The 72,089-nt window shown below is 45.7% G+C and overlaps 2 protein-coding genes, 2 long non-coding RNA genes and 1 pseudogene across 7 annotated transcripts; 4 read left to right on the forward strand and 1 right to left on the reverse strand.

Annotated features, from left to right (window-relative positions):
- Window positions 1–3,115: 3,115 nt before the first annotated feature.
- On the reverse strand, window positions 3,116–34,863 carry LOC117866348 (uncharacterized). 4 transcript variants are annotated; one of them, XM_034750546.2, is made up of 6 exons: window positions 34,516–34,863; window positions 34,186–34,427; window positions 14,745–21,978; window positions 6,580–6,641; window positions 6,170–6,363; window positions 3,116–5,678 (listed from the first exon to the last, which is right to left on the reverse strand). In XM_034750546.2, the coding sequence occupies exon 6, from the start codon at window positions 5,639–5,641 to the stop codon at window positions 3,434–3,436; it is 2,208 nt and encodes a 735-aa protein (XP_034606437.2). In that variant the 5' UTR covers window positions 5,642–5,678; window positions 6,170–6,363; window positions 6,580–6,641; window positions 14,745–21,978; window positions 34,186–34,427; window positions 34,516–34,863; the 3' UTR covers window positions 3,116–3,433. The 4 variants fall into 4 exon arrangements, 2 of the variants coding, with proteins under 2 accessions (XP_034606437.2, XP_072151624.1); XM_072295523.1 differs by lacking the exons at window positions 14,745–21,978; window positions 34,186–34,427; window positions 34,516–34,863 and adding an exon at window positions 7,105–7,542; XR_004642848.2 differs by lacking the exons at window positions 3,116–5,678; window positions 6,170–6,363; window positions 6,580–6,641; window positions 14,745–21,978 and adding an exon at window positions 23,212–23,540 and having other exon boundaries at window positions 34,516–34,827.
- On the forward strand, window positions 7,619–9,805 carry LOC117833281 (putative disease resistance protein RGA4). Its single transcript, XM_072295524.1, is given in 4 exon segments — window positions 7,619–7,759; window positions 8,194–8,763; window positions 8,766–9,250; window positions 9,668–9,805. Coding segments are annotated over 3 exon segments (1,071 nt in total). The 5' UTR covers window positions 7,619–7,759; window positions 8,194–8,213; the 3' UTR covers window positions 9,704–9,805.
- Window positions 10,123–11,249, forward strand: LOC117833282 (uncharacterized; annotated as a pseudogene).
- Window positions 34,864–35,458: 595 nt separating the features above from the next.
- On the forward strand, window positions 35,459–37,085 carry LOC117833904 (uncharacterized). The gene is made up of 2 exons (XR_004635589.2): window positions 35,459–36,435; window positions 36,706–37,085. It is a non-coding gene; the product is annotated as an uncharacterized lncRNA (long non-coding RNA).
- Window positions 37,086–63,389: 26,304 nt separating this feature from the next.
- LOC117833798 (uncharacterized) lies at window positions 63,390–66,018 on the forward strand. The gene is made up of 2 exons (XR_004635556.2): window positions 63,390–65,252; window positions 65,604–66,018. It is a non-coding gene; the product is annotated as an uncharacterized lncRNA (long non-coding RNA).
- Window positions 66,019–72,089: the final 6,071 nt, after the last annotated feature.

Genomic DNA, 72,089 nt, shown 5'->3' on the forward strand with positions numbered 1-72,089 from the left:
CGCTTAAACAAGACCAGGAAGCCAATGAAAACAACCTAATCAGATCTAAGCAGTTTGATAACTGGCTTCGATGACAAACATAATATTGGACAAAGTCTAGAAAGTTCTATTTGATTCTAAGCAACTCGATAACTAGCCTTACGGTAAGATATCAGAATATTGGACCATGCCTAGAAAGTTCTGATACATGTCACGTAATGATCGGGTGACAGTACTTACAAGCTCACCTGAGATCGAAGCCGATGCAACCCTGCATGCAAGAAGAAACTCATTGGTTTCTACTCTACTCCTACTCCTAGGGTTTGGTGGCGTGGCCCCGAAAATGTTGTATTGATTGATTGATTATTTGATACAAAGCTCATGGGTTTATATTTATATCTGGAGGAGGCTAAAATCCTAGTCGTTTACGACACGAACCATTACAATGAATCTAAAAACTACTAAAAATAAATCTCCATGCTTTCCCTTATTTGGTAGAGTTGATTTCGCTTCGAATCGGATTCCTCTTGGTCTTCCATCGGCTTCTAGAATTCGGTCGTCCGTGGTTGGCCTTGGTCAACGTCGGGTGTCAATAGACTTTTCTTCTGCAAGTTCATCGGCTGTCAGAATCTTATCTTTATTGGTTGACTTTGGTCAAAATCTGGTGTCAACAGGCGCGCCAACTATATTTATTAGGGTCCGGTAGTCCACCTAGGGGTACTTGAGTGGTAGATTTGTAGGCGTGGGAGATCCCAAGATCAAGAACCTGAATGGTAAAACGAGATGCAGGGATTACACAGGTTTAGGCCACCGTGGAGGTGTAACACCCTACATTCTGTGTTCTTGTTGATTGTATTGATGTGCTCTACAAAGCTAGAGCAGCGATGGAGAGGTGTGGGATGATGTGTGTCCCTCAGGGGGTGCCCTTGGTCGCCTTATATAGACTGGCGACCTAGGGTTACAAGTCGGATTGGATGTAATCCTAGTCGGTTGTTACAAGGAAACTAATCTGAGTCGGTTTACAAGATGTATCCCGAAATATCCCGGCGAAATCCGTTCGTTCGATCTCTGACCTTGCGCTCCACATAACTTTATGCTTTGCTCCGCACACCCGGGTCAACCAGGGCCCACCTATCATGCCGGCCAGTGCACTGGTCGGTGGGTACCCATGTCTCTCACTTGGTCATATAATTTTCTTCAGTAATAAATTTATTTGTTGTAGTGCTGGTGACTGGTGTACATAAGTACGAGAGAGGAAAGAAGCGTTTGATTTATTTTCGTAAGATAAAAAATTGTATAGGCCATTATTGATGCACCAAATGGTTAAAATGGATTTGATCTTTTGTACACAATTTGATCATGGCACATGAGTCATCCATGTGTGTTATGGATTCATGTATTTTAGACTTGATAAGTTAATCTATTTGACGGGTTGTGACATATGGTTCAAATAATGTCCTTTTCTTCCAATTTGAGAGAGTAGTGTACATAAGTGTATCTATATCCCCTAGTCTTGCTCGCAAAAAAAAAAACTATATCCCCTAGTCTTAAAATGCTTTATTAATGGTGCCATGCATCAGGTAAATGGTATAGAAATAGATATAGAACACGTGGCTGCAAATATCCAACCATGGATTTTCTTCAGCTAGCCAACATAGATTTTGCTAGTTTTTTTTCAAAAAGACAACAGCTATTATTGGTATCCTTTAAAAATATTTCAATAAGAAAGGTTTTGTACTATGGAGAAATGACGTAGGTGCCCTTAGCTTATTATACTGTGGCCTTTTGTTAGATTGGCCATTCAAACTTTGTGAAGCTATTGGATGGTCAACAAATCTATTTATTTGGGACAAAATCTTTTACGATGAATATATTTTTTATAAGACGGATGGATTACAAACTATGTCTCTCGTGGAACAAACACGGGGCGCACAGGTCTCCACGCGCCCAAGTCTCCGCCCAAGTTTCATCTGCTCCTCTCCCTGCTTTCTTCTAGCGTTGGTGGCCGCCCCTCCTCCTCCTCTCCTTGCTCCTCCTCTCCTTCCTCCTCCTCTTCCTCCGGCATGGGTGGCCGCCCCCTCCCCCTGCTACGCCTCTCCTTCCCCCTCTCCTCGCCCCTCACAGGGAGTGAGGAGCGGCAGCGGGACGAGGGCACGGCTAGCGCGTGGGGGACCCAAGCGGCAGGTGGTGGTGCGGGGTGGAGAGAGGAAGAGCCGAGGCGGGCGGAGCGACACCAACGGAGCGGGCGGGCGAGGCTGAGGTGAGGCGGCGGGCGCGGCCAGCGGGCGTGGGCTGTTTTTTTTTTAAAATTTTTTAGTCCTGGTTGGTAACACCAACCAGGACTAAAGGGGGATCTGGGGCTAAAGGATCCCCTTTTGTCTTGAAAAGTTTATCCGGGTTGGTTTTTGAACAGATATGCTTCTTCCCAACCAGAACTAATAGTCCGTTTTCTACCAGTGGACAGAGAGGGTAGTAGCAGCACCGAACAGGATGTTTTATTTAGCACTAGCAACCGACATTATAATGTCCAGTGTTCACTGCACCTTGAGTGCCATGAGCTGATCTAATGTACATGTCCATTGGATGTGCACTCCAGGTGATGTCTCTCCCTGCAGTGCCCATATCAGTATATCACAATGTACGGCGCTAAGTCGTTTGTAAAATATCATGGCCGACATATGCTAACAGGAAATTCTAGAGGCCACTCATTCTTTTTTTACTATCCTAACCTCCTCTGCTGCCGGATTGACAGATACACCAAAACAATGACTCCCACGAGCTGGCGGCAGACCATTTCCAGAGTTGTCCTCCAGCGGCGTCAGATGCCCAGTTGTGGCCAACGGGCCGGCAAATTGGTACATGAGCTATAAGGCTCAGGACGAAACTCAGGCCCACTACGTCTATTACATGACTTCGGGCTCGTATAGTTCAGTACACAGTTCCTGTGGAATGGCAGATTGGCTAGACCTGCGGCTCGTGCTCTGCATGTCCGCGTGTCTCCAGGGGACGCGCTCGCTGCACGGGCGGCGAGGGTAGCATGGCAGTGGCGGTGGCAGTGGCAGTGAAGGGGGACGTTGCGGCGAAGGCGGTGGCGGGAGGAGTGGTGTCAGATCCAGAGGCAGAAGTCGGTGCCAGATCCTAATCGTCCTTCTGCTTCTTGGATAAAGGCGTTGCTAGCTTTACAAGGTACAAATGATGGACTCGTGGCATTGACTGTCATTAACATCACAATATAATTCTTGGGTTCCACACATTACTTAACAGTAACCTAAGTAGTACAACAGCCAATCTGAAACAACACTGTGAAGGAAGGACTCACAAACACAAATAACAGATGCATAAGAAAAAAAGACAACAGCATGCGGCAGAAGTACACGGGTGTAACACAACTGGTGTGTATGCTGAGAATTTATGCTCGTTGCCAGAGTCGGCCTGATGCAATCGGACAACAAGCTCATGATGTGGCAGGTTCCTCTGCTGCCCGCTTCATGACGATTCCTGCGTTACAGAGCAAGGCCCAGAGGTGTGTCACGAACTCCCCACCTTGCGCGAGCTGCTCAACGTGTGCAGTGGCATTGTCAGACGACGACGCGACGTACAGGATCATCTCCACCCAGAAATCCGCCATGGTCTTCCAGCGCAACGAGACGTCTGCTACCTGCTGCTCAAGTTGCCGTCCGAGCCGCACACCTTTCTGAAAGGTCGTCAGGCTAGAGTCCTCTTCTGGCAGCTCAAGTTCCTGAATCTTGCTTCTCTTGGCCTCCATAGACATCCTTGTTGATCCTAGTAGATCTTTTGGTTCCTGCAACACCTGTTGAAGGACGACCTTCGCCGTCAGACTGTGCTCTGGGAGCAATTCAGGAAGAAATGCCACCAAGTAGGCGCAGTATCTTGACAACGTCGTGGCGACTTTGCGATATCCAGTGCTCGGCTCCTCCAGTGGCTGGGACATGCCCTCATCCTGTGTTTGCTGGGGCGTTATTTCCTCCTCCAGTGGCTGGGACATGTCGCAGCAGCAGGTTGCAATGTGCCATATGAGGATGGTGTGCGTGAGTGTCTCTTGCGTGCAGGTCCATGACAAGTCATCATCCAGGCCGTGCACCCGCAGTGACCTCGTGCCCATGGTTGGCGGACCATTTGTGTACTTGATAGTACGCGCTACCATCATTCTCAGGCTGTCCGGAACACTGACGTCTTCTTTGTCTACCGGGTGATGCTTAATGAAACCATAAGACACTTGGGATAGCACATGGACCTTGCACCATGCTATAATTGCCTTCTTGGATGAGCGGCTATCATAGTCTTCCATGACTGAGTACTGACCCATTTTCTCCCGCCAGTACGACGGCCGTGAATAATTCTGATTATGTGGAGCAGCAGTCCGGTCGATGACAGAAAAACCGGAAGGAATGCCGGTCGCTGCAGGGTAATACAGAAAGAGATTCCGTATTGGATGCCAGTAGCTTGGCAAAAAGGGAAACTGGGGCTGCTGAATCACGGTGTACATGATAACTCCTGGTGCAGCCGAAACGAGTAGTGCCAGAGGACCTGAATAAAAATGACCACCTGAAAAAACTATAACAAGTCCTCCAATTAGAAACCCCACTGCATAACAAGCTAGGAAGGACAGTGACACACGGGCCAATTTCACTATCCCTTGTTTATATGATACGAAGCCATAAGTTATGTCCGAGTGGTAGTTGGTGAAGAAGTAATCATGAAGGAGAGCTAACTGGACCTCGACAATGGTGAATGCCCTGTTGCAGTCTGCTAGCAGCTCCGTCAGTACAAAGTCACGCACCTGCGGATTTCCGTCCTCAGAGCAAGGGAACCCAAAGTAGCGCCGTGCTAAGAGCCGGCAGAAGCTGTAGGAGAGGCAAATGTCTGTATCCACGGCCCAATCTGTTGGCAGCCGGCTGTGGTGCTGCAGCACATCACTGAAATTGATCCATCGGCCATCTCTCAGCATAAAAGGATATTTGCAGCCATCGTGCAGGCCGTCAGGAAGTTCCCCATCGAAGAACGGTGACGACGACCTGGACTCACGCACCATATAGTCAGCAAACGTTTTGGTCTCGCAATCCAGAAAGACTGTTCGTGGTTTAGCCAGCAGAACATATAAAACCGGAGCAATCCATATAATTGTAATACACAGATCCGATACCGTCAGTTTACGGTGCCCCCAAATCAAACCCCACCGTAGCCAAGCGAAGTAGAGAAGCCATGGGAGCAGTCGCCAGCTCTGGAGTCTTCTTGGACCATGGTCCAGAGTGAAGGCTGTCATAGTAACCGGACCACGGGCACAAGAAAAGAGCAATACAGAGCAAACGACGCCGAGGACAATTTTAATGTCAGAGGAGGAGGAATACACGGCATTGGCTGTGTAAAACGCGATAAGAGTGGGAAGATAGTAGACTGCCAATGCACCATACTGGACGAGCCAGTGCCCGGAGCGACGACGCATGGGACCCAAGACACTCTGAAGCTGGCGTAGGATAACCCATATCACTGATGCGGCAATTACCTTGCAGGCTACGAGATCCAGCGTCATCACCATCCGGAGCAGGGCTTTGAGGTAGGCAGCAACCACTGAGGCTTTCGGCCCCATCGCCATCACCATCGCCGGCGCCAGCGCCGGCGCCTCCATCAGTTCTCGTGGCATCTCGGTTTGTCACAGAGAGGCGTGCGTGTGAAGGAGACTAATGAAGAAGATGGATGGAATCAGAAATTGAGATGGCAGTGGTATTAAAACAACGAGGGTGCGGGTAGCTCGCTCTTGGCTTGTATTCCCTCCGTTTCAAATTGTAGGTCGTTTTGACTTTTCTAGATTCATAGTTAATATTCTAGACGTACACTATATCTAGATGCATAATATCTATGAATTAAAAATTAAAATGATCAACAATTTGAAACGGAAGGAAATATCTAGACGTACACTATATTTTAAAAATTAAATTGCAGGGAATTGTTTCCATTCCTCTATAAAAACTGCGGTGCTTACTTAAAGATCGAGGGAGAGAGTATGCACCTAAATTCGCAGTGGTATCTTAATATAAATCTCCAAATCTTTGTGGTGGTAGAGAGGCTAGGGGTACTCTGTAGCGCTAGATACTCTAGGGGCTGCAAATTTTTGGCTCTCAAGGTAAGAATCTAAGGGAAGCAAAAATTGGGAGAGGGGGAGAGTACGCACCTCAATTCGCAGGGTTCTCTTGGATCTGCAGATGTTTGCTCTAGTAGAGGGGACAAGGTAACTCTGTTTGTTGGGGGCAAAGCAAAGCAGAGTTCTTTGTTAAATGCAGACCCTGCTGCTGCGATCTACTGATCCAATGAGGTGAGACTGGCGGCTTCACCAACCAGGCAACCAAATTACAATAGGCATGCCACCTGCAGGCATTGCCCAAATAAGTTACACTGGAATATGGATGAAACATCGATGATTATTGTACGAGTAACTGTCAGGGGAAGATATGCATTCGTAGATACGTGAATGTTTGTGTAAAATTATTTGAACAGAACGAAATGTACAATTGTTGCTGCAACCAAATACTAGTCCCTTGCGCTCCAAATTTACTTGAAGCGTTCGCAGAGGCGCTGACGTACCAGCCACTCGTCTTCGATTGGACATGCTCTCAAGTAAGCCAACGCCATCCGCCTCCGGCCGGCTGCGGATGATATATTGAATCAACAGGAGGAAGCTAAGAAAACATGCTACACAAAACAGAGTAGCTTGCAGTTGCACGCTTGCATGTATTTTTTTATAAGGAAGAACATCACATTGAGTTGATACAAAGTCTTGAAAAATACTTCCAACCTCTGCAATGCATAGCGGGATGCACATAGTCTAAAAAAATTAAAACATATCCCAAAAACTAATGACAATCAATTCGTAGACTAGACCGCCACCCATATACCTGGGTAAAAAACTTCTTCATGCAATTAGTCTTCATTTATGCAATTGGTTTTGTAATTAACCTATATTTAATACTCGTAATTAGTATCTAAATATTGGATGTGATAGGGACTATGTTTAGTTCTCACGTCCACCGCTCTGCTCATGTCGACCTCCATCCAAAACAAACAAACTGAAATTGTGCTACAACATACAATAACAGGTCATAAAAATACCTCTATTTCTAGGGCTGGTTGCCACAAGAAACCGTCCTGAAATAGCCATCCTAGGGCCATGGGCCCGTGTTGTTATTTCTAGCCCTGATCTCAAAGTGCAACAGCCCTGAAAACAAAAAGAGGTGTCTGCGGAATACTTTTTTTTTATAGCGGTGTTAATCACATAGCAAGCCGCTAAGATCAAAGAGGTATCCTTGCACACAGCGGTCAATGTATGCAAAGCGATGGTGAGGCACCAACAACTCCTTGGTATATTATGCACAGCTAAGATCAATTTAATTAGTAGCCATTTGCTACGAGCTGCCAGGTATTATAAAGCTTGTTCCTTTAGTCTGCTTGAGGCATACACTAAATTAAAGTTGACTATGCAGGCCAAACATCACCGCGCTAACAAAGCCATTGCTTGTACGAGACCAAGACGAGCAACTTGGCTACATTTTTTTTACTGAAATGCCCCAGATAACAACCAATTGTGATTAGTTGAGACACATCGACTAGAAATTGGTGCTGAAATAGAACTGACCCAAACACAAACTCTGCCATCAATATTGTTCTTGGAAACCAGGTCAAGATCTCAGCTTTCGGAATATAAACAGAGTACTGCGGTCATCTGTATCCCTGCCCAGAGATCCAAGAGTCCCGTGCTCAAATTCAGGTGCATATATACATCCTCTCTCTCTCTCTCTCTCTCTCTCTCTCTCTCTCCAAAGGGCCAATGAAATTCAGGGGCCTCAGTGATGATCCCATGATGTATGTAGGAAACTGCACAAGTTGCATCAAGCAATATCTGAATCACCAGTAGCAACAAGCAGAGAAACCGTCATGTTTCATCTTCTTTGTTCCTTGTTTTTTTGTTTCTTGAACTAGTCATATGTGTTGTTACCTTGTATCTTTATTAATATATAATCAGTAGGTGATAACCCCTCTTTTTTTCATAAAAAAGCAGAGAACCAAAATTTTAGCATTCGGTTGTAACATCTGTTTTGGTACAAGATAAGAATGAGCAAGCATAGGATATTTGCTACAGGCAGAACTGTAGACAGTCTAATTAACTGCCTCGTGCTGAGATCTGGTCGAAATCTTTTACAGTGAGAATCGAAGTGCCATTAATGGCAGCAGTCCTTGATGCTTTGGCATCCTACGTCCAAAACATGGTGGTGGATATGGCCAAAGAAGAGGTGCATATGTTGCTAGGGGTTTCTGAGGAGATCGACAAGATGGCTGTCAAGCTTGACCTCAAGAACTTTCTCGCCGATGCAGACAGCAGGAACATCACCGACCTAAGTGTGAAGGCATGGGTTGGAGAGCTTCGGGACACATTGTATGAAGCCAGCAACATTCTTGATCTGTGCCAACTCAAGGCGATGGAGCGATGTCCAAGGCCTGACATACGGTGCTTTAACCCATCGCTCTTTTGCATGCGGAATCCTCTACACGCGCATGACATGGGCAAGCGCATCAAGAAGCTTAACCAGAGGTTAGAACAAATCAGAAACCGTAGCGTGGACTTCGGATTCATCAACCTCGGTTCATATGAGTACCGTAATAGAAGGGTGGCGTCATCTCGTCCTAGTAGCCGTGAGACATCAGGGGAGCTTGACGAGTCTGGTTTGGTTGGTGAGAAAATTCAGGAGGACACAAGAAATCTGGTGGAGATTCTGAGGAAAAGGAAGGAACAAACAGTGAAGAAAACAAAATAAAAGTTTTTGCTATTGTGGGAGTTGGCGGGATAGGCAAGACCATCCTCGCCCAGAAGATCTTCAACAATGAAGAAATCCAACAAGAGTTCACAAAGAGGATGTGGTTGTGTGTCAATAAAGATTTTAGTGAGACTGAGCTGCTAATGAGCGCCATAGAAGTTGCAGGAGGCCACCGAACAACTGCAAATACAAAGGCCGTGCCTGAACAAATCCTTAAGGAAGCAGTGAAGGGACACAAGGCATTACTGGTGATGGATGATGTTTGGGACCACCGCGTTTGGGAGGGAGTGCTCCAAACTCCATTAGCCAATGCTCTAGCTCGAGGTAGCAGTGTCCTTATGACCACAAGGCATACTACGGTCGCTCGAGGGACCAAAGCTGAGGAGCCCTACCACCATGTCCAAAAATTACGTCCTGAGGATGCCTGGTCCCTTCTCAAGAAGCAGGTTGGTACAACCGTACAAGTTACTACACACATTAGATTCATTTGTGTCCATTTCATGCCCGCGCGCATGCTTTCTTTGCTATATGTTGCTATCCATTCAGGAAGCATGTGTTCCACGATAGTTTCACTCAATAGCTAAAAGCTAGACATCCACTCATGTCTTGCAACAATAGTTTTTTTCAATTGCAAAAAATCAATTTCTACATTGGTGGGCCCCCAAAGAACATGAGAGCTGAGAGAAACCATTCATTCATCAGAGTTTATGTAGTTAATTTTCCATATCACAAATGGTACTGGTTGAAACCTCTACCAAGCACTGTATTTTTTTGTGCTTATTATTACTAGAGAACACATTAGTAGGTCTATAGACATACCCTTTCTTACACGTTCGTTGTGCTTAAACTTCTTGTACTACCAGGAAATGAAAATACTGAACCTGAGATTGACAAGCTAAATGTGATCGTTTGCCACTTGCTGTCAAAGTAATGGGAGGACTCTTGCGGCGGAAAAGGAAAACACCAGGTGATTGGGAAAAGGTTCTAAATGATACAATATGGTCAATAACTGAAATGCCCGAAGAGCTCAATTATGCAATATACCTTAGCTACGAAGATTTGCATGCATCTGTGAAGCAATGCTTCCTGCACTTTTCCCCTCCTCCCTAAGGTTTTAAGGTTTTACTCTGATGATGTAGTTGGCATGTGGATTAGTGAAGGATTTGTTCAGGGAAACTCACATGAATTTGAAGAAATAGGAAGAGAGTATTACAATGAGCTATTGTTCAGGAACTTAAAAGAGCCAGGCAACCACTATACCGGCAAAAATCGTTGCAACATGCACGACCTTTGTACGCTCCTATGGTCAATATGTGGCTAGAGATGTACTTGTGTCTCACATGGGAGAAACTGATATCACTAGTAAACTTAATTCCCATAAATTCATTCGTTTGTCACTGTGCAACGATGGATCAGAATCAACTGTGGAGTGGAGTTCTCTTAACTCACAGAAATCAGTGAGAATGCTAGTATCAATTGGGCGAATAAAGGCTAAGCATGGAGATTCCTTGGTTACTTTTTCACATCTTCGGACACTACATATATTTAGACTATAAATTGTGCTGCACTGGTTGAATCATTGTATCAACTCAAGCGCTTAAGGTATCTGTCCATGGAACGTTGTAGCCTCTCTATATTACCGGAAAGCATAGGGATGATGAAATTCTTGCAGTACATTAGAATTTCTCGTAATGAGAGTTTGCTGAAGCTCCCTGACAGCATCGTAGAGCTGCGTCAGCTGAGGGCTCTTTATCTCAATGACACGAGAATAAATTGTATACCCAAGGGCTTTAGCGTGCTTAATAACATGAGAAACCTAGTGGATTGTCCAGCCCAAATGGATGGTGACTTGTGTAGTTTGCAAGAATTGGGTCCACTTTCACAGCTCAGTGTCCTTGGTATAAATTGCCTAGAAAATGTATCTGCTTCCTCGTTTGCCACAAAGGCCATGCTGGATAAAAAGTTGCGGCTTAGCAATCTGACCTTGAAGTGCACCAATAGACTAGGAGGTATCGCTGAGGAAGAGCAGCAACAAATCGAGGAGGTCTTTGATGAGCTTTGTCCTCCGTCCTGCTTAGACTGGCTTCGTATTTTGGTCGGCGGCTCCCAAGGTGGATGATTTTAACAGCCACGGCACCTCTTGAGAGTTTGAGGATTCTAACAAAGGGTGATCTGACTTGCTGCACGGAGCTCCCAGATAGGTTGTGTCAGCTTCCTTGCTTGGAGGTCGTTCATATTTACCATGCTTCAGCTATATATCAAGCGTATTGGTCCCGAACTTCTTCGATTCTACCGGCGTCATTGCACCAATCGTTCCCAGGTACCAGCCTTATTTAATTTCCCAAGTTGCAGGAGCTGGAATTGATAAGAATGGTGAACTGTGAGGAGTGGGAGTGGGAGGAGCAAGTGCAGGCCATGCCTATTTTTCAGAAACTTTGGGGTTGATTGATTACCCGCATGACACCCCTCAGTCAGGCTGCGTGCATGCAAAATGGAGGCCAGAGCCTCGTCAGAAACGCTGGGAGCGGGCGTTTCGCGCGGGCCTGGCTCATGTGGTGACTTGATTTGCATTGCTAATGATACAATTAGTTTCCAATTAGTATGTATTAAGTGATATTAATATATTTTAATAAATATTAAGCCATAATAAGATTATTGGGGTATAATCATGCAAAATAACTATCATATTTATGAATATTTTATAATTTTTTCATACAACATATCTTCATACGGGCAGCCAAACAACATCCCTTCCTAGCCAGGCTCGATATGCACAGTCAACCAAACACCATGCATTTGCATACACCGAGCCTATCTCACATATACGAGCCAGGTTGGGGTGTACAGGTAACCAATCGGACCCTTTGTCTCGGGAGTTGCAAGTTGAGACGCATCCCTCCTGGTCTTTCCATCCATGCAAGGTCGTTGAGATCATTATACGTGTCCAATGTCAAGTACCTAAGCTCCCTTGAGAACCTTTCTTCTGTTTTTCAACTTAGGACCTGTTTGGTTACCCAGGATTAAAGTTTAGTCCACTTATTTTTGGCACTTTTAGTCCCTAAAGTACCAAACAGGTAGACTAAAATATGGACTAAAGTGTTTAGTCCTCTAGTCCATATGGGATTGACTAAAGTGGACTAAAGGGTCTTGGGGACACCCCTGCCCCTCATTTATTGCCCTTCCTCCCGCTCGGCTCCCTCCGCCAGCCTCCCTCCTGCCGCCTCCTGCCCGGCCCCTGCCGCCCGTGCCAGGGATCCTCCGCCACCCCCGCCGCGAGAAGGCTCCCCCGCCACCGCTCCCACCTCACAAAGTCACAGCTCCGCGAGCTCCACGCTGCGGCGCCCGAGCCCGGAGCTCCTCCGCTTCCTGGAGTGCCGCCCCCTCCCGAACCTCCGTCAGCGCTGCTCAGTCTCTGCCGCCCACACCTGGACCTCTGCCTAGAGCTTGGCCCCCCAGCATCGCCCAGATCTCGCACTCCTCTACTTGCTATGAGGCGGAGGCCACTAGGGACGCTTGAGGGGTCCCTCGCCGGCCACAGGTGAACTTTGCCCGTGGATGGGGCTGAGGCGCAGGAGGAGATCCAGTGCGGGCAGCTTGAGCTCCGAGTGGATCTGGGTGGCCGGAGCTGATCTAGAGCGCATGGAGGTGGGCGGCGCCGGTGAGCTCAGGGGCACCAGGCTGGGGGCGGGCGCGTGCTCTGGTGCTCCGGGGAGAGAAGAAGGTTGTTCAACTGCATTAATGGACTTTAGTCCATGGAAACAAATAGGGTAGGGACTAAAGTTTAGTCCATGGACTAAAAGAACCAAACACCCACTTAATGTCGTGGACTGCCCTGTCCTGAAGAGCATTAAGAATCTCCGGAAGTTGCAGAAGCTCAGGATCCACACGTGCCCTAAGATGAAGGTATTAAAGGGTGTGCCTGCACGACAGAGATTCACTCCTGTGGCTTGCGCCATGGTAACTTCCCCCGAAAACCTGCATGACGTCGTGAAACCAAGGAATTTGCAGTAGACTGCAACTTATGCTACTCACTGCTATAGCAGCAGGGAAATGTGGCTCTGAGTGGGAGAAATTCAGTCATATTCATGACGTCAAGGTTTATGCGGATAAGGAATGCATTCCAAGAAAATGGTACGTCCTGTACACAAGAGACCCTTTCAGCTTTGAGACCAATGTCAGCAGTTCTGATATAGATCGAGGTAAATTAACACTACATCGATCTGCTTCATCTAATATTCATGTTCGGGCTGGAGCTTCTAAACTCAGAGAGTTGCTTGCTAGGTCGCTTGCACCAGCAGCTTAGACTTCGTGCTGTTTGGTCTTGTTCTTCTGTTTTGTGTGGCGCTCCAGTAATTTCTTCTGGGGTGTGGTGTGCGTTGTGTTTTGTGAGTGTTGGGGTGTGTTTGGTACTTAGTTTGGGGGCTCTTCCCCTCTCTATGTACTTTCTTTTCTCTCTTAATAAAATGACACGCAGCTCTCCTGCGTTGTTGGAGAAAAAATATGTTTTCAATTACTATTTCACCACTAGACAAATGATTTTTCTAAATATCTCCTCTCTATTTTTACAAGAGGATTAAATTACAGTCCAGAGGGCCTACTGTAGCTATGGTCCACCATTAGAAATAAATTTCTACATGCAGTACAAAACCATTATAGAAATTGTATATTTCTAAAGGAACAGCTGAAGAAATCGATTTCTATACACTATTCCTTATGTGGAATGCCTCTAGAAATTGTCTTCCGCAAAGTTTGAAAAGCAAGTTTATACTAATATTATTACCAATCACAATGTGGAGCAGTAGTAATGAAGGTTTACATGTGTCTTGAGGTTATGGATTCGAAAACTTGGGACTTGTGACACACGTATTCGGGGGTTTCATATTGGCTCTAGCCCGGTCGCAAAATCATTTTTTTATTTTCAAAGTTTATTTTCTTTAGAAGCATTTCTACTGGCGGTTCCTTAAGAAAACCATGTAGGTTACAGTCCGCCACTGAAAATGTTTTTTCAAGCAATGTACGTTGTTTTAATTTCCTTTTCCTGACTCAATATAGGATAATCAACAGTACTTGTTTACTCAACGACATGTCCTGTTCAAGACGAGTGGCTGGTAGGACATGCATGCTGAAAAATGTCAGCCTCTATGCCTACGCTGCAGGTAAATTGACACACAGCATCCATGAGACCATGGCCATGAGTATACATCGTGTTGGTCCATTTCACATGGCTGCTTCCATGTTTCGTATGAAGTGATGTCCATGGATGCATTGCCTGTAGGTGGACTGCCTATCGTCATCTGTCTGGCTGGTTGTCTCGAGTGTGCCTGCACTGCAAAGAAGCTGCCTGCGTCGTCTCCTCGTCAGGTCAATGGATAAAAGCAGCAGTGCATTCTCCACCTACTAGTACTACAGGTTGTCAGAAGGTAGTCGATTTGATGCTGCGATGCTAGTACAGGTGAGTGCTTATTGCTTACAGGACAACGTGCACCACTGAAGACTAGTGGGCTGTAGCCGGTTTGAAGGACCGAAGGGGCGACCAAGGGGGTGAATGGGAGCCTATAAAAATTCTCAACGAAAACAAGGTCTATGTCCCAAATGCAACCCCAAAGCACACGGTGCGTTCAATCGTCAAGATGACGCAAGTCAACTCGTGACTGGCTCACCCTAGGAACGATAAGAGACGCACAAATTACAGCGGAAATATAGCATGAATCGATTCTATCAAATTTGCACGGATGAGACAAAACAAGAACACTACTAATCACTTACTTAAGTAGGCATGGAAGGATTAGCAATTGATTAAATAAACTAAGCATGCAAGAAGAAACAGTTAATTTAAATAGCTCGGCATGATTAGCAAGATTTAAAACTAATTTAGTAGCTAAATAGGAATTAACTACCAAGGTGCGTGAATTAAATAAAAGACCAGAAGAATGAGCTCACTGTAGCTGATCTGCTCCTTGCGTGAGTGGCAGGCTTGCTGCCACTGGATGGCCTGCGGGTGCTTGCCTGGAATTGCTGAAAGCCTGGCCCGCGAGCACCTGCTGCTGCAGCTTGGGCCACCAGATCCGTTCCGGCCCAGGTAACGAGCTAGCCTGCGGCGCGGCTTGCCCGACCTGCTGCGCAACTTGCTGGCCTGCTGCTCTGGTGCAGACTTGCGTGTGCCGTCACGGACCTCTCGTCTGCTGCTCGACCTGAAGAACAGAAAGAAAACAAAAGGCACCGAGAACTCAGTTCGAACTTCAATTCAAAAATCTATCCTCAATGCTCCATGAATCGAGACGAAACTTGAGCCATAGATGCGCAACCACAAGGGCTAATGGATCCATGAAAAAGATCTCAAAAAGCTCAAGTATCCATCACGGATTTTGGAGAAAACCGAAACCCTAACTCAAGAACGCGATTTGGGAAAAACTTAAAATCAAGCCGGATTCGTGAGGGATTTGAAAGGGGATCATATCACGAATGCTCTCCAAGGTCCTAGCAACATTTTCCTTCAACCAATCTCACGAGATTCGGGCTCAAACATGATGAACGAAAAATCTCCAAAAATAGTTCCGAAAATAGGGAAAAAGAAAAACGCTCGGGAATCAAAGACTTAGCACGATTTGAGATAACAAATAAAGCTAAATCACGAGAACATCTTCTATACAAGATGAGGACTAGCCTCCTCCCTTCATCCACCCACTAAAGATGAAGAAATCAAGAGAAAAGAGTAATCACTCCCTAATCCCCTCTCTCCTCTCACTTTAAGCTTATGACTAGCCTCTAAGCAAATAGATAATAAGTTGCTAAGAAAAGAGGTACTGAAATAACCAGCCCCCCATCCCTATTTATAGTCTAGGACGAAAGACTATACTACCCCTACAGCTACAACTAAGATAACTACCCACGCAGGGGCATTTTAGTCCAAGTTTTTATCCGCGCATCGGACGGACACGCCGCCTTCACGACTTTGCTTCGCCTCGACGCAAGCTTCGCGATGACACCACGTGCCCTCCTTCTCGAAGCTCCGGCCGCACCGGGCTCGCCCCCGGTTTTGAGGCCCAAACCGGAAAACCTGCCTGCGCGGTGGTTTTGAGGCCCAAACCACCCAAACCGTCCATTAACGCGTGTCCGGCCTCTGCCAAGCCTCCCGCTTGACTCGACCGACGCCGCCTCCATCCTGTCATGCCCTCTCGCCATTCCGTGCACCATGTGGACCGCCCGTGACTTCGCCCGGACTTCTCGGGTCCATCGGTCCAAGCCTACTCGCGTTCATCCTTCACCGCCCTTGGTCTATCGGCATGAACCTTTCGCTTAACCTTCACCGTACGCCGTCGACCGCCACATCGCATCCTACACCTGCACATCACAAGCCAAGAGCAACATCAAACCAACACAACGTTCTCAATCACTCATCATTCAAGGGTGACCACCATTGGTCCTCACGGTTGGACAACATGGATCTGCGGACAAACGTCTGCCCCTTTGCTTATGCTCGTCAGGTAAATTTGCGTACACGGCAACTGCTTCACCTCCATCCTGGAGACATCCCGTGCTGTTCCATTCATTCCAGTTTACCGGCAGCATGTCTATGACATATTTGGGCAACGCGTGCAGGTGCAATGCCTATCGCTATTTGGTTCCCTGGTTGCGTCAAGCCTCTGCTTGCACTGCAATGAAAGCCGCCCACACCGCCTCCAGGTCGTATCAACGGACAGAAGCAGCCTGGCGTCAAGCGTTCAACTATAGCATATTTTGTGAATTTTAGTTTCAATATTTTAAATGTTTCCATAATTTTACTCGTCAGGTAAGTGTGTTTCCGTAATTTTGGAAAGTATTTTAGCTCCCTAAAAATTCAGATAACCTTTAAATATAGCATATTTTGGTGAATTTTAGTTTCAATATTTTAAATGCTATAATTTATTTTTATGTAAAATGGGTTCATTTCTATTGTATCACTAAAAAAAGTTTTAGTGAATTTAGGAGGTGGTTTATAGGTCGCTTTGGTTAAGAAAAAAGGGAGGGGGAATCTAAGTGGTACTGTACATGTGACTTTACTGACGGAATCAAATGGAGTTAAACTCAGTGTCAGATAAGAAAATCTGAAATTTACAGTGTCAAATAAGAAATTAGCTTATCTTCCAGTGTCAAATAAAGAATTTTCACTAGATTTATGAATATCCTTGTTTTATTCCCTAGGCCCATCAGAATTTGGTTAATATTTGCGATCCATTGTAGGCCCATCACATACCATTACACACATAATTGTGTAAGTTGGCAGTTCATTTTAAATTGCATTAGTAATTTATGACAATAAACTATGTAAGTTGTTAATTTAGATAAATTTATATGTTTGACTAAAATATTATAATATATGTACATTGATAGTCTAGTTGTACGCACTCTTATTTTTATAAAAGATACCATTACGCACATGTCATTCTAGTTTGTCGTAGGTCAAATCATTATAAGTTTGACCAAATTTATATTGGTCAAATTTATAGAGAGAAGTATTAATATTTGCAACATCAAGTAGGTATATTATGAAAATATATTTCTTGATGAATTCAACAATACTAATTTATCATCATAAATATTAATACTCTTCTCTATAAACTTGATTAAACTTAAAAAAGTTTGACTTCCAACAAAACTAGAATGCCGTTCTTTTCGGGATGGAGGTAGTACAAAATAAATTAACAACTTGAGCATCATGGTGAAAGCTGAAATGGCTGTATATGCCATTGTATTAACTAAGAGTGCAAATTAGGACCTATAATCTTACTAATTGGAGGCTCCTTTTGAAGCCTCTAGATGAAGCCACCTAGGATTCCTAAGTGGACACTCTAGAAAAAGAGAGAAATCCTAGAAATTCTCACAAAAAATCAAAATATCCGACCATCAATCGATAAATTCAAATCATCATAGCCATTGGATCTATTATGTTTTCTAAAAAATTACCCACCTATGCCATTATGAAAATAGCCTAAAGTAACCCCCTAAATCTATATATAAATTACCCACCTCTGCCATTATATAAAATAAACTAAAGTAACCCCTAATCTTCATCAAAATTACCCACTTATACCATTATAAACAATATTTAAAATAACCCCTAATTTGAACCAAATTGCCCACCACTATTACTTAAAAACTTAAAGGAACCCATTAAATTTGCATCTATATTAACCACACATGCCATTATTAAAAATAACATGATAACCCTACGTTTGAATTAAATAATCTTAATTAAAAATATACAACAATATATGATTCTAAATCGTCTATCTCTTGAACTATTGGTATATGATATAATAATTAAGGTCTATACATATAATGTGTCACCATTTATAAAGATATAGAGGAAGTGATGAGAATATAGATTTCTATATCAAAATTGTGTCATAAACTTAGGGTTCATTAAACAAATTCAAGCGCATACCTGCGATGCAAAGTGAAAAGTTAAAGATTATAAATGTGGATGAAAATATTATAGAGTAATTACTAACTAAAATCTATCACAATTGGATGAAGATAATAAGTATATAAGTATTGTGTTTGAATATTTAACAAACGAGAGGTAGCTTATTGTAATATTTTTTTAGCAATGTAGTCCTATTTTTTTCCATTGGAGACTCCACATTAGTTCCCACGAGATAAGCTAGAAAAAAGAGACAAATTCTCATAAAAATCAAAAACATCAAACACCAATCCTGTAAACTCTAATAATCATAGCTATTGATCTATTATATTTTCTAAAAAGTTACCCACCACTGTCATTGTGAAAATATTCAAAAATAAGCTCTAAACCTATATCTAAAATTACCAAGCTCGGCTATTATAAAAAATAATCTAAAGTAACCGTATAATCTTCATCCAATTTACTAATACATATCATTGTAAAGCATAACTTAAAATGTCATTCTAAAATTTTATCTATATTATCCACGTAAGTTGTTATTAAAAATAACCTAAATTAAACATCTAAATCTTAAGCTAATTATCTTCATGTATATCATACAAAAATGTTAAAAAGTAAACTAATATATGATTCTAAATTACCTATTTATGTTATTATTAATATAAAAATACCAAGTTAAAGTATAGACACATGATGAGTGTCACCATTTAGACCATTTATACATGTATGTGAGGAATCGATGAAAAATATTGATTTGTATGCTGAACATAATGTACGGAGGATTGGAGGTGCGATGCAAAATGGAAAAATTATGAATATGGATGAAAAAGTGCATAGAGTAATTATTAATTAAAAATCAATCATAACTGGACAAAATAGGTACATATCTATATAGGTATTATGTTGGCGTATTGAAAAAAATAAGAAAGTAGTAGGTAATCAATTTTGATTATTAGTTAGGAGTTTAATTTATAAATAATTTTCAAATACAATAACTTCTAAAAATATTAGCCCGTGCGGGAGCACGGTTGATGGACTAGTCTATTTTTAAACAAAATACAAAAGGGTATTTAATAAAAGGTAGTTTTGACTTAACATGTGGATAAAAATGGCACCAACCAGCGAGATCAAGATTTGAAAGCCAACTAGATCCATACATACATCATACCACAGTTGCTACAACAAGAGCTGATACAAATTTAAGCTAAGGTTTCAAATAGAGAGAAACGGAATATAGATGTCAAATGTTTCAACCTTTTTCGAAATAAATGGAACTGATCTGATACTACAGACCGAATACGACCATGAATGTATGGGTAGCACCCCTTGCTTGCACTGCATCTGTCAAGAAGAAGAATGCTGATCGACAGCTAGCGAATATGTAGAGGCCTTATGCCAGTTCCTCCACTGTTTTTGGCTCCTGGTTGCGATTCAGGATGCCAGCATGGGTTAGGAGAGCCCAGAGGTGGGTCAGGAACTCCCCACCTTGCGCGAGGCGCTCGATGTGTGCCTTGGCGTTGTCCGACGGCGCAATGTAGAGGATGTTTTCTACCCAGAACTCGGCCATCACCTTCCAGCACAGAGAACGATCCTCTATGTTCTCCAGCTCTGTCCCAAGCTTTAGTCCTTTGGTGAAGATGCTGTTGTCGACTCCGGAGAAGGACAAGGCCCTCTGAAGTCCATCTCTGTCTCGAGTCTTGAATCCCAATGCTTCTCTGGCTTTGTACATCGTTTCATCAAAGACAAACCTGGTGTCAATGGAATTTCCTGGAAGCAATTCTGGGGCATTAGACATCAGGTAGGCGCAGTAGCATGACAATTTGGTTGCGACTTCACGGTTATCATAACTGGGAAGCTGCCTGCTTCTCACTTGTGGAGATCCCACACACTTTTCTGTGTCGTCGTATAGTGATATTCTGCAGTAATCAGTTGCAATGTGCCAAATAAGCATGCTCTCTGTTTGAGACTCATTCTGCAATGTCCAAGAAAACCGTTGGAGAGCACCGTTGCGCTGCAATGATGCTTTCCCATTGGTCAGATGACCATCACTGCTGGATTTCAGCATGCAAACAATCTGAGGCTTCAGCTTATCCGGTAACTTGACAAAATGCAAACCTTTTCTTGAAAATAGATTGCCCAAAGATCGACCCAGATAAGCAATGGCCTTGGAAGAAATGAACGTGGGCAGAGTGCTTGATGCAAAGGCAAAGTCTTTCCTCAAGCGAAAGAATTTTGAGCCTTCTATAACAGAGTACTGGCCTAATCTGTTCTGTCAATACCCGAATAAGGGGAGCCTGTGCCTACTAAAAAGAAAACCAAATCCCTTGCGTAAGGCAAATGGGATGAATTCATTTGAGCTTCCTCTTCCTGTGATAGAGCAGCAAGCAAGTGATACCATGGCCCAATCAGATCTCAGGTACAGTATGAACTGCAATGCTTCTACTGCGAGGAATGTTCCAATGATTGCCACTGTGACACTGACACTAGTCACGCTAGGTATGATTGTAAGTATCCAATAATCTTGAGAAAAACTGAATCGAGGATAATGTCTTTGGGAAATTGATGTATAGAGCATGACTACTCCAAGGCCAAATGAGCAAATAATCTTCACTATGACCATGAAAAAGAAGAGTCCTTCCATCCCAAAGATTAAAGCGTACCTGGTGTAGAAGAAATCATACAGGAAAGCTAACTCCACCTCGATAACCCTGAATGCTTCTGTATATTCATCATTATTGTTGTTATCTGATAGCAAGCCTTCAAGAACGAACCGGCGTGTCTCTGGAAGGGTAGCCTCAGCACAATCCATCCCAAAGAAGCGACGCCTTAGCAGGTGGGATAAGGAATACGATAGGCATGCACCTTTAATCCGTGACCTGCTGAGGCCATGAGGGATGAACTTTTCTTCACGGGTTTCGTTCCAGACCATGCCAACAGTGACGACTCCTTCCTTTGGTACTGGCTCACATCTGTATAGGGAGCTTGCACCATTCCATGTGCCGGTTACCTTGTAGGCAGGCCAATGGACCATGTACTTGCAGCCCTTCATGATGACAAAGAACTCATCTCGGGAATGATCACCACCTCCAGGTAATGGTCCTGAGTTGGCACTACTACTGGCGGCATAATCCTTCATGTAATCCGCTACCACTTTGCTAGGATAGGAGTAGTTGACCATCCAGCTTGCAATTATTCTAAAAAACGTATGAGCAATGCAGACAGCGATAAACAGGATGAAGACAGGAAGAGTGGTAGGATGCCACAAATGACGTCTTATGCTATTCAGGAATGACGACCCTTGTTCTTCTGTGCCTGGATCGCTAGGAATGGGGTAGAGCAGTTGAAAGAGTATTATGCAGAAGTAGATGTCGTACTGAAGAATATCGAAGAGTCCTCGCTTCCACTGCCTGTTGTCATCAAGGTCATAGACTGTGATTGAGTTAACACCCCCTGCTATCAGGAAGAGAGAGAGCGCCCACACTGGATATATTATTACAGCCACCACCTGAGAGGACTGCATCAGGCCAAGGGTATATGTGACAATAGGGGGGAGAAGGGTGTATGACACCCACAGGCCCCCGTGGATAAAGGCATTGTTGCTTCGCCGACGAAGCGAACCACAGGCAAGTTGGAAGAACAAAAGCACGGCCGCTGCTGCCATGAAAACCTCGACCTGGGTTACTGCCCGCAGCGTCTTGTGATAGATTTCATGGGGTTCATCATCGCAGTTCACGCTTTGCCTGCTGACTGGCACCATGGAGGTTACCACTTCTGCAACAAATAAAGCTTCCTTTACTTTCTTGCTAGGCTTGTACTCGATCTCATGAAGAAAACTTTGAGCAAATGAAAGAAACGGATTGACGGACTGATATTATATTTGTATGTATTGCTTCAAGCTTGAGTAAAGGGGGTACTGGTATTAAAAACACCATTAGTACCGGTTGGAACCGCTTTAGTACCGGTTTCGCAACCGGTACTGGTAGTTCAGTACTAAAGGGAGGCCTTTAGTACCGATTGAAATAACAGGTACTAAAGGTATTAAAAAAATAAAATTCCCCGCCAGCCCCCGCCGGTCCTCCGCCCGCCCCCTCCTGCCGCCCTCCCCCGCACGCGCCCACCTCCGACCTCCGCATGCCGCCATCCCGCCGCCCACCCTCCGCCCCCCCCCTCGCTCCCGCCGCCAGCCATCGCCGCCACCGCCTCACCTCATCCCGCCGCTACTCCTCACTGTCGGTGAGGGGCGAGCGGAGGGGGAGGGGAGGGAAGGCAGAGTGCGGAGAGAGAGAGAGAAAGAGAGAGAGAGAGAGCTAGGAGCGAGAGGAGAGGATGAGGGTGCTGAGGCAGAGGAAGGAGAGGATAAGGGGCGGACGGACAGATGGATAAGGGGCCTTTGCTGCCTTGCTTTCTCATGGATGGGGCGGGCGGATGGATTTAGTACCGGGTGGGAAGTCCACCCGATACTAAAGGCCACCTTTTAGTACCGGGTGGAGGCTCGATACTAATGTGCCTCTAATGGGTGACCTTTAGTATCGGGTGGAGCCTCCACTCGGTACTAAAGGGGGTCCAAGGAGGCTTCTCGGCTCGGTACTAATGCTCATATTGATACCAGGTTAAAATGCAACCGGTACTAAGCCTCGGGATGAATGCTCCATTTTCTAGTAGTAAGTAATCAGCAGCTGCACAAGCTGGATAAAACAAAGCTGGGTAAATAGACGAAGAAATGATGTGAGTGTGAGGGAGTGCAGAGGACTGGCAGGGTGATTATATTTTTTTTTGAGGAAACAGGAGGGGAAGTCCCCTGCTGGTTATATATTAATTATAAAAGGAAAAAGGAAAGGTACAAATGGTTCAAATTAGGAAACAAAGAACGAAACAAAAAAAATCAAGAAGATTACTGTGGCGGATCCACTTCGGATCTACTGGGTTAAACATGATTTAGCCGCCTGATATGCGACGCTCATGCCTAAGCCGAGTAAACACGAAGTGCCGTCGGATTTCTTCCGATTTAACCACTTGAACAGGACCGATTTAGCACACTCACACGAAGGTGAGCGGTTCCAGAGAGTACAACAAGTCCACCAATGTTAACAAATTAACCACTGGATTTTAGTTGTGAAAAGAACATCAGAGTTTTACAAGATTTCGGAAAATAACCGAAGATAAAACACTAGCGGAAGCAAGCGTCGGGGTCGGACATCCCTGGTGAGGCCAACCGGGACATCACTGATCCCTCTCCTCGCCGTCCGAGGAGGGATCCCACTCGACCGTCCAGCCCGGCGGGAGCTGGGGCGGCCAAGCGCCAGCAAGAGAAGGGTCGGGAGCAGCAACAACACCTGAAAAACAGGAGCCACAACAAGGCTGAGCTACTAAGCTCAACAAGACTTAACCGATAGGAGTAAAACTACTCCACGCTTCTAGACATGCAGGGCTTTCTGGCTGAGGGATTTGCTTGCCAAAAGCACTAAGTAAACCCTATATTCAAGTTTTAGCTCCGGTTCTAAGTTCGTTATCCAGTCTAAGTTTTGCAACCTATTCTAAGCAATCATAGAACCCAAGCAAGGTATGTATATATATCAACAAACCATGTCATCATCAGATTCCTTATTTACTCAGGGTGACATAGCGATCAAGTAGTCTCAAACTGTGAGAGGCAGACGAATCGATTCGAGTTCTTTAACCATGCATGGTGAACCTAACCTCACGACATCCGCGCACCCGGAGGTCGCTTCCTGTGTCGGTCTTCCCCATCAATCCCCTAACCCGTGTCGGGCCTATTTCCTTTGGTGCAAGGTTCCACAGACCCGGCCTCTGCCGTTCTGTGACCACGCATGCCACCACGTGCAATATCCAGCAGGGGAACTCCGTTCCAAGAACAATGGGGCGACCGCTCATGTCTAGGTTCAATCCGGTACTAGGCTTCCTCATCCCATACTAAGTATGAGGTTAGTACTTTCAAACACTTGATCACGAACACCACCACTGTCGGGCCTTAGCAAGTTTTCATAGACAGACGGGGCAACCATCCGACCACCAAAGAGTTAACAAAAATCCTGCCCCGTCCATCGTCCTTATAGTTGTAACAGAAAGGTAGGCAATCAACTCCTAGAACTCGCGAGTGACAGGAAATCACTCGGCTTTTACCGCTTCCTATTTAAGCAAGCAGCTACTCGGTCCAACAGCTAGTGTTCAGATCATGGGAGACTAAGTCATGCACCTAGGGTTTCGAACAACTCCTATACGTAAATGCACAAGCATGTTACAGAAGGCATGCGCAAGTTTGGTAAAACACGCAGGGTTTTCATGCAACCAGGGCTTGCCTTCGAGCAAGGAGGAAGAGAACTGCTCGACTTCTGGGGCAGCTTTGGCTTCAGAGGGCAGGAGCTCAGCTACACCGTTGTCTTCTGGCGCCGGGTGCAGCTCGTAGAAGCCGTCGGCGAGGTGCAGCTCTACACGAATGCAATGCAAGAGTTAGCATAGACGGTTATTTCAACAGCAACACTTGCTCGCCTGAGCCCAGAAACTCGCGACAAGGAGCAGGAGGGTGGGGAGGTTCAAGAGGGCTGGTGAAGATCAAGAGGTAAGAGTCGGAGGAACTAATGCTCTGATCCTTGAACTAGAGGATGTGGTATACTAGGGATCCTCAGAAGCAAGCGCTGAAGGGTTCCTAAGTTTTACACATACACCCTCGGGTTGCAGAAAAAGATCACAGTTGAGCCCTCGGGCGAGACGGATAAGGGTCGGCGGAAACAGATAGGGTCGGGCGAGACGGAACCGGGGTCGGGCGGATAAGAGGGGTCGGGCGAAGCGGACTGGGGTCGACAGCTTACCTTCTTCCTACAAGGAAAGCTTGGGGTCGGGAAGGAACAGACTTGGGCGGAGGGACTAAGGCTTTGAACGACGGCTAAGACCGGCAGTGCTCCGGCAGCGGCGGTGCTTCTTGTAGATCACAAGTGAGCTTTTACGCAGCACGGAGGAGCAAGCGGCTAGGTGGCTTGGAGAAAACGGAGGGGAGCTGAGAGGAGAGTTCCTCAAGAGCTTTAGGGTGTGGTGCTAGGAGCTTGAGCAGGGGGCAAGAGAATGGCTGAAGGCAACAATGGCGGAGGGAGCTCCGGCGGGCTTGTGCATTCCCTTTTATAGCTGCTGGAACGGGGAAGGGAAGCGGCGCGGGAGAGAGAAAGGGGAGCGACGCGAAGGCCGGAGAGAAGCAATGGAGTGCTCTGCCGGGGCGGCGATTGAGCGACGAGGGCGGTGGTGCAGGACTCGGGGATGACGCCAGCGGTCATTGGGTTCTGTCATCAGGGCGGCGCAGGAGGGGGCATGCCGGTGGTTGAGGCTTGGCGGAGGCGGGCATCGCCGTGCGGAAGATTTGATAGAAGCGACCGGTTTAACGGTGCTAGAATCGAGGGCGCACAGGTGAAAAGACATGCAGCCGTGGGCGCGCGGGCGAGCGCGGAGCAACAGATTGTCGGGCGGCTTCTGACAAGGCGGGGAAAGGAACTGTCGCTGCCGTGGTCGGGGTTGGCGATGGAGGAATCGTCGTGTAGCAGAGACCAGGCGGCGCGACTGAGATCGAAGTGACGGAAAAGACGGGAGACATCGGGCTCTGCGGCCGGGATCTGGCGGTGTGATGATGGGCGCGGGAGGCGAGGCGCTGCAGAAAGGTTGCAGAGGGGCTTCCGCCGCCATTGGGGAAGGGGGCGCGAGAATCCATTCGGTCGCGAGCCAGAGACAAAACTGAGCAGCGGGCGTCGGAGAAGATGAGCCACGCGGCGGGGAGACTCTGAAGCGGGCATGCAACTCGAGTGCGCCTGTCGCGGGAGATCTGGGGGAAAAGATCTAGTGGGCCCACCGGTCAGTCTCGGTGGTCCACTGTGGGCGATGCTGCGGGATGGCTTAGGCAGATCCGACGGTGGGTTGGGGGTCGGCGGGGTCGGAACTGGGAAGACCACGGCAAGGGGTCGGATCGCAGGGGGTCGGAAGAGCTGGAGGTTGAACACTTAGGCTTGGAAAAACTAAGACAGGTGATCAGGGGCTCGGATTAAGATTGACGCGAAGGATTTTGTCCGAGGCCGTCACAGCTACAATGTATGCTCTAGCCATTCAGACATAGGTTGTTTCCAAGAGTCTTTTACTCGGTGCAAAACCAAAGTAAATAAGTGCTTAAAACGCATTATTGTTCCTTGGTAAGTAGGATCAATTGCCTTAAAGATCCAGTCATTTCTTGCCATCCAAATACACTAGCTCATGATAACAATGATTTCCATGAAGAAAGGCACTTGCAGCTGATTCTTGAAGCTAGACAGGATTTCATAAGGTTGTTGTTGCAAATCTATAAACAGACCGAGATTGATCCAGCACACTTGAGCAAAAGGACATTTCAGTAAGAGATGGAAAAGAGTTTCCTCCTTGTCATGGATACAGAGGACACAGGAATAAGATGGTAAAAACATGTGCTTCCTTTTAAGAATATTTTTTGTGCTCAGTCTATCCTTTAACACACGCCAAAAGAAGACTTTATGTTTATTTTGGCATTTCGACTTCCAGAACCAAGTATATACCTGATGAACCTGGCGATGTCCAGTTAAATGGTGATATGCTTTGGAAGCTGAGAAGAAACCATTGCTCCATATATAAGTCCAAATGTCCTTTTCATCCAAGAAGTTAATCCCTTCCAGATTGGTTGCTAGTAGTAATAGCTGACTAAGAGCTTGCCTGGGGAGAGGAAGGTGAAAAAGCTCCTGTAAATCATGTGTCAGATATGCCTTCTGCAAGGAGATATCTTTCTTTTTGGCAAAAGAGTATAGGTGTGGATAAGCTTGAGATGAGACTTGTTCATGCCACATGTCATGCCAAAGGTAGCATGTGCTACCATCTTGAACTGTAACAAGCGCTAATCCTTTAAATTTGTCAAGCAACTTAAGAATATCTCGCCACTAGAACGATCCTTTTTTGATTTGTCCAGGTAATTTTCCATTGTTGTAATACTTTTCCCATATAAGATGCACCCAAGGTATATCTGATTTATTGAAGAACTTATGTAAGTGTTTTAGCAGCAAGGATTCATTCTGTGTCTTAATATTAAGAACTCCCAAACCTCCTTCTTTCTTTGGCAAAGTCACCATTTCCCAAGCTGCATTCGGTGGCTTTTTGTTGTTAATATTAGAACCCCGCCAAAGACAGTGCTTTCTATATTTGTCCACTTGCTTGTATACCATTTTGTGTAGCAGGAAGGTGCACATATGAAACATTGGAAGTGCTGTGAAAATAGCATTGGTTAATTGGAGCCTTCCTGCTTTAGATAAAAGAGTAGAAGTAACTAGCAGACGTCTTTCACATTTTGATACCATAGGTAGGAACTCCTCTACTTTTGGCTTGGTCAAGCCCAGGGGAAGGCCTAGATAAGTAAAAGACAATTGGCCAGTTGTGCGTCCAAAAAGTTGCAAGAGCACTTGTAATCTGTGTTCTGTAATATTTATTGGTAACATCATAGATTTTTTGAAATTGAATTTTAAACCCGTTGATGAGGCAAATGCTTGTAAGATGTTCTTCAAGAATGTGATCTGGGAGGAGCAAGCTTCCATGATAATAAGCGTGTCATCAGCATATTGCAGAATAGGAAAGTCGACTGTAGTTTAGTGGAATAGGTAGTGTTAAGTGCCCTTGATCCTTAGCAGAATTTAATAAAGATTGCAAAAGGTCAGCTCCGAGCACAAAGAGGAGGGGTGAGAGAGGGTCACCTTGCCGAACCCCTCTCTTGCAGTGAAATCTCTTTCCTGGCACACCATTCAGCAAAACAGAAGAGGTTCCTGACCCAAAAATTTTCTTTATCTAGTTTAACCAGAGTTGTCCAAAACCTTTATGCCTCATAATATCCAATATAGCTTCATGTTCAATTCGGTCAAAGGCCTTCTCAAAATCTAATTTGAGGATGATAATTTCTTTCTTAGATTTGTGACAGAGATGTAGGTATTCAAAAGCCCAAGCTAGGCAATCTTGAATTGTCCTAGATTTAATAAAACCATACTGATTTGCATGAATCTATCTTTTGATAACATGCTATAATCTGTTTGCTAGCAGTTTAGTCAATAGTTTCATCGATGTATTGAGCAATGATATTGGCCTGTAGTCCGAACATGTGGCAGCACCATCAATTTTGGCTATCAAAGTGATATATGATCCATTGATACTGTGTAGACAGATCTCCCCAGAATAAAAAGCTTCACATATATCATAGAAGTCTTGCTTGATTATAGGCCAGCATTTGTTAATAAAGTCTGTATTAAATCCATCAGGCCCAGGGGATTTATCATTTGGCCATTGATGAATCACTGTGTCAATTTCCTCATGCGTGAACGGTTCCTCCAGACATTGAAGATTGTCAGCCCTCGGCAAGAGCTGTTGTAGATCAAATTGCATAGGGTTAAGGTCTGAGGTTCCCAATCTTTCCTTATAAGCCTCCTAGAGGAGAGACTCTTTGTCATGGTGGCTTGTCTTAATAGCACCTGAAGCATCTTGCAAGGATCTGATAAAGTTTTTCCTGTTTCTGATTGTGGCATTTGCATGAAAGAATTTTGTCGATTCATCTCCAAATTTTACCCATTTAATGGAGCCTCTTTGCTTCCAATAAGTCTTTTGTTGTAGCAGAAGAGATTTAAGCTTGTCCTGGAGAACTTCCTTAAAATTCCATTCAATTAATAGCAAGTCTCTGCTTTCCTCTATCAATTCGAGAAAAGATAGAACTAGTTTCACATTTTGTATCACTGCCTTTAAGCCACAGAGGTGTGCTTGCCAAAACCTTAAAACTCTCCTCAAATTTTTGAATTTTGCAGTAATGATTTTAGCTTTATCAGTGACTGTAGTTGGAATTGCCCAACCATGAGCAACAATTCTCATGAAGTCCTCATGCTGAAGCCAATAATTTTCAAACCTGAAAACTTTTCCATTGGGGATGTCCGTTGCAATGCTAATGACACATGGTGAGTGATCCGATGTTTCTATGACCAACGGGAAGGCTGTGGTATTGGGATAGGACAAGGACCAAGAGGTTGAAGTAAAAAACCAATCCAATCTCTCAAGTAAAGGGACATGTTGCTTGTTAGTCCAAGTAAATCTCTTGGCTTTTAGAGGAATTTCAACTAGGCCTAGAGCACTATTAGCTTCATTAAACATGCACATCTCTGAGTAATTCCCACCAGGTTTATTTGTATTTGTAGGGTCTCTTATGAGATTAAAATCCCCAATTAGCAACCAGTCAACTCCATCTGGCGTCTGAATATTTTTTAACCATTGAGTGAAAAACCTTTTGCCCTCATAAGTACATGGCCCATAAACTGTTGTAAGAATCCACTCGGTATCAGAGAGAGTTGAAGACAATTTTATGGAGATATCAAAACTATTCATGAAAATCCGCTGATTGCAAAACAGGCTGGACTTCCAAATGACTGCAATACCCCCTGAAGCACCTTGCGAAGGGAGATATTCAAATTTATCAAAAGTTGTGGGGCAAAATTTTTGGATAAAAAGAGAATCCATATGCTCCCTTTTGGTTTCTTGGATACATATGATAGCACACTAACTTTCAATGATCTTATCTCTAACAGAATTCCATTTTTTATCAGAGTTAATACCCCTCACATTCCAGCACAGAACATTCCAAGTCCTCAAGGATTGATAAGCATTCATAATTATAACTGGTGTGTGTAGTTTAAAGACCACAGCACTAGATGAGCATCATCAGTACTAGAAAAAGAGAACATAGAACCAGAACAAGGGAGAGAGCAATATAGGTTCATTACAGAGCCAAATAATAACAAAAGAGGAATTGTGTAAAAACACCAGTCCAAAAGATGCAGAACCTTCATAATGAAATATGTTAGCCTGTAGCCCATCTTACTGTTTCTTGGGCTTCTTCTTTGTATTCTTAGGCAGATCCCCATCATCATCAGTTGCATTGGTAGTCTTTTTCTTGACTTGCTTCTTGCCTCCAGGGGAGCTGTTACTTTTTTCTTCTTGTTTAGGGCTTCACAAGTGAGCTTGGATGCATCTATTTTGCAAAAAGCTTCTCCTAGATTTCTGATCACTGTAGAAGATAAATGTGGTGGATTTGCAGAACATCCAATGCAATTGCTATCCCTGCAACCAGAATCCTTGAAGCCCTTGCTATGAATAATTTTTCTCTTGCTTCTCCTAAGTTCTTCATCAGAAATGATAGCCTTCATTCCTTCCTTTTGGTTATTATTAATCTGATCAGCATGCTCCAGTAGAGATTTGGACCAAGGGCCCTTTGTATATGAAACCGTCTCTATCATTTTTTCCAGAGGGGTGGTAGGGGATGTTTCAGTGACCATTGGTATGTGATTCATCATAGATTCCTCAGAATAATTAGATAGCTTTGCAGGCATGAAAGGAGATACAGAGGAACTGGCAATATTTTCACTGTCTTCTCCCTCAAAGACAATAGCCTTATCTCTTCTGTTAGTTGGCTGCTGAGTATCATGAATTGTAGAGCACCCTGGAGTTGCTGTAAGTGGACATATAGGTGGTAGACTGATCTGCATGCTTGGGTCAGACTGAAGATATTGCATTGCTGAGGATGAAGTGAAATTTTTGGCCCAGACAAAGTTCATTGGATTCAACAACTAGGCTAGAAAGAAATCTGACCATATTAAAGGAATTTGGACCTGATTCCCTCCTGCTTGTGGGGAGAAATGCTTTGTCCACAGTCGAATTGCTTCTGCACTTGGCTGTTTAACAGCTCCTGCCATTTGTGCAAAGACTGGATCATGAGTGGGCTGCAGTAGTTCAACGAAATTTAGCTGCATCTCTTGATTAGCATCTTTTGGAATCATTGCATGATCATGACCACCAATAATTAGTTCATTCTCATTGACTTCATCCTGTACCATATGTATAGGAAGTCCATTATCATGTGGTATGAAAACCTCAACCTCTACTGGATCATTACCAAAAAGAGCAGGAGGAGCATTATCACTATCTGAAGAGTCTGTTCCATCAATTACTTGTACACCATCATGGACTAGATCCTGAGCACCAAGGTTGTCAGCCCCTGGCATCACCATAATTTCTATTCCACCCAAATCTTCTTCCATAGCCATGTTGAGATCAATATCCATAGGATTATTATTTTGAGCCAGAGCATTACCTTCAGGAAGAATTATATTATCATTGATTGCATCATTATCCGGCACATTTGGAGCTGGTAAGGCCTGTACTATAGGGACATCTTGAGGAGGCTTTGGGCCAATGAGAGGTGCTTCCCTTCCTCAGGCCCAGCAGGCCACAACCCCTATTGTTGAGCAGGACCATCATTTTTCACATTCTGACCATTATGATTGACACCATTCCCTGCATTACTAGGTTAACCATAGCCAAAGAAATAAAAAAGATGGGGATCCACATCATCAGGGGGGTGTCCCTCATCAGCAGCATCTATACCAAGAAGTCTATACTGCAAAATTTCCACTTGAGCAGTCCAAGAGTTACCTTCAAAATCCTCACCCTCAGAACAAACCAAGAACCAAGGGATTTCAGATAAGTCCACTACTCTTACTTTAGCTACAATCCTGGCCAGATTATGAGGATCTTCCTCCCATACCATTAGTCTCCCAAAGTTAGAAACAGCTTTCTCAACGTCAGACTTTGTCCAATAATCAATGTTAAAACCAAGGAGCATTATCCAAGCTTCACAATTCATAGTAGAGATTCTATTGTTCCACCCTTTATTGTGATCAGAAAAGGTAATTCTATAATGACCATATTCATGTGGCCCTCCCCCAATCAAGAAATTCTTATCATGGACAAAATGAAAGCATACATATGCTTGGCCATAAGGGCAAGGCTAAATGGAGTGAATGCCAACTCTGCGCCGATTGGTCAAGAAATCCTCCAGCATCTCTCTTATAGACTAAAAAGATACCTGCTGCTGGGGAAGCAGTTCAATGTAGGCGATGGCGACATCACTCTGATTCCGGCGCGCCCCTCCTAGCACCACCTGAGACATAGGCTTTCTGAAGCCCACAACTTGTCAATTGCAGCCCCGCGGCATGAACGGACGTGGATCAACCAGCTTGTACGCCATGGGAAAATCTTCGGGAACCACTGTAGCCAAAGGCGGATTGCGCGATGAAGAGGGACTTACAGCACCAAGATGCTTGTGGAATGCTGGAACATGACTAGGTGCAGATTGCAAAAGAGGTGGTCTCTGGAAAATGGAAGGGCGAGGAGATTGTGTGGATGGCAATGGCAGCGACGGAGAAACCAGGAAGGTGAAGGGGCGCTGCCTGAAGCTGCGGCCATAGGGAGTTGATTCCGGGGACATTGCCATAGAATTGTTGCTTCTGAGAAGGTTGGAGATACACCCAGGAGAGAGCAACCCAGTTCTTGAAAGGTGCCAACCGTTGGCTGACATGAATTTCCTGGTCCACCTGTCATTGGCAAAGAACTACGAAACCAGGTGTGAATATTGGACCAATTCCCCAAGTGTATCGATGGGAAGGAGGGACTCTCCTTGGTAAGTCCTGGAAAATGGGTCGGGTAGCGGAAAAAGGAAGCGGTATGGCCCAACCGAAAACACAAACCACATCTAATGCGCCGATTACAATTCACCCGTGAATGAGAGGATGAAAGACATTGAGAGCAACAATTTCGACCCAACCTTACTCCATAGTCAGAGAGCATTTTCAAAGAAGGCTGTAAAGGAGGAAAATCTCTTAATAAATGCCTTTGAGACCCAAAATGCGTTGATTGCCCCAGATTAAGATCCAAATCAATGCCATTACCACCTGGATTTGAAAATGTAGGACCATCAATGTCCGAACTCCTGTTCTGAATCCACTTTTTACCAATACGCGAAAACACAGATTGACGATGATTGGAACGAGCTGTATGCTGATTTGAGCTGCCCATGGGGATTGTGTTGGCCCCTGTCAAAGGTGGATGAAGGCTCGATGCAACTCTAGACTTTTTGGACGCCACTGACACCCATGGAAAGTTAGTTCCTTGAGAAGAGGCCAGAACTGATCTTGCAAAGTTGAGACCCCGATCATTCCAAAGGTTAAAGGCCACTTTGAAAATTTCACATTGAAAGAATCCCAATTGATGAACCAGCAAGCCAACATCCTTTGAAGAGACACAGAACTTAAAGATCCAGTCAGCAATCTCAGAGACCTCAAAACGGGGAGCAGAACCTCCAAGAGCTGATTGAAGCATAAAACCCACATTGTCTTCTGATAACTTCACTCGAGATCGAGTAAAGGTGGCCAGCAACCAGAATTTTGAAGGAGAAGTGGAAGTGTGAGGCGAAACTCGAACACCCAGAGCAGATCTTACCTTGGCCGAAAAGTCGAGACCAGGACATAAGTCCAAATCTGAGATATCCATGGAAACCTGACAAGATGAGAGGTCTCCAAACCAAGGTAGAAACTAGCCTGTTTCTACCCTTCCAGCAGAGAGGAGAGTAAAGAATGCCAGGATCAGAATACCGACGGCAGGAAGGGGGGTGGCCGCCGGGACCGGGTGGTCACCGGCGGTGGGACGCCTCAGGGACCCAGGCGCTCATACTGGAGCCTATTGACTGAGAGCATGGCTGCCATTGCAGTAGGTGTACTGAATTTCGTCCGACCCGGGGTGATTATATTAATCCTAGCAGCGATTAGCCTCTCCAGCATGAAATCAACAGATAATAACAAAGCTAATTTAGTCTCACATAAGGCACCAGCGATTAAGGTTTTAAATCTATAGCCGGCTATAGCTATTTGAAGCTGATCAAGCTATTTGTATTTATGTACAACTTAGCGGCTATAGTCCACTATAGCCTCATTTAGCCTTCGCTATAGCTAAATACCTTTAGCTGGGGATTTAAAACCTTACCAGAGATACAACTTGTACTCCAGGATCATAAAAAGAAAGAAAAAAGAGAAACTTTGAGCAAATGAAAGAAACACGGATGGATGCACGTACCAGTATAATATTTGTGCGAATTACTTCACATTAGTAGCTGGGTTCCAACGGTTCCAGCGATCAGGTTGATGGCAACAATTGAACAAATCGGCCACCTGAGGAGACGGATCTGCTGGGGGACGAGCGGCACTGAGGGAGAAGCAATGATTGGGGATGGATTCTTGAGATTTCAGAGAGAAACACAGTAGTGACCACTGGTGAGCATTTTGGGAGATCCAGCCGTATGCCCGCACCTCGATCTCCTACATGTAGCCAGCAGATTAAGGCCCTATTTGTACTTGATCTCAAAAAAAATAGCAAACAAAAGAGCTGAGAAGGGGATGGACGGACCAATATTTCTAATAATTGCTTCACGTAATTAGCAGCTACACCAGCTGGGTTCCAACGGTTGTAACAGATGGACCTTCACTGACAATCTCTTCAATTCAATCTTTCTTCTGATGGTAACAACTAGCAATTGGGTACCAGATCGAGGAGGAGATGGATCCAGGCCGGAAGAGAGGATAGATGACCAGTGGCGGGAGCGCAGGAGTGTCTGGAATGATATGGAATTTCACGAAGGGACCGCGCACTGGCCGGGCTTTTGGTGCAAAGGTGATCAGGCGCAAATTAAGGTGCCCACGCACTTTATTCGAATACTCATAATTAGATTAGGCTTAAGCAAAGAAGCAAAGAACCTTCTTTTCTTCTTCCTCTTTCGCCTTTGCACACGTGCCCTCCCTTTGCTTTTGAGCTGTAAGGAGGAGCAATATCCATCCAAATCAGATCATGTACAGTCCGATAGCTCATACTGAGATCGTTCTTTGCCGCTGACATATGTCCACCAAGTGTGCATTTCTCCTTCTCAAAACTCAGACAGTTCTAGTTATCTTATTCAGAATTGTTTGTTTTTAAAAAAACTTCTTTTTCAAAAGTGCTCCCAATTTTTATTTTTGAATGTGTATTTGACTTTTAATATGATTTTGACAGTTCTAGTTATCTTATTCAGAATTGTTTGTTTTAAAAAAAAACTTCTTTTTCAAAAGTGCTCCCAATTTTTATTTTTGAATGTGTATTTGACTTTTAATATGATTTTGATAATACATGAGGAATAGTTTGTTTCTTCTATTCTACCAAGATTCACTTAAAATCCTACATGCACGTACGATGGTGGGGACACAGAAAAACAAGCAACATGAGAGGTTGATTTTGCAAAGGAAGGATAGTACACTGCACTCCTCACACACCAACAATTTGTCTATGCAAACGAAGTCTGCAGAAACCAAGCGTAAGCACAAGATGCGCGAAAAATCTTAAGGCAAAACGTCGGGGCAAAATTCCGAACATACGGTCATCGGGGGAGAAACCGCGTTGTCTCCTCGCGAGGCGACTCGAGGGCGGCCGCCCAGCCACCGAACCTCCTCCCTCCCAGGGCCGTGTCGGCCGCCGGCGGCGGCCAGCTGGTGGTGCCAAGCGGCCACCCCTGCGAGCACTCTTCTCACCTCTCCATCTCCCACAGCTCCCATCCTCTCATTCAAGATCCCATCGATCCCTCTCTCATTTCACCGGATCCTGGAGTGCTTTGGCCGGATATATGCGAGCAGTGGCCGGATCCGCGCGCCCGGCAGTCGGATCTGTTACTGCTCCACCATGGAGGCCTGCAGCGTCGCCCGTGCCGGCAGCAGGCTGCTCGGGGCCACGACGCTGGCAGCAGGCACCTCGGGGCCGCGACGCCAGCAGCAGGCACCTCGAAGCCGCTGGACGGCGGCAGGCAGCTCGGGGCCGCGGGCCGGCTGCAAGCAGCTCGAGGCCACAACGCTGGCGACAGGCTGCTCGGGGCCACGGGCTCGGGGCCACAACGTCGGCGGCAAGTAGTTAAATCGAGGCAATTGTCTTCACTATCCAAGCTAGAACTGTCTGTCCGTGGCACGGAAGCAACACCGCCTCAGATAGATGAGAATCATGAATCATCTCTATCAGAACTCAGCTTGTCGATCGGGCTGCCACTTTTTCTTCTCCTCAAGTCCATCGCAGCCAACATTTGGGGTTTGGAAATGGTTTGATTTAGAATCACTGTCTCTTTACTGCTGCCGATGCGTTGCATCCTTGCCTGGTTCTCTTGGGATTTACTCATCTCTTCGGAGCCTTTGGATCGGGCCGGGTACTGCCCAGCTATTGATATGAAGCAGTTGTACAAACGCCAGCAACAGGTGCTCGACAACCTTGAACACAAAAACATATCACACGCTCATTCAAGCGGCCCATGGGAAGGTATATACCATCAACTTTTCTTTTCTCTGTTTCCTTAAATTCTGTCTGCTTCCCCCATTGTGCTGCTAATGCACACCGGGCCACGTAAACTAAATCACCTGCACTTGTATTTTCCTTGTGAACTGGTGGGCAGGGTTCTGCAGTCTGGTTTCATAGACAATCGATTCATCCTCTGTGTTTTAACTTTTTATTGTCAGCTATCGGTTTTTAATCCTAGATGCAGTTAATGTGCGTGCATAGAAAGATTCTTACACCATCGTCTGTTTCCAGGGCCTAAACTAAGGGAGCCAAAATCTTGGAAATATGCTATCCCTTGGTGTCAAAAGTTGTCGAAGCAGCGTCACTGAGAGCACTGATGAATCTTTTTGGAGCCAGAAATTTGAATCTTGGAGCACAAGTTGTGGTGACTGGGAGGGAGCAGCTCCAAGACTCGAGCCGATCATGTGTAGCCGTGTGGTACCAAACTCCAGTTCCAGGGCGTACTCTATGATGAAGCTGGGCTGTGCATGTTTAGTCAGCAATAATATTAGTATAAACTTTGATCGTCAACAACAGGTGGCCTAGCATGTTATGTCTGTATTAAATCCTGTTTGAACGGAGTATTCATGTACACGTGTTGTTACCTAGCTACCTAGTCCTCTTTGTTTTCATTTCTCTCGTGCGACACACATATATGATACTACGTAATAATGCACTGGATATGCTGCTGTGGACTCCTCCATATTACATGATTTGGCAAGATTGGTATTTCACGAATAAATTTGTCTTCCGCAAGACTGGCATTTCTTGAATAGAATTATCAGCCTCAGCAAACCATTGCAGACACGATATCTATCTTATTGTTACGGTCCTTGACCACCAAATCATAATAGCAAGGCAAAATGATAGTTTTGGATACAATCTCAGGAGAATTGGACAGAGTTTAGGCAGGGAATAGCACTGGATTAGAGATGAGGCAACAAGAGCAGCAGGTTCGCGGAGATGTAGTCTGGAGGTGGAAGAAGGCTGGTGTTGTCTTGGTTCTGTTCGATGTTCCCTCTCCGTGCTACTGTTGCTTTCTTCTTGTACTGAGGATCCAAGCCGAAGCCCATTGCATGAGTCGGCCCAAGGTTCAAGGCCCAGCCAAGATAGAGTACATGGTAGTACATCATTCTCTTCCCCTTGAAATACGGCTTGCCCTCAAGCCGCTATTATCAGAGCCACCAGGATCCCAAGGTCCTTGCATTGACTTGTTAGAACTGACCTTCCAGTTCAACTTGTTTCTTTTGGACTGCAGATGAGGAAGTTCTTCTTTGGCACTGCAGAAGTTATCAGTGATCTGCTGTTGTGACATGGCCGGGAGGAATTGGTATCCTTCCTTACTGACCCAATTGTATGTGGCCTCCTTTTGATTGCTAATGATAAACATGTTGGTGGTCATTTCCCTGAACAGACATATCACTCCATGCTGTGACAAAATTTTCAGCAAAAGCTCAGTGCGCTTCTGAACTTTCTTCGCAAGTAGTATCTTCCCAGCAAGTTCTTGGAATACCAGGAATCTTCTTGTGTTATTAACATTTGTTTCTCTGGGACAAAATGAACTTAGCCCGATCTCCACAACTAGCTCCCAGGTAAAAATGATGATTTCAATCTCTGAAGTATCAAGATATAGCTTTCTTTGGCAGCACCACAAAAACTGCTGCGACAGCAGTGTCTTAGTACTGCTAACTGAGAAGGCACCACCTCTCTCTTTCTCCTTTTTAAGCATTACTAGGTCCTCCAAATAGCTACAAATCGCATATTTGTCTGCCAACTATTTCTCTGAGCACAATGCCATTAGCAGGAGGGGTTGGCCAAGATTGAAGCCTGATATCATATCTACTGTCAATGACCTCTTGCCAGCATGCACTACAGTGGACAACACTATACTGAGACTTCACCGTTCTACAGCACAGACCAATGACCCGATAGCTCCGAGCCTCATTGCAAAATCCCAAGCTTGCAGTAAAGTTGTAGTATTGTCAACCATCATATTATTCTCCAGGGAAGGTGCCTGCCATGGCAATGGTGGCAGCGGCAAGACATGTTGATAAAGCCCAAAAGATGGCCATGGTGCTGGCCATAACTCTGCTCCATCATGTGTAATCTTTAGTTCTGTTGGAGGTGGCCATGGCAGCAAATCATCAAGTCCGCTAGCTGAGCAACCAAAGTGCAGAAAAGGTGGCCAAGGATTCCAATTGGTTGTACTGCCTATGATTTTCGCATGAATATCTGGCCAGAGATGCCTTAGGTGAATTCCTTGTCCGCAACTCGAAGTGTATGGCCCAAATGACTGAATGCATATCATTTGCTCAACACCACTACAAAAAAAGGGAGGGAAATCGTGCGCAGCACTGCCCAATGATCTCGTCACTCGGTCAAGAATACAACAGCATGCCTATCTGGTAGGGACAAAACTCCATATGAGTTACGTTCATCAGTAATGCCACCTTGATCAGGCGGCCATGGCAGCGGCAACAGATCAAACCCACTAGCTGCAAGATTGATTTGCTTTGGTGGTCGCACCCATGGATGCCCACGGTGTGATCTGAACTCATAGAAACACAAGAACGTCCTAGGCAAGTTGATGTATATCAATCCTTCAGTTACCTCCTTGTCAGTCACTCCCTCAAACAGTTTATGTGCAGGAAACACCATAGTATTTGAGCCCACATGTGCTGCGGCAATTGGTGGAACGGGCTCAATAATGGAAATGCTGAGGACATTGGAGGTCAGGAACGAGACCATATCAGTGTTAGGCATGTTTGTGGACCATACAACGCAAGTGTCATCGGCTTGGAATTGCATCGAACAATTAGTGTGCACTCCAGTGTTGCACTTGCCAACAACATATACAAATTCAGAGAGGAAACTCTCATGGGCTCTGCAGCGACTTGAATATCCACGAACGCGTAACATGGGTTGGAAGGACACCTCGATGTGGTCATTGTTGTAGCTGTATCTGGTTCCAGTGTCGAACAACAGTTGTCTCACTAGGGATCGCGAGGGCAGCATCCTGGGGGGCAGTAGAGGCCGAGGAAGGCTCGGTTGATGCCGAGAGAACCACTGCTTGCTCGTTGGAGGTGTGGGTCACAGATCCATAGGCGACGCTATGGCTGAGACCACCGCTGAGTGTCGATTTTGGCTATTCGTCAGCCTACCAGGATATGCCTGGGTAGTAGTTTTGTAGATAGAGGATTCATCGAGATTCTTGATGGTACACAAAGGTACAAGATACGGATTTACGTAGGTTCAAGTGTTGTCGGATGAGTTAGATTGTGTGTTGGATTGTGTCAGTCTAGAGACCCCTACCCTTCCTTATATAGTTCGAGAGGTTAAGGTTATATGACAGGTTTCCTCGGTTACAGATACGTGTCCTAGTTGGAGTACAACTGAATTTGGAGATAAATAGGACTCTGTCTTCGGCCTTCCTTGTGTAGTTTGACTGCCTTCTTGAGAATACCTGTGATATACCTCCGTCAAGCCCCCGAGCCTTGGACAGATTAGTATATGTTCGAGGTTAAAATCTTTACTCTTGTTGCATCATCTTCAAATAGTCCATGGAGTGCACCGAGCAGGTGCTTGTAGCCTCCGAGCCTCAAAGCGAATGGTCCATTCAGTCCGAGGGTCAAGTAGCATAGTCTTCGTAGCAGCGTGGTGGCAGCCGAGTGCCAACTGGTGTGAATGTCAAGCTGATGACGATGTCCGAACACCGAGTAGCGCCGAGTGGTGAAAGCACCTGGCTGGTGACGATGTTCGAAATCCGAGGTCCGAGTGGTCGAAGCACTTGGCAGGCGGCGATCTCCGAGTGCCGAGTGGTGGAAGCACTCGGCTGGCGATCCTTGTGAAGCATGGCAATAGTCGAGTACTGATTGGTGCAGTGCACCCATAGGGTGTGTATCGAGTGGTAAAAGCACTTAGGCAGTGATCCTGAACTGTAAAAAAGACAGTGCAAACATAGCATAATGTAGAGTATTTAATCGTTAAGAGAAGCCAGAATTTATCCAAGTGCAAAGATAAGTAAATGTATCATAATTGATGTATATGTGATTCAACGATGATGCGATAACGATGCGAGATGTAATGTTAAAGCGTTATGCAACGTGGTGATGGAATGATGATGCGATGTATGATGCAATGCGTTGATGATTTGGATATTACTAATTAGAGGCTCTTTTAAAACCTCCACTTGAAGCCACCTAGAAATCCTAGGTGGATACTCTTAGAAATTCTCTAAAAAAAGCAAAACATCTAGCCATCAATTCGGTAGGCTCAAATCATCATAGTCATTGGATCTATTATATTTTCTAAAAAAATTATCCACCTATGCTATTATAAAAATGGTCTTAAAAAAGTAACCCCAATAGTTGATACAAAATTACCAACCTCTGCCATAAAAAAATCCAAATCAAATACTTAATTGATCTCTATGTGATTTGACATAACCGGAGGACGTGGTACGATCTCAATGTCCATCCATGTGAACGTGAGATGAGAATATATCTTTTAGCTACATTAATGAATCTATCTGTTAGTTGCACATGATTACAATCTCCACATGAATGTCAGAATCTTTTCCCTAATCTATTTGTTAGTTTGCATGGCCATTATATATACAGGACATCTCTTTTTCGCGCACGCACGACCGACTGTTCGTCTTTTCTGTTCTCTCGTAGGAAGACGGCCATCAACCAAAGGTACCAATATCTCCCTAAATCATCCTACTATAGAATAATATAATCTCCATAGACCAATGCCCTAACCAATCTACCCAGTACTGTAATATCTCTGTGTCTCTCTCCTTCTCCCTCGGACATAGGAGAAGAAAAGAATCAATCTAATGAGAAAAGAGTTATAGGCAGAGAAGGGTTTGTTTTCATCGAGGTGTAACACTGCACGCAGTCGCATGCCAGCTTGCAGATGTTGCTGGTTTTTTGGCTGCACGTTTCATTTCAGGCCACTTAAACGTGCTAATCAATTTTGGTTCTTAACTATTCTAATGCCAGGCTTTAATGTGTATATAATATGCAGATGAGCACCGCTAGGGCACGAGCACAACACTGCAGGCCTGAACCTGCTGGAAAATAAGTTGTGTGCGGCAGCCTGCAAGTATATTTATTATAGACGTGATATTGGTTTGATGAGCCTTGAAGTTTTGGCAGAATCAATAGGACTGCCCTATTTGGATACCAGGGACTAAATTTTAGTTAAACATAGGCTAATTACAAAACTAATTATACAGATGGAGGCTAATTTGTGAGACGAATCTATTAAGCCTAATTAGTCCATGATTTGACAATGTGGTGCTACAGTAACCATTGCTAATGAAGAATTAATTAGGCTTAATAGATTCATCTCACAAATTAGCCCAGGGCTTCTGCAATTAGTTTTATAATTAGCTCATGTTTAGTCCTCTTAATTAGCATCCGAACATTTGATATGACAAGAGCTAAACTTTAGCAAAGGATCCAAACACGCCCGTGTTGGCACCGAACCCTCCCATGCCACTGCAACATTTGGAAGAAGCTGCTCCAACTACATGGATGCCAACACCAAATCCTGCAAGTTCCTTGTTGCAATATGCAATAATCAGGGTTGGCTTACGCTCATCCGCAAAACTGCATGCAGGTCTCATTCTGAATGATACAAAACAAAAGGACACAGTGGACAGACCCACAAATTTATTGTCATGTCATCTCAATCCATAGGAAAGCTCGTGATAAGGAGACCCGAGATGGATGACAAAGGAACGTCAAGGCTTTGCATTAGAAGGAGGCTACAGCCCAAGGTATGCACTCAATTCCTGTAAGGACCATCTACATCATCAGGTCGTTCATCTTACTAGGAGGGTATGGCTAGCTGCATGGGCAGCAAGCTAAGCAACCTCTCCTATGTACATGGTACACTATACTATATAGTTCCAAAATTAACGATCGAATTAAAAAGTCAGTGACTTTGTCCTTCTGTTATTGGGTGCCAGTAAATCTGACCTGCATGCATACCTGTACAGGCGAGTAAAATTTGGGTAGTCTATTACTCGCCAGTTTTACATGTAGAATACGCAAGTAATAGAATACCCAATTTTTTCTTTGAAATATTAGACGAGAAATTTATACATGTAGTGAAATGTACACATATCCTTTAATGTGGAGTAGTTCATCTATATCGTATTTTACCTTAGTGAGAATGACAAAAATGATTAGTCCCGAACACAAGGGAAAAGAGACCTTTCTTATGTATATATCATTATAGGCATACATAAAGTATATAGAGTTGTATTTTTGTTTTCATGCGATTGTGTGCTTTTAGTTCTTATTAAGAATGTGTGATTCTTCAATAGGAAGGAGGCGTAAGGCTTCGGCTTCAGAAAAATTATTCATATAGGTTTCTAAATTGATAATTATTTAAAATACGCAAGAAATGGTCAGATTAATGGGAAACTATAAACTATAACTTTACATGACGAGATACAGAGATGGTCCCATTCCAAGCTTTAAAGATGCTGTAAAATTGAGAATAACGATCGACTCCAATGTTAGATTTTCCAGAAAACTCATAGTTCTCTCAATAGAAATAGAAAAATAGATCATAGACATTTAATGGGAGTAAGCTGTGTATGTAGTTTACACTGAAATCAATATATGTGTTAAAACCTGATATGAGCCATAGCTTCTTATAAATAAAATCCCTATGCCTTGAGTTGGGCTACCAGTTTAAACTATCATAGCAACAACACACGATTGTTAGGGAAGTAAAAATTCAGACACATGTGTGTAATTTGGGAAGCATAAATTCAGACACCTGAAATCTGTGAGGAGCTAGATGAAAACTCAATGTAGCGCAAGATATGGTTTAAATTGACCAGGTGAAGTCCAATTGAGAAGATACTAAGAATGATGGAGAAAAAACAATTTGCCTACAAGTTAATGTTCGAGAAGTTATATTTCTATATTAAAAATAAAAATGCATTAGTATTCAAAAACTATAAATACTAAAACGGTGCACCTGCACCACATCTTAAATCTTAAAAATCCAACCAATTATCACATATATATCCACTATTCATTTGTCTCACAAAATCACTAGGTATTACTAATTAGAGACTTTTTTGAAGCCTATGTTAATTCTCATGAGGTATACAAGAAAAAAATAATTAGAAATTCCCACAGAAGGGTAAAACATTCATCCAACAATTTTATAGACATTAATAAAAATCAACAATAGTCATTCGGTATATTCTACTTTTAAAAAAATTCTGACCTTTGACAAATAACCTAAAGTAACACATGATCTCCATCTAAATTAAACATCTATGTCATTATAAAAAATAGCATCCTACGGTTGTATCTAAATTACCCACATCTACATTATTAAGAATAACCCATAATAACCCCACCAATATGACTATGAAAAAAATAATGTAAAGTTAACCTGTAAATTATTATATACAATGGTTGTTATTAAAAATAACCAAAAGCTACCCCAAAGTCCAAATCTACATTACTTACATTTGTCATTATAAATACAAAATGTCCCAAAGTACTTCTAAATATGCTTCTAAATTACCCAATTCAACCATTGTTAGTATAAAAACCAACTCAAGGTATGCATGCACTATGTATAGATGTATGCAGGAAGCAATGATCATATATATTTTTATGTCAAACATAAAGTATTAATGCTCAGCTATGATTTAATTTATACACATGTCAAATACACATTGTTGTGATGCAAAGGGAAAACTATGAAAAAGAATGAAAAGGTGTATAGTAATAGGTAACTAAAGTCTATCACAACCATCTAAAGTATCTATCACTACTATGTAAGAATTTTATGAAATTAGATAGAGCAACGGTAAACAATTTTATGGGTCCTGAAATTATTATGAATATCTAACACTTATAATCTCTTATGATTACTAGCCCGTGCAGGAGCACGGGTTGATGAACTAGTATAGTAGTCGAAGAGACTGCCCTATTTGATGTCAACGTGTTAAATCTTTCGGATAGTTAGCTTGTTACTTTTATGCACCTAGTCCCATGTAACAGCCGCTGCTCGTGGTGAAGGGCACGAAGCTGATTGCATGTGTAGAGGCGTATTGGGCGTATACCGGGAGATTATCGAGGCTTCACGGATTAAGACGTGTACTATCGAGTAGTTTGAACGATTGAATCAAACAGGAAAAGGAAAGAAAAACCTAGCGTAGCCCCTGAATGTGCAACTCGAAAAATTGAAGAGGAGGCAAAAAGCAGTCGGAAGTGCTAGGGCGTAGCTCTCGACTGCCTGTACAGCGGGCGGATCAGCGGTGTAAGCAGCCGAGAGGGTATCCAAAGTAGTCGGCGATAGTGGAGATATTAAAGTGCAACTTAGCTTGACTCATATCCGAGTGGACAGAGTAGTGGATATCGTCGTCCTTGCGTATAGGCTGGAAGTCCCCGGGCGTGTCCGAGTTAATCGAGTCGGTCGTCATGGCAGATAGGATGTATCATGATTGAGTCAGCATTAGAGAGTCAGCGCTAGAACATCATGGCAGATTGGTTGATTTTGATGAAGCAGGCAAGTCATGACGCATCCTGAGTGGATTTTGATCAGGGCCGAGTAGTCGAAGTTGTGGTAGTTGTGCTGGCGACCGATGCAGAGGAGTCAGCGTTGTAGAATCGGTGCTTGGATGTCATGGCCGAGTGGTGACCCATTGAGATGAAGCCAGTCATCAGAAGAGTAGGTGATGATGTCAAAGTAGTCGCCGATATTACAAGAGCATTCGGCAGTGGTGCCAAGGTAGTCACCAATGATGCCAAAGTCATCGTCCTTGCTGGACGAGTCCGTGGATGGTTGTAATCACTGATTAGAATAATCAATTTGAGTGTCTTGCAGAAGATGAAATCCGAGTCGTCAAATGTCCAATAATAAAATGGAAAGAAAAATTCCAAATTAAATCAAGAAATATATCATCCTAATGAATGCCGGTCAGTCTCAGAAGCTGCATTCAATTGTAGCATCAAAGGTGATAAAGATCATCCAGTAATAACTTTAGGACTTCCTTGATGAGGCCATATGCAATAACGATAAATGAAAACCAGTCGGCCAATAATATCAGCAGTTTATCCATCCAATAATCATTTGCAATAATCCCACAATATGATGAAAGCCATGATAAAAAGGATTGATGTACTGAAGTTGCCAATAATAATTAAATTCCATAACCTCCATAATGAAGCCGTCAATCGAGAGAATACCACAATTTTCCAGAATCGTCATCATACTGATCGGCGAGGATGCCAAACTAATAGGTGAGAATGCCAAACTAATCGGCGTTAAATAAGAACATCTGTGGAAGAACAATAATTAAAATATAACTTAGTTTTGTTTCATGTCCGAGTTGAAGTAATTGTTACGCTGCGAGTCATCAGATCGTCGTCACGTTTGGACAGCCAAGCCTCTCGGGCGTCATCCTGATCGTCGGGCTGAGTATACGCCCGCCGTTCGTGGCCACGGTGCTGGCATCCGTGATCGTCGCACGGAGGGAGTCCGTCGGGCGCAGCATCTGCGTCGCGGCCGCCGCGTGTCGATCCCTCTGTGCAAAGGGCGACAAAGGGCTACGTGATGGGGCAGGAGCTCGGTTGAGTTGACAATGGCCGTGAGCCTCGGTCAAAGGCTGCCCGGTGCGGGATGGAAGGAGATGACGTGTCGAAGGCCACTCCGCTGACGTTGGCGCTCGTGCTGTGTGAGTGGATGACATCCGCAGTCAGTTGATTGGATGTATCATGGAAGAATTTTTTTTACGGCTGTAATATCTGTTCGTACACGCACGCACGCTCCACACTACACACCCACAGCACACTCACACCCTACGCGTACAAGACCTACAACTACACACAGATACGAATGCTGCGTCCTTCTGGAGATCACCGAACTTCATGGCTCGGTAGGCGACGGGCACGTCGCAATACCTTTATGGTTCCACATGCGAGAGGCTACGGATTTTATTTTAGGGTAAACCCCAGTGAGACATCCGAGTTGCGACTCCTAGGAATCGAACTGGCTGCCCTACCTTTGTGGCTCCACACGTGAGAGGCTACGGATTTTATTTTGGGGTAAACCTCAGCGAAAAATCCGAGTTGCGACTCCTAGGAATCGAACTGGCTGCCCAACCACCGCCGGAGCCCACCACCCGAGCAAGCATGGGAGCTGCCTGTCATGAGAGGATGCGAGGGTAGGACGGATGGGCCTGCTGGTGTTGACGCTCGTTATTGACACACTTTTACCTCTGTTTATTTTTAATAATAACATGAATTTAATGTCTAAACTATTAATCGTACCAAATAAACCGGTCATTTGTGCTTTGCATTTTGGAGGATATTTTATTTTTGCAGGAAATTGGACCTAAAGTAACATTTTTGGAAAAAGCCAAAAGCGAGCAACGAGGCAGACAAAACCGAGGACCAGATGTCCCGAAAAGGACCTAGGCCTAGAGCTCCCTAGCCTCCCCTGATACTCAACTTTGGCAAGCAATCCTCCAAGGTGACTTAGGGGTTAAAAATTTGAAGATATGTCAAGGACTACTTCGGGATCAAGGAGGAATTAAAGAGGATCAAATGAAGATTTGGAAAGTCAATGAAGATCAATCTCTCCCCGAAGCTACCAACGTGCTGAGCCCACATGCAAGTAAACTCCAGAGCATCCAGGGAGACTTGGGGATGAAGCAGAACGTGAGAGGACAAAAGGAAGGCCTAGGTCGATTGGCCTTAGGTTTTCTTTGCCCCCTCACCTTCTAATTTTTACCACATGCCCTCTGGATTATAAATACCCCTAAAAAACCACCGAGCACAAGAGGGAAGTCGACGTACACGGTGTGAAGCAGCAGAGAAGAAGAAGGAGCTTGAGGGATACCACTTTGGGGAGTTGAGGGTCGTGCAGTTGTCAGGAATTAGCATAGGCAAGCCTCTGCCGGTGCGATCACCATGCGAGGAAGATCACGCTAGAAATCTGGAGCTAGGAGTCATCAAGATCAAGGTAGGATCCCGGTGGTGATCTTATGATGTACAATCATTCATGGTGAAGTAATAGATCTGTTCACATTCTCAGCGATCTAAGTATCTTCTTCTATGGTTTTATACTCTATCGAGTTTGCTTATTTTTCAATCTATGAATCGATGATAGATTGCTTTGGATGTTCTTGTGGTCATGGTGACCAGATTTGCATGCCTGATCTACCGATGAGTATGACATGTGTTGACGCCAGATTTCGTCACTAGTAGAATCGGCGCCAAGAAGAGAGGGAATCGGAGAAGCACAGTTGGGAATCGGCCAAATGGTGCTACAGTGTGAGATCGGCCGGTGACTTCTGTCTCGCTTCGGGTCGAATATACCAGAGTCCCAATCGGTAGCCTTTTGCCGATGAGGAATCGGCCAATTAGGGGGATGGGTTAATTGGGCCTGTATGGGCTTGGAAAGGAATAAGAGGATGAGGAGGAGGTTAGCCCATGAAGCATGGAGTAACCAACCTAGCACGAATCGTGCTTGTAGATATTCGTTGTCTGTTTGAATTAGGGATAGAATTCTAGTCGGTTAAGAAGTTATCTGTACGGGGCTATAAATAGCTACCTTTGTAAATCTGTAATCATCAACCAATCAATACAACAAACTACTTTTTCTTCGTACTTACTTTCAAGCAGGCGACTTCGCCAATACTTTCCTCTTTTTCACGAGTTCGTACGGGTTGGCAGGGCTGCATCAGCTTGATCTCCGGCCGATTCTGTAAGTTCCGCTTATCGAGTAATATCTAAGCTTTAACTTCAGGCGTATCGCTGTTGTTTCGTTTAGATTTATTCACTAGTTATCGATATCTGCTAGAATCATAGGTTTTACCTGTCTTTCTAGTTTTATCACCAGTTATCCAGCTAGGAATCGGTAGTTTCGGCTTCTTTCACGTTTTTGCTATTAAATTCATCTATTGCCGATTAGATCTGTTCCTAGTGTTGTTATCATAGCGTTGTATTGATTACTCCAGTAGTTTTCTGTCTACAAGGCTACAGTAATCGGTTACCTTATAGCCGATTTCTTTATTACGGCGAATCGGCCGATTCGCTGATAAACTATCTCGAGATCGGAAACTGAGCCGATCGGGATTTCTGGACCTGACACGTATTCTCCCTTGCCAATCAACAGGTCAGATTGGCTGGCACGCCGCGCGAACCGCACTAGGGCAATCACCCGAACAGGAGCTAAGCAGATTCTCCCGGGTCGTGTGTCCGACGCTGGGATTCGGTTGACCGATTTCTAGCGCCAACACACTTTTGGCACGCTCGGTGGGACGAATACAACCGCCATCATGTCGAAAGCTGCTGAAGTCTCCGAAGATAACGTCATTGAGGTGACGGAAGCAGATCTGAAGGACGACCAGAAGGAAGAGTTGGACAAGTATACGGCGCAGTTCCGGAAAGCTTGCCTGAAATCTTTCAGTCGCTCCAGAAGCGGGGAGACTATCAAGGAAACCCGTTCCCTGCTCCCCGCTAGATCACGATTTCTGAGGATTCGGAAAAAATGTCTGATATGATTCAACAGTCTATTTATCACGCCTTCGTTGATCAATCCCCGGTACTTTCAAATATGGTGCACAACGCTGTTGTCAACTCCTTCGCTGGCGGGATACCTCAAGGGTACAGGGGACCGGCATATTTTCAGCCGATCCCACCAAACCAGAATTATTCAAATTCGGTTTCACAGCCGATCCAATTTTCTGTCGGAGGTTCAGGTGCTTCCTCATCATCAACTCCTATGGGATATGGCTCCATCCAACTGTCCTCTGCACCATTCCCTCCAGTAAGCCCATCACCCTGGGGGGCACCTTCAGCCACGGCCGGTCAGAATCAATCGGCCAGTCAAGGAAACCCTCCATTCCAGGCATCCTTTCAGGCGGCCATTCGGCCGACCGTACCACCATACCAGCCTGTCGCTTCGGAGGTTAACAAGACAGCAGAGCTCATGCTATATGACGAAACGGGTGGTTCATTTAAACAGCCGACCTTTACTACACAGCCGGCTTTCACTCAGATACCACCTGCTTTCAATCAACCTCCGTTTATTCCGCCTCCGGTGTACCAGCACGTGCCAATACCTCAGCCAACGGTTCACCAGCAACAGCCAGATTGGTCGGCACGTATTGCGGAGGTGATGCAAGAACAATTCGGCTTGAAGCCGAAGGTGCAAACTTATACCTACAGAACACCATACCCGTCTACATATGACCTATTGCCGTTCCCCCATCGGTATAAAGTTCCTGACTTCACTAAATTTTCGGGGATGGATGATACTTCAACCGTAGAGCACGTGAACAGATTCATCATCCAATGTGGAGAGGCAGCTACGCAAGACGCCCTACGGGTACGGTTGTTCTCATCATCTCTGTCTGGTTCGGCCTTTCAATGGTTCACGGCGTTACCGCCAAACTCGATTATCACATGGGCCGATTTGGAAAGGCAGTTCCACAAATATACTTCTACGTCGGGGTGCATGAGATGAAGCTGTCCGATTTGACCAGCCTCAGGCAAAGAGGTGATGAGCCGATATCCTCGTATATACAGAGGTTTCGGGAAATCAGAAACAAGTGCTACTCTCTGGCTCTAACCGATGCGCAGTTGGCCGATATAGCTTTTCAAGGCCTTCTGCCCCACATCAAAGAAAGATATGCCTCACAGGAGTTCGAGAGTTTGAGCGAGATTGTCTACCGATTGTCTGGACAAGAGGTACGTTCCTTCGATCCACGGAGGAATTTCCAGAAGAAAGTGGCGTTCCTGGAAGAGCTAGAAGACGAGGAAGATGTTGAAGTCGGACTTGCGGAGTGGATCAAGGGGAAGAAGCCGATATCATGCCCATTCGGCAAAAAGGAGCCGGAGGTATTCGGCTTTGACACGACTAAGGCCGATAAAATCTTCGACCTTCTCCTCCAGGAAGGGCAGATTAAACTCTCACAGTACCATACAATACCTTCTGCTGAACAACTAAAAAAGATGAAGTATTGCAAGTGGCACAAAGCCACATCCCATGATACCAATGAGTGCAAGATCTTCAGGCAGCAGATACAGTCGGCCATTGAGCAAGGCAGACTTAAATTTGAAGTGCCGGCAAAATCAGCCAAGCCAATGAAGATCGACCAGCACCCCTTCCCCACCAACATGGTTGATACGGGGAAGAATTCACTCCAAACAAAAGTGCTGACGTCCGAATCAGCCAAAAAGAGTGGCGCCGTCGACCCCAGAAATCAAGCTACACCTGAAGACGTCAAAGGGAAGCGGCGTATGGAGGAGGACGATGGCGAATCAGAAGAGCCACGCATTACTTCCCAGTTCCTGCTCCAAAAGTACCAACGTCAGCATGAACGCTCAAGGTCCCGGGAAGAAGCAATGCGACGGCACGAAGATCACTGGAGGTGCCCGTTCTTCATCCACTGTTGGGAAAACAACCTCCGGCTACCTTCGGCCGATAATTGCCCAGAATGCAACGGTCCGTATCGTGGCAATCGGCCGTTCAACAGGTCTCGCTCCAGAGACGGGAGGCCAGAACCGATCAGCAGGAATTGGCGCAACCAAGATGACCACCGCCCTCCCATGCGTGATCGGCTGGGGGGCAGAAGTGACCGATATGATCGGTCGGAAGATAGACGCCATGATAGGCAGGGGGGCAGGACTGATCGGCATGACCGGTTAGAAAACAAGGCCAACGTTCACAGCCGGCTCGAAGAAATGGCCGATGCTCGGATGACAGATGAAAACCCGTTAGGACGCGAACCGGAGTGGGAACGCGCCAAGTCAGGGGGCAGACCAATAAACCCCAGATGGTGTCCCGATGGATTGACCAAGTCTCAAAAACGAAGAATCCAACGTCTCCGCCAATGGGAACAACAAGAAGAGGAAAGCGCGACGGACAAGAAGGAAGGAAGGCCTCGGGTGTGGCGTCCCAAAAGAAACGATAAAGGAGACGACGAATCGGCAGGTGACGAGTCGGCAGCCGAGATCGGCATGGTTTTCATATTGCCGATGGAATTCATGACCCCTGCTGATCAACAGGATATATCGGCGATAGAAGAACAGACAGCACAGTTGGCTTTGGAGCCAATGATGGCCACATTCGAGAAGCCCAAAGATGACGAGCGACAACACATGAAGGCGCTATTCCTTAAAGGGCATGTTGACGGCCGCCCCCTCACTAGGCTGATGGTAGACGGAGGAGCTGCGGTCAACATCATGCCGTACTCCGTACTCCGGAAGCTTGGGAAAAGTGACGAAGACTTGACCAAGACGGACATGATGCTCAAGGACTTCGAGGGCAACGTGTCAAACGCTCGCGGCGCTCTCTGCGTTGACCTCACCATCGGCAGTAAGACCCTTCCTACCACCTTCTTTATTATTAATGGCAAGAGGTCCTACAACATGCTACTCGGCCGAGACTGGATACACGCAAACTGCTGCATCCCGTCAATAATGCATTAATGCCTTGTGCAATGGGTCGGCGATAACATCGAGGTGGTCAACGCCGATTCCGCGTACAGCATCGCGGCAGCCGACACGCAGCAGTGGAGCTGCGACACCGTCAGGTGCATATCCGGCAGAGTATGGGAGACCGATTTCTTGAAGGTCACCGATTTTGGTCTACAGCCGATCCGAGCAGTCGGCTCCGAAGACTTAGAGTAGATGGATCAGTTCGCCCGAGAAGATGGGAAGCTAGGGCACGGGTTCACGTCGGCCGATTCATTGGAGATGATAGACTTAGGTGATGGTACCAAACCAAGGCCGACTTATATTAGTACAAATTTAGACCCAGAATACAAGTGTAAATTGACAAATTTGTTAAAGGAATTTAAGGATTGTTTTGCTTGGGAGTATCACGAGATGCCCGGTTTGGACCGATCTATTGTTGAACATCGGCTACCCATAAAACCAGGGTATCGGCCGTACCAACAGCCCGCACGGCGCTGCAATCCTAAGATTCTGCCAGACATAAAAGCCGAAATAACTCGGCTAATCGAAGCAAAATTTATTCGGCAATGTCGTTATGCTGAGTGGATCTCCAATATCGTACCAGTATACAAGAAGAATGGAAAACTACGCATTTGCGTCGATTTCAGGAATCTTAATCAGGCCACACCAATGGATGGTTACCCCATGCCGACGGCCGATGTACTGATCGACGCTGCCGTGGGGCACAAAATTATTAGCTTCATGGACGGGAACGCTGGATACAATCAAATACTTATGGCCAAAGAGGACATACCAAAAACGGCCTTCAGATGTCCAGGCCACCTTGGTTTGTTCGAGTGGGTAGTAATGACTTTTGGCTTGAAGAACGCTGGTGCTACGTATCAGAGGGCCATGAATTACATATTTCACAAGCTCATTGGCATTATGGTGGAGATCTACATCGATGACGTCGTAGTCAAGTCCAAAGGACATGAAGAACATCTGGCCGATTTGCGAAAAGTGCTAGAATGCACCAAGAAACACGGGCTTAAGATGAACCCCAATAAATGCGCTTTCGGCGTTTCCGCCGGACAGTTCTTAGGGTTCATGGTGCACGAACGAGGAATTGAAATCAATCGGAAGACCATAGCGGCCATCAACAAAGTCGTGGCCCCACAGAACAAAACCGAATTACAATCTTTAATCGGCAAAGTAAATTTCATCAGAAGATTCAAATCTAATCTATCTGGGTGGATTCAGGCGTTCACACCACTGTTGAAGTTAAAGCCTGACCAGGAATTCATACGGGGGGAGGAGCAGCGCAAAGCATTGGAAGATATCAAGCAATACTTGGTCTCGCCACCAGTATTGGTTCCCCCTCAAACTGGTAAGCCGTTTAAACTATACTTATCAGCCGATGAAAAAGCTATTGGATCGGCTCTAGTCCAGGAGTTCGAAGGCAAGGAGCGGGTAATTTATTATGTCAGTAGAAGACTTCTGGACGCTGAAACAAGATATCCTCCGGTGGAGCGTTTGTGCCTATGTCTCTACTTTTCGTGCACCAAACTCAGACACTATCTACTGTCGGCAGAATGCGTGGTCGTATGCAAAGACGACGTGGTAAAATACATGCTATCACTGTCAATCTTGAAAGGCCGAATCAGCAAATGGATCTTGGCTTTGTCAGAGTTTGACCTGCGGTATGAATCGGCAAAAGCCGTCAAAGGTCAAGTTATGGCCGATTTCGTGGCCCAGCACTGCGGGCCGGAGATTGCCCTCGTAGAGCCAGCACCTTAGACATTATATTTCGATGGGTCATCGTGTGGGGTCGGATCAGGAATCGGCATCGTTCTCATATCGCCTCGGGGGGCAAGCTATGATTTTTCTCTACCGATAGAAACCGCCGCTACTAACAATCAAGCGGAGTACCGAGCTGTATTGAAGGGCCTACAACTATTAAGGGAAGTCAAGGCCGATTCTGTTGAAGTCTTCGGAGACTCTATGCTTATTGTGGATCAACTGACCGGGAGATCCGAATGCAAAGACGACGTATTAAGGATTTATTACGAAGATTGCTTACAGCTCTTAAAAGAATTCAGGTCGGCAGTAATCGAGCACATCCCAAGGGACCGCAACGAAGATGCCAACAAACTCGCCCAGCATACATCTGGTTATCGGCCAATTCTGGGCGCTATGGTTTTAGAACTCACGGCCGATGACTGGCGTAAAGAAATTGCCGACTACCTGAAGGATCTGTCTAAAAAGGTGGAACGACGAGTACGTTTTCATGCTACTAAATACGTACTGCTCGAAGATGACCTGTTCTACTGAACGGTCGACGGAGTTCTTCTCAAATGCCTTGGGACAGAGGAGGCCAAGACTCTAATGGGAGAAATCCATGAAGGAGTATGTGGAGCACACCAATCGGCCCATAAGATGAAATGGATGATCAGGAATAACGGGTACTACTGGCCAACGATCCTCGAAGACTGTTTCAAATATTATAAGGGTTGTCAGGATTGTCAAAAGTTTGGAAATGTCCAACGTGCACCCGCATCGGCCATGAATCCTATCATTAAGCCATGGCCGTTCAGGGGATGGGGGATAGACCTTATCGGCCAAATTTACCCACCATCAAGCAAAGGACACAAATTTATTCTGGTGGCTACTGATTACTTTACCAAATGGGTAGAGGCAATTCCGTTAAGAGCCGTGACATCGGCTATCATGGCCGACTTCGTAAGGGATCACATCGTCTACCGATTCGGCATCCCTCAGACTATAACAACTGATCAGGGAACAATGTTCACATCGGGGGAATTTGAGGAATTTACAACCGATATGGGAATCAAATTGTTAAATTCTTCTCCGTATTACGCCCAAGCCAATGGTCAGGTAGAATCCTCCAACAAAGGAATAATCAAGTTGATCAAAAGAAAAATCGAGGAACAGCCAAAGAAGTGGCATCTATATTTGACTGAGGCCCTATGGGCGTACAGAATGGCTTGTCATGGGGCTACCAAGTTATCTCCCTATCAGTTGGTGTACGGTCACGATGCAGTACTACCATGGGAATCGAGGGCGGGATCGAGGCGTATTTTGCTCTAGGACCAGTTAACGGCCGGTGACTACTCGTCACTGATGAAAAGGGAACTTGATGATTTGGCTGGCCAACGACTAAGAGCTCTGATAAGCATCGAAGAAAACAAAACGAAAGTAGCCAGGTGGTACGATAAGAAGGTCAAAGTCAAACAATTCTCCCTTGGGGACTTAGTATGGAAGTTAGTACTGCCGATTGGGTCGAAAGATCCTAAATTCGGAAAATGGTCCCCTACATGGGAAGGGCCGTATAGAATCGGCAGATGTGCTCCAGGGAATGCTTACATCTTGGAAACAATAGAGGGAGAAGAATTTACTAGAGCTTTGAATGGAAGGTATCTAAAAAGATACTACCCCAGTATATGGGTCGGTGCGTAAGGGATTAACTGTAATGCAATCACACATAGCCGATACAAAACGGTTCGAATACATAGTCGTCCAAATCAGCCGATGTATTCATTCGGTACGGGCGATGGGTTACACGGCCGACAAAACACGAGTCGCCCTTAGAACAAAAAATACAAATAACTAATTGTTCTTCTTCTTGTGCGCCTTCCCAATCCGATCCAACTCGTTCATGATGCGGAGGTATGCTTCTTCTATTTTTTTCATTGAAGCCTCCGCTTCAGCTTGACAAGGGAAAGGATGGCTCCAATCCGTGGCCGGGCGCGAAGTTCCCGCCGCCGCGTCTTCAAGAACGACTCGCGGAGGAAGCGGATGGCTCCTGTCGGTTGGAGAGCGCCGGCTACCATTGCTCTCCACAAACTCCAGGACCACACGAGCTTCCGCGGTGACGTGGTCTCGAAGTTCGTCATGGAGAGCCCTGATCAGCTCCATATCCTCTGACGACAACGGGTCCTCAGAGTGTATGATCTCAATGGCGCGCACGAGCTCAGGGCTAAGACGTTGAGGCTGAAACGAAGAAGGAATAAGAAGGGACATTTTCTTCCTAGGATCTAAAAGAGAAAGGGAAGTCAAGGTCAAGTTTTCACCTGGTTAACAGAAGAAGAAGAAGCCGACGAAGCCATGACAGAAAGTCGCACCGATGAGGGGAATGGGGGAGTAAAACCGAAAGCCAAACCAGTACTATCGGGAGGAAGTGCCTAGGCCGGTATTTATGGAAAAAAGATGCGTGGAAATTTGGTAAGGCTACGTCCCATCAGTAATAAGAAGGGCAATAAATAGAAAGGGCGTCGCGAGGGACGGTCAAAGTAGATAGTAAATGTTTGTACAAAACAGTCAGTGTTTTACAGATTACCCAGAAGGGTATCGATAGCCGTGATTGCCCGACGCCGGATCTGATCGGCAGAGTCAAGGACCCGTTGGTCTTCATCCGCCGATCCAGGGACTTCTGATGCACTGCGGTGGAGTTTATAGCCTCGTGGGCAAAGCGCTGCCTCTCCCATGTCAAATCGGCAATGACAGAAGGTAGCTCTTGAAGCTTTTTCTCTTCGGCACTGATTGCCTTGGTCACTTGCTCCATCTCCTTGGCGAGCTCCGCCCTCCGACGCTTGAGGCGGTCTATCTCACCGATGATCGCCGGGCGGGAATCTTCCAGAAAATGGATGCGCCGATGTGCCTCTTGAGCTTGACGCTTGAACGCGTCCTCTTCTTCACGAGTCTTGGCCAGCTTGGCGTGATCGGCCATGTGACTAAGGGCTCTGAAGACCGGGAAACTCATAGACTCGATGAAGGCCGCCGGCGCCAGGGCTTCCTCCGCCTCTTCTGGTACTCGTCCGCTGACGTCACTGAAGAGCTGCCGAATCGGTGAAGCGTCTTCTACTAGTCGGCCGATGTCACCTTGAAGGAGGGATCGGATACTAGCAAGTTTGGCTCGGACGTCATCAGGAACGGAGCTCAAGGCAACTTGGCGAGAAGCAACTTCTTCATCGTCAGAAAGGGCGACCGCAAAAGAAAAGAGGCTGTTGTCGGGGGTGTCTTGTTCCTGGAGATAATAAAGAGGAAGAATAAATCGGCTGGGAGTAAAAGGATAATCGGCTGAGTAAAAGCCGAAACATAACTTACCGCTTTGAAGCGAATTTCTTCATGCTGCACTTGGGAAGCCATCACGCCTTGTTCAAGGGCCTGCACCATGGGTTCATCAGATGAAGAAGATTCCACAATGATCGGCGCGGTGCTTGGACCAGCTCCCTGGGAAAAGACTGGTGGTTGAGGAGCGCTTGGTGTGCCGATGGCCTGTGTCAGAGGATTGAATAAGTACATTATGCAAATACCAAGGAAAATTGGTGAAATAGTACTATACCTCGACGGATGGAAGTGGGGGCGCGCCGATGGCCGGTTGGGTTGCTGATGATTGCTGTATAGGGGTGCTCTGTGCAGTCTAGAGATAAGAAGGTTAATATCAGAACAAACAATCGGAAGGATTGAAACTTAGGATTACCTGAACGGCCTCCAATAACAATGACGCGGCGGCTGCCCCAGCTTGCGCGACGGCTTGGATATCGGCGTCTTGGATGACCTGGGAGGGTGGTACGGCCGGAGTCTCTGCCGATACGAGCACAGGAGGATCCGCCGATTCTACGCGAGCTCGGACTCGGCGACTGGTCTTCTTGGTGATCCTCTTCTGGACTTATTTCGATCGGCCAGCGATCACGTCTACGGACGGGGAATCATAGCCGATGAGAGGATAAATGGTGTATGGATGATTCTCTATTAGCCGTCCGCTCCGGCTGTGTGTTGGAGGAGTTCGATTCTCGGCCTGAAAGAATAAGTAGAGCCATTAGTATTCAAGTCACGTTAAGAGGAATAAAAATCGGCTAAGGAAAATACCTCGGCGTTCGGGTCAATGTTGGCTGGATCCAAGAGGTTGCAGTATGCCGATGCCGAATTACAAAAGAGAAATTGCTTCCAATCGGCCCACCAGAGTTTGAACGGCTGGACAGCAAAGGGAGCTACTAGCCAGTTGTTCAGGTCAATGGTACTGGAGTCCGGAATCCGGTCTCGTAACCGATTGTAATCCAGACCAGATGTGAGCTCATCTCTAAATTTGATTCGGCCAGCGAAATACACTTGAATCGGCAGCTGACCCATGCCGAACTGACATGCTGCAACGGAAGGATTGTAGAATTCATATGTAGGGGCGTCCTTCCCCGAGAAGAAGTTGGCTGGCAAGATTCCTGGCTTGATTAACTCATCATAGAGCTCTTCATCAAATCGGCCGATGGTCGAATCAAAGCAGGTTGGAAGTTCAAAGACCGGGTCATCCCGCTGATAAGGAAACCAAATGGTTGCATCTTCATTAAAGCCGTTATAGAAGCATCGAAAGTACTCGGCTACCTTTGTGGCAGAATATGTGCAACCTGGGAAAGCTGATGCCGCTTCACCAAAGGACATGCATCGGCGGCGTTCGGTAGGGTCTTCTACCGATTCGATGTTGGGGAACATCATACGGTCCACCCTTTGCTGAGTGATCTTGCTCATGTAAAGATTCAGCCACAAGTTGATGAACCACCAGGGTCCGCCTGGGTTTCCGATCGGCTCTCCTTTCGATAGTTTGATGCCGATTTGATGGAGCATGTGGTATGCCGCCCCTAGCAAATGTTTCCCAAGAGGGACATGGTTTCCCCTGGATAGTGCTTTGGCTAAAGCCTGGGTATTGGTTGACGGGCTGGCGGCTCTTCCACAAAAGAAATGTTTTTCTAACCACACCATCAAGAAGGCCGTATGCTCCCTATTTTCAACAGACCCGGTTCTTTTATTGCTTTTGATGAACCCCTTCCACCCGCCGATTCCCCTTGTGTCCAGCCGATGTGACGTTACGGCTAAAAGGTGGAAGGGTGTGTCCGAGGAAGAAATGTCAAGGCCGGTCAACAGGACCACATCGGCCAGTGTTGGGGTCATAGGTCCGTGCCCAAATAAGAAGGCATTAAGTGCATCAGACCAAAAATAAGAAGCCGCTATTACTAACGGCTCATTTTTCTCCATCTGGGATAAGGATAGGTTGATGCACTGGCCGATTTTGAGCTCTTCCCATGAGACGCTCTTTGATGCGGCTACCCGTTGGTACCACTCCCTCCAACCTGGGGTTTCATTCGGCCAGGACCTAAAAGTACCCAGCCATTGATCTAAGTCCATATCAGATAGTTTGAAGGGTATCCTATGGGTTTCCGAGTTTATAAGATCTATTGGATCTGGGTTTCCCATAGGTCCGAGACAAACAAGGCCGGGATTTCCCGTAAGGTGAATGGTAATTCGATGCCTAACTGCCTAAAAAGGAAAGGGGAGTGTAGAGAAGTAAGAAACAGATCTAAGGTAAATATGTTGCCGATAGAAGAAGGATTCGATATTTACCTCTGGGATGAAGTTCTGAGTGATCGGCGTGGTCGCCGGTGCAGATGCGGACGATGGGGCCGCGATGGGGATCACCATTGGGATCTCCGATGAAGCTCCTTCTTCTGTGGATGGAGCAACGGCTGTCGTCACTACCGCCGGAGGCGCTACTTCTGGGACATCGCGCGCGGGAGAGTTGCCGGAAGGAGCCGCCATTGGAGGAGAAGAGGAAAAAGTAACAGGAGGTGGAGCTAGGAAGCTTCGGCGGCAAGGGAAGGATGCTGAAGGAAGAAGAAGGCGCGCGCGCTGGGAAAGGAGACGTGAGCTTGAAGATGAAGTGCGGGGTGAAGCGCTATTTAAAGGATGCCTGAAGGGGGGTAAAAATGGAATTTTCACCGCGCCGGCGTTTCGAGTTTTTCGGGAGTAGTGGCTGTCGTGGGCGCCCGTTTCGAAAAAATTGCAATGATCAGCTGGAAGACCGCGAAACGGAAGGATATTTTCACTGCGGCCGTTTCGGAGGGGAGGTTATAAAGAATTTCGAAGTAAAAGACTATGTTTTACTCCGAAACTGGGGGGCATGTGTTGACGCCAGATTTCGTCACTAGTAGAATCGGCGCCAAGAAGAGAGGGAATCGGAGAAGCACAGTTGGGAATCGACCAAATGGTGCTACAGTGTGAGATCGGCCGGTGACTTCTGTCTCGCTTCGGGTCGAATATACCAGAGTCCCAATCGGTAGCCTTTTGCCGATGAGGAATCGGCCAATTAGGGGGATGGGTTAATTGGGCCTGTATGGGCTTGGAAAGGAATAAGAGGATGAGGAGGAGGTTAGCCCATGAAGCATGGAGTAACCAACCTAGCACGAATCGTGCTTGTAGATATTCGTTTTCTGTTTGAATTAGGGATAGAATTCTAGTCGGTTAAGAAGTTATCTGTACGGGGCTATAAATAGCTACCTTTGTAAATCTGTAATCATCAACCAATCAATACAACAAACTACTTTTTCTTCGTACTTACTTTCAAGCAGGCGACTTCGCCAATACTTTCCTCTTTTTCACGAGTTCGTACGGGTTGGCAGGGCTGCATCAGCTTAATCTCCGGCCGATTCTGTAAGTTCCGCTTATCGAGTAATATCTAAGCTTTAACTTCGGGCGTATCGCTGTTGTTTCGTTTAGATTTATTCACTAGTTATCGATATCTGCTAGAATCATAGGTTTTACCTGTCTTTCTAGTTTTATCACCAGTTATCCAGCTAGGAATCGGTAGTTTCGGCTTCTTTCATGTTTTTGCTATTAAATTCATCTATTGCCGATTAGATCTGTTCCTAGTATTGTTATCATAGCGTTGTATTGATTACTCCATTAGTTTTCTGCCTACAAGGCTACAGTAATCGGTTACCTTATAGCCGATTTCTTTATTACGGCGAATCGGCCGATTCGCTGATAAGCTATCTCGAGATCGGAAACTGAGCCGATCGGGATTTCTGGACCTGACACGTATTCTCCCTTGCCAATCAACAGGTCAGATTGGCTGGCACGCCGCGCGAACCGCACCAGGGCAATCACCCGAACAGGAGCTAAGCAGATTCTCCCGGGTCGTGTGTCCGACGCTGGGATTCGGTTGACCGATTTCTAGCGCCAACAACATGTTCTTTTGATTGTGCCCTTAATCTACCTACGCTGATGGAGAGGATCGTGATGGGGTCTTTCTTGTGTAAGGTAGGGATTTTCGGGAGCTAGACCGGAGGTATAGATTTAAATATACTTTTTACTAAAATCGATCTATGTTGCTTTGCTATCTATGCTCGAATTTACAACACGCATAGTCTATGTTGCTCTAGATTGGTTACCTCTGCTCTATCTGTTATCTGTCTGGACATGCCTAGTAGATTAGATCTGAATCTCTCATAAACAACAAAGTTCATACTAACAATACTAGTTAAAATAGATCTTGTGCTATAGTTCCACGGATTGATAAACCTTGGGGGAGTACTCTAAGGGAAAACCTACAACTGATCCGTGCGCTTGCGGTTCACAATTGGCATGCTACAGCGGTCAACAATGGACCATGGAGAAATGGCCGGCCAATCATGGAGTTGAGAGGAGAATGGAAGAGAGAATTCGATTGGGTTAGGCCAGATTTGGCCCAAAAGATTTTAGAAGTTTTGGAATTATTTGAGAAGAAAGAAAAGATATTCATATTTAAATTTCAGAGAGAATTCAAATTTGAACACAAAGCCAAAAAAAGATCCAACATGCATAATGGTTATGTTTATGCAAATTTTCAAAATTCGAAAATCGTTTGCAGTTAGTGGTTAGATCTACTGCTATCAAATCAAGTTAATTTTTTTGTTGCAAAATTGAAAAAGTTCAAATTTTTAGTCGTGTGCTGCTCGTGAAGGCAGGCTTCTCGTTGATCATGCATGCATCGGTCTAAAAAATGGGCGTGCCTTCATTTGGGCGCAGTCCCGTCCATGTTTACAGTTCAGTGGGCACAACACAAGGCAGCTTCTCTTCAGGCATGCATGCTTGTCATCTGATCCGTTGGGCAAAGCGGTGCTGGTTGGACAGAATGATGGGCCAATAACTGCTTCAACGTTCCCTCGTCCCTAGCTGCTCAGGCCGGAGCATTTTTTTTTAACAAAAACAGGAGCGGCAGGCCCCTACTGATTATCTTATTATTAGAAAAAGGAAAAGAGATTTTACAAGTAAGGCAAAACAAAAAGAAAGGAAAAAAAATAAAATTTGCATCAGATTCTCAAGCCAGCCTCTCATGATAGGAGCTAAACTTTCTTTTGCAGGATGGATAACAATGCAAATTCATGGTTGAAAGTTCCGTGACAAATCTCCGTTGTTGCCTGCCTTTGATTGAAAATCATGCCATTTCTTGTTGTCCAGATGCTCTAGCTCATTAGTATGATAACCTCCATAAAAAATGACACTGCTAGTTGCTGTTCCATCACTTCTAGAATTTCATGTATGGGGTTGTTTCGTTGATGGCTGGCTGGACCTGCCTGCCCAGGCAGTGTCCTCACATGCACGATTTCGGTGGCCTGGAGTGCAGATTGATGCCTTGGCGCGTGGCTGCCTCGCAGGCCTTGAACCAACAGCCCAGCCCCTATGTTCACGGGCTCAGGAGGAGTATTCAGCACACGCACCACACCCTTCTCATCTCTAGCCCACAGCCATTATATTCACACATACAGTACGCCGCCGGCAAGCAGTCCCTCTGATCATTGGTGGGACCAGAAGAAGGAATCTTAGATAATTACAACATAGATCAAAGGGTACAGATTTTTTTAGATAATGAAAAGATGTATTTTCGATTTCAGTCGTCCTCTATCGACGAGGATGCATTATTATAGAATACAACTATTACATGTAGCTATCCACCACTATAGAGATGAACACATGACCTAAGACCACATAGCCGAGACATCAAACAACAATAGATACTGATCGATGTACACTAAAATAAAAAGATAAGAATAAAAAACAAAATCTCCAACATGCTCTACGTGTAATTGACAACGGGATGAGATTTGGCTCTGATTTGGTTGCATAATATGTTTATTTTTTTTGTAATGCATGTTTTATGTTTTGACTGATTGGAGAAGAAGGTGGTGGTATAACTTATGTATTTTGCTCATGTGTGCAGGTGCAAGGATGTGGCATGACAGTCGACAGCGGGAACGAGAAGGTCAAGTGCGTGGCGTGAGCCAAGCTAGGGATGTCAAGAGGTAGAGCAGAGTCATGTTTGGTCCACACTGTGCATTATGGGCAAAGAAGACACAAGGAGATGATCAAGATTCAAGACTGCGAGGTTGACCAAGTCAAGGATGGAGTCGAGTGCAAGTTAGAAATGTTCCGAGTGCGGGAGGGTCTTGATGGTGTCAAAGCCTTGGACGAGGTGCACACGCCACGTTCGTGGGGCTTGCTTAAGGAGTAAGAGAGGTGAGCTGACTCTTAATTTGAGAAGCGTGCAAGACAGATTCTTAGTTTGGCGTGGAAGATCTGAAGACGTATGACATAATCTCAATGCTTGCATTGAGACAAAACAATGTCGTGAAGAAGCTGGGTCCGTTCGACGATCGAGGAAAAAACTTGGACAAAAATGCCCCTCGTAGGTAATGTATCTTAGTGTTATGTGCAAGGTAGTTTTGGACAGGTGCAAACATCTATAAATTAGGAGAGAGGCTGAGATTTCAATGAACTCACGGAACCCTAATTTCATTTTGCTTCATGTGAGCCAGTTAGTGCTTAAGTGACCCGAGTAGGCTAGGTTAGGAAGTTAATCACTCTAGTTTAGCCAAATTTCAAAAGCGAGGGAGGATTGTGGGTTGTGCCCTGTCCATGTATCTCAAGATGTTCTTGATGAATCAATCAATGCATGGTTAGTGTTTCTAATCTTGTCTCCCTTGCCCATTTTCCTTTTTTTTGAATTCCGGAGGTCTTTTAGAGGATTTTTCGTTCTTGAGATTGGGCATGGTTTTGATGCAAAACATGCGGAGGATCCGTGTGTTAGGATGTGACTTCACTTGCCCATCCTTTGGCTCATAGTTCACATGAGCACTTCAGATTTGAGGATTTGGTGAAGTTGCCCCCTCTCAAGTGTTCTTCGTTGGATCAATTCTTCATCCTTTTGTGTGGATCTTGTTCGTGGAGGTTCACTTTGCTCAGATCAAGCCTGCGTCTAAGTTTCGTTGGATTTAGAGTTCGTCCGCTCGGCTTCCTCAAATTTGGATTTTGAATCAGGTTGCTCCTCGTGGGGTTTTGATGAGTACCAGATATCCGATGAAATTTAATGTGGTCACATCGGACACCCGGTGAGTGCATGAGTCGGCCGGGATTCATCTCTGCTGTGGAGTTTTATTCTCACCGAGATTTCCGGTGGTCATGTCTGTGACCACCCACGAATGTATGTGACCACTGGTGAGTCGTGGGTGTAACATCCTGCAAATTTATGAAATGTTAATTTTGAGCAAAAAGTGAAAAATTCAAATTTTTTGTTTGAATTGTATGAACCATGAAAATAAATTGCAAATTAAGGTTAAAATTTCTTTTTCACTTCCAAAATCTCTAGAAAATGAAAATGGTCCACTAAAATATTTAAGCATGACCTTGCAGGAATGAGTTGAATTATTATTTGGAGTTCTTTTGGGCTGAATTCAAATTTGAAATCTAAATTCAAATTTGAATTAGAAAAACAAAAACAAACTTCCTAAACTTACCTGGGCCGAAACCACGCCCGGCCTGCGAAACCGCGCTGGCCTCCTTTACTTCGCCGGCCTGCCCACCACACCGCCTGGGCCGAAACCAGCTGGCTCTCCCGGCGCAGCAACTGGCCCACCGGCCTGCCCGTCCGCTCACGCCAGCGCCGCGCGCACACCTTCGCTCGCTCTTGCCGACAGGTGGGACCCACCTGTCAGCTTTCTCTCCTACCTCCACCTCCTCCGCTGACCGCTCTGTGCCGCGCCGCCCCGTACTGCTCCACACCCCGCACCGCGACAAAGAAGCCGCGGGATCCTTCCAGACCCATGCGCCGCGCACCCCGTGACCCCGCACTCACCAACCTGCACCCCGGAGCTGTTAGATGCTCACCACGCTGCCTCGCGCGCGTATCCTGAAGATCACTAGCCATCCTCCCCGTCCCGACGCCCAAACCCTACGTGCGCCGCTATATAACCCTTCGCCTGCACTGTTCTGGGCAGCCGCTTGCCCTAGGGGCTTTCCCCATCCGCCGTCGCCACTAGAAAAGAGGGAGAGAAGGGAGAAGAAAGGGGGAAGAAAAGCCGGAGCAGAGGAGGAGAGCGTTGCCGCTGGAGTCGCTGGGACGCCGCCACCGACAAGCTGGCGCTCGCACATCTACATCGCCGTCACCTACGTGCTCTGCACGGCTTCAACATCGCCCAGTGTCGCCTCGCCACTACGCCAAGCATCGTGTCCCCAAGCTCCAAGGTGAGCTCACCCACCTCCTTCTTGTGCCGTCTCACCTTGCCGCCGTGATCAAGGCCGCGCCCGCGGTTAACTGCGAACCCGCGTGCCTTGCCAACCTTGTCACCGCATGTGCCTTTGTCCGGCCTTTGAGCCGCATATGTTTGTAGGTGCCCGACCTTCTCTCGTTCACCACCAGCACGTGCTCGCCTCACTCTTGCCATGTGTTGGGGACCGCCCCACAACGTGCCCTGAACGAAGCTGGCGCGGACCTCTCCCCGACATCGACGCTGACCTCGTCATTATGCTCTTTTAGGAAGCTAACAATTAATTGAAGCTAACTAGTACGAGGATGCCCGTTCTGTGATTTTGCAGGCAAGGATTCCCGAAGTTAAAGCCCCCACGGAACTCCCGGTGACCTGACTTCGGGGAGGTCCTATGACCAAAGCCCGAGGTAAGCTGACTTCGAACAATGAAGGCGGAAAGCATACGGAAGCATACTTAGTCCCGACGAAGCTAATGAGTAGGGAAGGAAGGGATCAAGACAGCCCTGGGACCACACTACTGAGGGTCAATTTTGTAATAAGGATCTCGGAAAGGGTTAGAAATATAATGCCACTTTGAAAGCAACATCTTGAGTAGGGGTCAAGTTACTGTCTTGTACGGGATATGCCCGGAATGTAGTTAGTGGGTATGGGTATAACGGGTATGGCCCTATAAAGAGAGGTGAACCGTCCCCCTAGGACGGGTACTATTCATTGATAGGATAGCTACAGTTACACTTGCTTGAGTCTTCATTGTCTTCGTACACTGCTTATCTTCTATTTGGTCGAGACCCAACACCATGGACCGCCGCTGTGGCACACCGCCGTGGCGAGCACCATAGCCCCTAGGAAGCCCCAAAGGTGATGTCTTTGCGCTCCGACGAGCTTTACCTCGACAAGACCCAACCTAACCATGCTATACCCGTGCTGGTAGCCGAGCCCAGCCGCCCCTCGGCGTGCTATCGCTGCCGCCAGTGGCGCCATGGTCGCCCACCGCCGTGGAAGCCCGAGGAGGAGGCTAGAGTGTCGGCGCGGCCACGGTGTAGCATCCTCGTGCCAAATGCGTTGAGTGATGTCACCGGAGATACGCGAGCGCCGCCGCCGGAAAATAGGGTGCCCCGCCGCCTATCACCGCCCGTCAACACCCTAGACCGCCTCGCCGTCAGAAGTTAGGGCTAGGCAGCGATTTTAAGCCCGTAAACTGCCCTAGGGCCGCTGGTAGAGCGAGCTCCGACGAGCCTCGACCGTGGCCGCGGCGGAGGGGAAGGGGAAGATGCCCCCGCCGCCGGACACCCCGCCATAGATGTGGTCCACGTGAACCACAGTCTATGGTGCACGGTGGACCAAGCCCCAAGCCGCGCCATGGACCGCACCACACGGGGGACCACACGAAGGCGTGGCCACACGAGCCGCATGGGTAACACGCAAGCGCCACGTCAGCATTAGCGCCAGCCTATAGCCTCCTAAAGCCGCTTATAGACCACACGTGGCTGCTAACTCCGTTGCCGCGCAGCTAACGCACGTGTGCCACCTAAGTGCTACAGATACACCACAGCCAGCCTAGAGACAACCTATAGCTACTAGGGTGCCACATCAGCATGTGGGGCCCACTAACCTGTTGACCGTTAACTTTGACCATTGACCGTGTCAACACTAACATCATTAGGGCCCACTAATGATGTCAGCAAGACATGTGGCGCGTTCTGGTGCTGCCACGTGTCACCTCTGTGAATTTTCTCTTTTTCACGAATTATTCAAAAATTTAGAAATTGATTTAAACTTCAAAAATTCATAACTAATTCATCTTAACTCCAAAAAATATGAAACTAGTTTCATAAATTTTCTAAAATCATGAAGAACGTGATAGACTCATCCCTCATCTTGTTTGGGTCTTCTATGGATCTCTTTTGGTTTTTCTTTGCAATTAGACCCCCAATAATTTTGAAAATCGTGTAAATAGGACTTGTCGAAGATTTGGAGCTGAAGTCGGAGCCAGAGCCATTAGAGGACTACTGTGAGGAAGAAAGCAACTCCAGGTTCATGCCCATTCAATTTGAATACCCATTATGCATTGCTATTAGAATGTTAGCACTTTAATTCCTCGTATTATGATGATGAACCATGAACAACCTATTTTTATACCTTGAATCCTTGTGTGACCTACTACCATATTGCTTATATATGCTATGTGTGATGCTTTAATGTGTATGGGATATCATGAATAGGATTATTAGCGTGAGTGGGGTAAAAACCGGCAGTAGAAGGTATTTTTGGGATATTTGTCGGGGGTGAGCTTTACACAACCCAATCTTTGGATTGGGAGCTTGGGGTTCATTCTCGGATGTTCCCTGTTAGGTACTTGTTGCGAGTATATGGTTGAGGAGCATAGGAGTTGGTGGTGATACCTGTTATGGGTACCATTGCGATCCAAGTGGTGGAGTCGTTTCTTAGGAGTTAGGACCTCGCCTTGGTCTGAAACTGAGTGGGTCGCCATGCTTGACAGAAATAATTTAAACGTGCACGCGACTCACCGAATTATGGGTTTAGGCCGGGTCGAGACTAGCAAGTGAGGTACCATACCGGCCGTAGGATAGAGTATCGGTGTAGGGGGAGTGGTGTTGACCTTTTGCCCCCTGATTTGCTTTTGCGCCCGATTAGCCCTGGTGGAAGTGCTTCACAGTTCTGAGGTGGTCCACTGCGGGGGATCGCATCCAAGCCCGGATGCAGGATGGTATCATAATTCCTAGGTTCTTCGCTTGGTAGAGTGATGTTCAGTCAGCAGATCACCGGTTGCGCTCACTCTGAGATGGGTCTAGGTGTACGCACTTTGTACAGTTAAAACTATACGTATAGCTGCGTCCTCTATCATGGACAACCCTGTGACATTACATCTCTCCATTGTTTTGGGATATTTCTACCTTCCCCGTATTGCTACTTGAGTGTTGCGAGCCGCAATTGCAATCGGGGAGAGGAGAAGTTGCTCCCTTCTGCCTTTAGGATCCGGCTATAGTTGTTGAAAGGCGAGGAGAGGGAGTCTTCAGTTCAACCCTAATATGGAGATAGGATGATGATGAGAGGGACCCTGTCGAGGCAGGTGTGGCCGATATCATGAGGGATTGGGATAATGGACATGGGAGTTTATTCTTTATGCTTGCTGCTGCATAGGAAACCCGAGCCTATTCCTTGACTACTTTTGACTACTAGAATTAGACAACTTAAAGCTTGCATACGGATGGTGAAGTGGATCTATCCCATTCCTTGGGGACAGTTCATGAGTGTGCAGCTATGGACTTTGTGTGAAAGTCCGATCACGAAGAATTCATGAAGGAAGGGTTGCGTTGCTTCGCTCAAGGATGCCTATGGTGAAGATCGGAGACGAAGATTTGAAGGCTTAGCTTCCGCTGCATTTGAGTTCTATTTGTCATTAAGCCCCAGGGCACGTACTGTAACCGTATTCCGAGTTGATTCGGATGTAACTCTCAATTTTTTGTACTCTGATTTCGTTGTATGGAAATGATATTGTGCTGAAATGAGTTTGTATGTAATAGCTACTGACCTAGGGACTATCACAAGGGTACAAGGAGTCGGATTCTCAAAAATGGAAATCCAGTTCGTTTCAGTGGGTGATGGTGACTTTTGTTTCTTCTCACCGGACCTATCTCTTCTTCCGGTTGATCCACCGAAGTACGCTTCTTTGGTTGTCTGATGGTTTCACCGGATTTAGAGTGGGTTGTGCCCGGCGAGGCTCCTCCGGTGATGTGTCTAATGTATCGCGCTTTGACTCTAGGGGCACACCATGATGAGTTTGTGCGCAAACACACTTGTCATCCTAGAGCCTAATTTGTAAGTTCTAACCCGTCTTTAACTATGAAGGATAGATCTAAAACAAAGAAAATCTTATTTTATCTGGCCAGGGACCAAAACTGTCACTAGTAGAGAATTGGCCTTTAGTTCCGGTTGGTAGGGTGCATATCTCCCGAAAATCCATCCGGGATAAACCAATCGGGACAAAAGGGGTGTCTTTAGTCCCGGGTCTTTCAACTGGGAGTAAAGGTCACCCTTTAGTCCCGGTTGGTTTCAACCGGGACTAAAGGACCTGCCACGCTAGACGCGGGAGAAGCCCTTTACTCCCGGTTGGTAAAAGCAACCGGGAGTAAAGGGTGCCCCTTTAGTCCCGGTTGGGTTTCCCAACCAGGAGTAAAGGGTTACCCTTTAGTCCCGGTTGGATTTCCCAACCGGGACTAAATGGCGCCCTACATGGCGCCTGAATTTTCATGCATCACGTACGTTAGGCCCTTTTGTTAACCATTGGTAGTTGAGATTTTTTTATAATGAAATCAACTAGTATTTAAACGAATGAAATTTGTAATTATACAATTACTATATATATACACAATTCATATACACAATTCAACTAGTACAAATCGATCTTCATTAGCGCATATTATATATACAAATAAATGAAACTATATATCTACAATCCCGTCGAGGTGTTGCTCGGAGCATCTAATTGTCGTCCATTGTAATAAAATTCTCCTTTTGGATTTACCACCTCGTCCATTAGGAATCCAATGAGACCTTCACATATTGCCGCTACTCTTTCTTCCTTCAAGAGTCCTTGTTGAATATTGAACATCTATAATTTGGAAATTTGTGAATGTTACACGAACAATTAAATATAAGGAGCTAGAAAATAATTAACTAGTAATAGTTTTATTTTACGTACTTTAAAGTTGTGCGGTGTTATCTTTAATCCCTTGGGTCCCATAAAACTGTGCATGTGCTCACAGATGTAGTAGCCACATAGATTATTCTTGGGTTCCTGTCTTAAGCACTTCAGTGCGGAAAAAAATAAGTTATGAAATATTTGTGTTATACAATGTAATAAATGTGCAGACTTCATACGTATCGGGAAGTCTGTGTTCCATGTAAGTTTTTCTTTGAATGGACCTTTGTGTGTCCTTATGAATTATTTCCATGCGCTGCGGATTAGAATAATGAATGATATAGTGTAACAGGGATAAAATTTAGGAAACAAACTTTTGCATAGAGATAAAGGTCCAGAATTATTACAAGCCTAGCATGTCTTGGTACTCCACCGGATCTTTCCTCAATGAATCGAAGACAGTGATGTGGCTTCTTTCAGGCTCAATTATAATAAGAATCCAGTGGAAGATGCGTACGTAAAATGTTCCTGCATATTAGAGCTAACTAACATTAATCAGGTAAGGAAAAAGACAACGAAAGTAGACGGTATAGACACACTTACTTGAAGTTGTATGGAAGTATATGAAATCCTTGAATGTTTGTTTGTCTAGGAAATTGTATACTTCCACCAAGGTTTTTTCTGCCGATAATTGTATCTGTTTTTGGTTAACTACGGATTGATCCATGAAGCCTATATGTAGGTACGCCTCTCGTCGGCACGTCTGAATTAGCATCCTACATAAAATGGAAGACGAAGTTAGTACGGTGACGCACGCCAAAATTTACATGTAGAGATAAACGGACACTTACAGAACCCAAGCGTTGATCAGAGAGACGTCCAGGGCATCATGATGGTACACTTCGTATATATCCTTGAAGTCTAGCCATAGCACTTTCTCGCCTTCACCGTAAAAATCTATCGGTTTTACCTTAAGGCCGAACATCTCCCTCGAGTTGGCAGACGCCATCATGTACCATTGATGGAATTCGTACATCTTTGTTGATAGCTTCCGTACCAACGAAGGTCTTACAAGAGGTTTGCCTAGCTCATAAGGCCATCTCGGCTCAGGGGGCGGTGCAGTTGGCGTCTCAACTTGCCCTAAACATTCATCAAGTCCCAGACCGGTTTCTTGCATGAATTTCAATACTTCTGCTGGTTGATCCAAGGGCATTGCTGCTACCTTTGAGCGTCTTTTTTTGATAAATGCCCGAGGTCGGGGACAGCACCACTGGAAGATGACTTTCCTTTCCTTTTGTCCTTGTCATCAGCCTTGACGAAAGCCCGTTCATAGTTTGATAAGAGTGGTATCCTTTTCTTGGCTCCTTCTTCCATCCTGATAAAAAAGTTTAAATCTCTTCGATTTACTGGCGGTGGCTCCATCTTCCTTGCTTTTTTTTGTTTGGCTTGTTTCTTGAACCACTTACTGGCCTCTCGTTGGATTTCTGCCCACTGTTCCGCATGAGACATTGCCTCCCAGCGTTCCTTATGAGTCACTTCAGGCTCCTTTGTAATCTTCTTTCTCTGTCTTTGTTTGGGAGGTGGTGCTCGTGACTTCTTTAGTGGTGCTGAGGTTCCTTCATCGGGGCTGCTCTTGGTCCCGACGACGATGATCGGGGAGGGGTGTTGTTATTGTTGTCGTCGCTCCCACCACCAGGATGTGGTGGAGATGGAGACCTTGATATAGCAGGAAGCGACGGTCCTGGAGCAGGTTGTGCAGGAGATGACGGTCTCGAGCTATGAGGAGAAGGTCGCTGCTGGGAATCTATGGGGAACGGTCTTGAGCTGAGGAGATGGCTCCGTGCCGGGAATGATGATGTAGCGTTTTCGCCATAGAATGATCCCATGAAGCGCATCTGCCAGTGTCCTTTCCCCGTCACCTCCCGGGAGGTCGACCTCTAGGCCTTCATATTGGCTATCAATAATTTGATCTACACGGACGTTGGCGTAGCCAGGTGGAATCTCCATGCCATGACTGCTCTCGCCCGCCAGGGTTGCTAACACACTCCCGTACGCTACCTGTACATATAGCAGAAGTAAACAAGTTATTAAACTCCGATCACGAGGTGTGGATCAATTGACAAGATTGAATAAATATTATGTATAAGTATA

Source organism: Setaria viridis, chromosome 8, assembly GCF_005286985.2.
Source record: "Setaria viridis chromosome 8, Setaria_viridis_v4.0, whole genome shotgun sequence".
Classification (NCBI taxonomy): domain Eukaryota; kingdom Viridiplantae; phylum Streptophyta; class Magnoliopsida; order Poales; family Poaceae; genus Setaria; species Setaria viridis.

Excerpts from the sequence above, each read along its gene's own strand:
- LOC117866348 (XM_034750546.2), bottom strand. The coding sequence starts at position 5,641 with ATGCCACGAGAACTGATGGAGGCGCCGGCGCTGGCGCCGGCGATGGTG.